At 41.7% G+C, this 72,089-nt stretch overlaps 1 protein-coding gene across 3 annotated transcripts; it reads left to right on the top strand.

Annotated features, from left to right (window-relative positions):
• The first annotated feature begins 21,845 nt into the window (after positions 1-21,845).
• IL1R2 (interleukin 1 receptor type 2) lies at positions 21,846-60,694 on the top strand. 3 transcript variants are annotated; one of them, XM_060187393.1, is made up of 9 exons: positions 21,846-22,058; positions 41,676-41,800; positions 42,892-43,150; positions 44,966-45,146; positions 48,611-48,785; positions 52,887-52,949; positions 55,011-55,146; positions 57,173-57,315; positions 60,502-60,694. In XM_060187393.1, the coding sequence occupies exons 1-9, from the start codon at positions 22,045-22,047 to the stop codon at positions 60,681-60,683; spliced, it is 1,278 nt and encodes a 425-aa protein (XP_060043376.1). In that variant the 5' UTR covers positions 21,846-22,044; the 3' UTR covers positions 60,684-60,694. The 3 variants fall into 3 exon arrangements, with proteins under 3 accessions (XP_060043376.1, XP_060043375.1, XP_007521931.2); XM_060187392.1 differs by having other exon boundaries at positions 42,889-43,150; XM_007521869.2 differs by lacking the exon at positions 21,846-22,058 and adding an exon at positions 36,654-36,723 and having other exon boundaries at positions 42,889-43,150.
• The last annotated feature ends 11,395 nt before the right edge of the window (positions 60,695-72,089 follow it).

The raw sequence follows: 72,089 nt of genomic DNA, 5'->3' as shown, positions 1-72,089 counted from the left end.
GACAAGGGGTCCTCTTCTGGAAAGAGAGGGAAGGAAAAGAAGAACTAGCATAGTGACATTAGGTTAAAGGTGAAATTCTTCTTTGTTAGGCCTATAAAAATTGCATCAAATTGGGTCATTTATGGAATATGCTAAAGACCTAAAATTAATGCATGAAAAGTGAGTTGGTCAACAGATGAGTAGCTGAGTAAGTTGTAGTATATACACACAATGGAATACTACTCAGCTATTAAAAATGGTGAATTCACCTTCTTTGCCTCATCTTGGATAGAACCTTAAAGAATCATGTTAAGTGAGATAAGTCAGAAACAGGAGGATGGATATGGGATGATCTCACTCATAGGTGGAAGTTGAAAAACAAGATCAGTAAAGAAAACACTAAGCAGAACTTAGACTGGAGTTGGTGTGTTGCACCAAAGTAAAAGACTCTGGGGTAGAGGGTAGGAGGGTTCAGGTCCTGGAACATGAAGGCAGAGGAGGACCCAGTAGGGGTTGAATTGTTATGTGGAAAACTGGGAAATGTCATGCATATACAAACTATTGTATCTTACTGTCAACTGTAAATCATTAGACCCCAGTAAAGAAATTAAAAAAAGAAAAATGAGTTGGTCACTTCTGATAAAAAGCAAGTAGAACAAATAACTCCCTATGCATAGGTTACTTCTTTGGTGTTTTTTTTTGTGAACAGAGAAATGTCAAGAATCGTCTGAAAATAGATCTTACAGTATCAAGTGGTCCCTTAGAAATAACAGTCACAAAATATTGGGCTCATCCAGTAAGTAAAATAAAGATTGATCTTTCACACCCTAAACCCCTGAAGGTACCTAAAGCAGATGTCAGAAAACTACCAGATGTAAAAATCTCAAAAAGATTCATAGACAAACTTATTGAGAGCTTGGGGAGCTAGGCTGACAAGTACCATACTTGGATCTTAAGCCAAGGGAAAGATAAAATAAGAATGGAAACAAATGTCCACCTCAGAAAAACCTGAAGCACTAGTTGCTCTTCTACCATTCAACACTCCCACAGGGATTATGTATAACACTCACAGTGAAACACTACTTGCAAGTGGCTCCCTAAATAGGAGGAAATTATAAAGAAAGCTTAGGTTGCATCCATGATGTGGAAATTTGAACTCTAAGGAAACGTGCTCCAGAAATTGTGAAAATTTGTAAACCTTCTTATCTTTATACTATTTAAAAAATTGATAGAAGTTGATTGGGGAAAGAGAGAGAGGAAGAGAGGCATCAACAGCTCTGCTTCACTACTTGTGAAGCTTTCCCCCTGTGGTTGGGAACTGGAGGATTGAACCCAGATCCTTGTACTTAATAATGTGTGAGCTCAACCAGATGTACCATCATCTGGAACCATTAAATATTATAATCTTAAAAACAACAGTTTTGGGACAGAAAAATAGCTCACTTAAGTAGTTTACTATTTTGCTATGTGTGAGACCCAAGTTTGAACTCTGCCTGTATTGCATTGAAGGCAATTGTGCTGTAGTTTCTCTCCCTCTCATTCTCTTTACTTTCAAGGACACAGAAAAGAAAGAAAACTGTACACACACACACACACACATTCAGTTTTGTTCTATCTTTTGAAAAATTACTTTTACCTGAAAGAAAACCCAAAATATATATAATTACAATTTTGAAGTCAGTAAATTGATGTTTTAATGTTTAGAAGTTTTATGAAATTTAAGTTAGTAGAAATAAGAAAAATAACTAGAGATAAACAAAGCAAAATGTGTTTTCTTCAGTAAGAAAAGCATTACAATTATTCTTTTTTATTGCAATTAATTTTTAAAGAAAACTTGAACTTTCTGTTTTAGTTACAATTCTAATTGGTCTTTGGAGTAAAAACATCTGGGAGAGAACCAAAACTGTCTAAAGTAAGTGAAAAAAGAATGAGAAGGCATATATATATATATATATATATATATATATATATATATATTTAATTTGAAGCATAATTTTAATTGGGGGGAATTAATGGTGGATAGTAAATACAATTGTTGATACATGTGTGAAATTTCTTAATTTTCTGTAGAACACTACCACCTGCAGCCTTTGTCCTCTTCCATCATCATGCACCAAGATCTGAATACCCCCCTTCATCCCACTCCTGGCAGTCATGTTTTTCTTTTCTTTTCTTTCTTTATATATTTCTTTTTACTTCCTAGGACCAAGAGAAATGGAGAGGGAGATAGAGCGACACCTGCAGCACTGCTTCACTGCTTGTGATCTTCCCCCCTGCAGATGGGGGTTGGGGACTTGAACACAGATCCTTGCATATGATAATGTGTATACTCAACTGGGTGTGCCATCGCACAGCCTTCAATCCTGTGGCTTTTTAAGCTTAATTTTAACATTAGTAGCATACTTAAGCAAACAACAAAAGTGTTCTGAAACGGAGGCCAGCCTTTAGTAAACTGCATGCTTCCTCATGGATCTATCTTCCAAAATCAGACCAGGAGCAAAGACCTCTGCCCCACTTCTCTGATGGAGAAGATGGGGCCTATTTCTCTCTTTCTCTCTCCCTCTCTCTCTCTTTCTCTCTCTCTCTCTCTCCCTCTAACACACACACACACACACACACACACACACACACACACACACACACTCCCCTCCTGCTCCTCCCACTTATGTCCAAACTTAAACTGAACCACCTTCCCTTCCGTAGATTTTACTAGCTCCCAAACACCTGGCTCTCTGCCCCAACCTCTGCCCCCTTTCCCACAGAACCTGGCCCTAGCTGTTTGTGCACTGCTGGCAGCAAAGCCTGTGGGCTCTGACAGGGCACGAAGAGGGGTCTGGCAGAAACCAGGTCAGAGGCCTGAGGAAGCTGACTCCATGCTGAGCCAGTAGCCTGGGGCTCTCTAAACTGCCTCTCACTGCACATACTGGCACCAGCATTCAGGGTGTGACAATGTACATGGGTGGGTGCCAGAGCTCTGGAGGCTAAAACTGGGAGCGGGGCAGGACATCACTCAGCCAGAGGCACAAAGGACTATTTCCTGGTGGGTTTCACCTCGATCATTAGACTTCAGGACGGTTCTTTCTGCTCAGTCAGGTGATGTGTTGCAACTAGCCTTCTAGTCATTGCCGACATTGTTGACAGTTTCACCTTGTGCCCGCCCTTTCTTAAATACTGGTTCAATCCTAAAGCAAGCCTGATATGCATGGCTGTCCCCTTTTATCTGAGGAGGATACATTTAGAGCCCCGTAGATGTCTGAAACAGAGGCTAGTACTGAGACTTGTATATACTACCATAATGTTTAATTGATGAACTAGTTACAGTAAGAGATAACAACAACTAATAGTAAAATATAGCAATATGCTACAGTCAAAGTTATGTAACTAAGGCTAGAAATGGACCTATCCTATGATCACACAATTCCTCTCCTAGGGATATACCCTATGGAACAAAAGACACATCCAAAATGATCTATGTTTATAACAGCACAATTTGTAATAGCCAAAACCTGGAAGCAACTCAGGTGTCCAACAACAGATGAGTGGCTGAGCAAGTTTTGGTATATATATATATATATATATATATATATATATATATATATATATATATATATTACTCAGCTATTAAAAATGGTAAATTCACTTTCTTCACTTCATCTTGGATGGAGTTTGAAGGAATCATGTTAAGTGAGTTAAATCAGAAATAGAAGGATGACTATGGGATGATCTCACTCATGGACAGAAGTTAAGAAATAAGAACAGAAGGGAAAACACAAAGCAGAACTTGGACTGGGGTTGGTATATTGCACCAAAGTAAAGGACTCTGGGGTGGGAGGAGTGTTCAGGTCCTGAGAAAGGATGGATGAGGAGGACCTAGGTGGGGGGTTAGATTGTTATGTGGAAAGCTGGTTACACATGTGCCAACTACATATTTTTATAGGGGGTGGCACCATTCAGCCTACAATATCATATTGCCTTTCCCAAGTTATTCTGCGGTGATTAAGTCGGTTGGTATATGACTACTATATTTTATTGCTGACTGTAAACCATTAATCCCCCCAGTGAAGAAAAAAATGTAAATTCAAAAAAGAAGAAGTTATATGACTGTGGTCTCTCTCTAAAATAAGTTATTTATGTAACATTTTTGGATAGAAGCTGACCTCAGAATGTGAAACTATAGATAAGCAGAGATGACTGCACCATGACTGTTCCCACTGTACACAGGAGGAAACAGGTCTGCAGAGGCCAAGAACTGTGCACAAGGCTTTTTCTTCATCTCCCTGAATTCATCAGGGGCTTCCTTACTGCTAGACTTGACCGAGTGAGTTGTTGATATGATCGCTCAGTTCCCCAGTCACCTTTGTTCAGCAGCAACTCCATTTTGGTGAGTGTAGGTTTAAGACCCATAGTGCAGACTCTACCTATGAGCAGAGGAAGTGATGGAGATTCCATCTGGTAACCAAACTCAGGCTGTGCTGACCTGGTTCTGGGAACACTGTCCAGTGTGTGATCAGGTTTGGGGGCAGAGACAGGGCAGGGGTAAGGAAGGGCCTCTTATCTGCCTTATCTGGGAGGACATTCTGCCTCTGGATTCATTTATTGCACTTGGCACGAGAAGTAGCAAATTAATGTCTTGACGGATTAAGGTAGGTTCAACCACCCCGAGGGGAAATAATGGGCTATAAAGAAAATGGCAAACAAACCCATCCTAGCTCTGCAGGTACTGGTACTCTGGAATGACCTGTCTTGTTGCTACACGCTGGGCATTCAGGTCAGAGGTGTGAGGTGGTTAGTCTTGTTGGAGATATTCCTCATCTTGTATATTTTAGTTTCCTGAGAATGTGGCTGGTCAGCCAATGAATGGTATGTGTTCCATCTCCACAGGGTCCTTTGTCAGCACCAGCACCTCTTGTCAGCTATGCTGGGCCTTGGTGCTGAGCTGGAAGAGACTCTTACAGCTACCCTATGGGATGAAAATGAGGAATATGGATGGGAACCACAGATCCCCCCAGCTACAATCTCAGCTCTGGTATGAACAAACTGTGTGTATCGGTTGTTATAAACTGAGTGGCTAGGAACAACATATATTTTCTCACAGTTCTAGAGGTTGAATTACTGGCTCAAGGTGTTGGTGGGGGAAGGTTGGCCCATGGTTCCTGTTTGCTGTAGGAATTTCTTTGTTTCCTTATCCGACTCCTGCTATTGGTCTATATGTCCTTTGGTGTCTAGATGTGTCAATCCACTCTCCATCTTCCCCCTATGAGTCTGTCTCTGTGTCCAAATATCTATCTATCTACCTATCTACCTAACATCAATCTATCTTTACCATAACACTTTTCTCATTGGCGTGATTCTGAATCATCATTCCTGGTGGATTATTATTATTTTTTTATTTTATTTTATTTTTATTTGTTATTGGACAGAGACAGAGAAATTGAGAGAGAAGGGGGAGGATGAGGGGAAGAGGGACAGAGAGACACCTGCAGACCTGCTTCACTGCCTGTGAAGTGACTCCCTTGCAGGTGCGGAGCTGGGGGCTTGAACCAGGATCCTAACTTGTCCTTGCACTTTGCGCCACATGTGCTTAACCCGCTGCGCTACTGCCCAACTCCCGGATTATTTTTTTTTAAACTAGAAAGACCTCTAGACAGAGGGAGAGAGAAAGAGACAAGAGAGAAGGAGGAAAGAGACCACAACACTTCTCCACTGCTCATAAAGATTTCCCTTTGTTGGAAGAGAGGATTGAACCAGAAAAAGAAGGGGCAACTATGTATAAATGTGGACAGCTAGTTGTAGAGAAGATGGTTGTCCCATGTCAACAACCTTAGGGGAACTGTGGTGGATTGCAGTGGGGAGAGTGAAGATTCAGAACTCTAGTGGTGGGGATGGTATGGATTCAAACCCCTGTCAACATGTATTTCTGTAATATAAAAACAAATAAAAATAATAATAAAAAAGATTTCCCTTTGCATGGTCCGGGAAGTGGCACAGTGGATAAAGCATTGGACTTTCAAGCATGAGGTCCGGAACTCAATCCCTGGCAGCACATGTACCAGAGTGATGTCTGGTTCTTTCTCTCTCTCCTCCTATCTTCCTCATTAATAAATAAATAAAACTTACTTTTGATTGTAGATCATTAATCCTCCAATAAAGAAATTTTAAAAAATAAAAATAAATAAATAATTAAAAATAATACATATAAAAAAGAGTTCCGGGAGTCGGGCTGTAGCGCAGCGGGTTAAGCGCAGGTTGCGCAAAGCACAAGGACTGGCGTAAGGATCCTGGTTCAAACCCTGGCTCCCCACCTGCAGGGGAGTTGCTTCACAGGCGGTGAAGCAGGTCTGCAGGTGTCTGTCTTTCTCTCCTCCTCTCTGTCTTCCCCTCCTCTCTCCATTTCTCTCTGTCCTATCCAACAACGACAACAACAATAATAACTACAACAATAAAACAACAAGGGCAACAAAAGGGAATAAATAAATAAAATAAATATTAAAAAAAGAGTTAAATATCAGAAAAAAAATACTTAAAAAAAAAAAAGAGTTCCCTTTGCATGGTTCTTCCATGGGTGGCCAGGGACTCAAACCAAGGTCTTCATGCATGGTGAAGTTTCTGTTCTACTGGCTGAGCTATCATCTGTCAGTCCCCTTACTCCTTAGTAAGGGCCCCAATCATATTGAATGAGGACTCACCGTTATAACCACATTTTAACTTGTTTGTCTTTTGAAAACCTGCTTTCCAATTAAAGCCTCATTCAGAGGTACTGAGGGTTAGATCCCCTACATATTTTTATGGGGGGGGGCACCATTCAGCCTACAGTATCATATTGCCTTTCCCAAGTTATTCTCCGGTGATTAAGTCAGTTGGTATATGACTCAGGTTCTTGGAACTTTCACTTGAAAGTGAAGCTTTCAGTGAGGGCATCTGTTCCCACAATCCTCTTCTTGCAGATGCAGAAATGCAGGCTGCAGGAGGTCTCCACACTAGCTGAGAGGTGGAACCTGGATAGCAAACATTTGTCTGCCTGGATCCAGAGACAACTCTGGCTAGGTAACCTGAGCCCTTGCAGCTGAAGGAGGTCACCTGTGCCCAGACAGCACTGATTATAGTCTGGGGAATAGCTTTCGCCATTTGATTTTTCAAATCCTTGCCAGAGCCAGCAAAGCTTGGCTACTCACTTGAAAGCAGTCTTTCTTCAACTTGGTAAAGTTTCACCATCAGTGACTTTTTTTTTTTTTAATTCTTTATTGGGGGATTAGTGGCTGCTGTGAATAATGCAATTATGAGCATAGAGGTGCATACATACTTTCTTAAAATATTTATATTAGCTATTTAATAGTAGTTTATAAGATTGTTAAGATTACAGGGTAGAGTTCCACCACCACACCTATAGGTTTGGAATTCTTCAGCCCTGCTGACGTCTCTGGTGGTATAGGCTCAGGATAGTAACTTAGGTAGCTATGTCTAGTAAAGTCCAGTCCCATCACTGTGTCCTTGGTCCTCTTTGTCACTGGGAGGGTGGTTGGGAGGATCGCTGTACTTCATCTTCCTAAAGCCTTGATGAGGGAGGTGTGGAGGGGTCTTTCTTGGCACACTGGCATAGATAGGGGCTCTTTCTTCTCCATCCGGAAACTAGAAGGAATGGTCTGAACCCAAAACTTCAGTTAGAGAGAATGTTCTGCCCCAGTTGGTGATCACTTGTTTTGAGAAGTAGGGCAACCTGAATTAGTGAGGGATGTGCACATTTTAAAAAGCATCTGGAAGTCTATCAAATACACCCCTGGAAAGGACCCAGGGGCTCTAAATAGAGACACCTGAACAAACAATTTGATTTGTTGCCAATGTATCATCACTTTACAGGTATGTGATTGTTTTTCTTATGTATGTAATATGTTCTTGCTGTACCTTTATTTGGCTTTCACTTAGTAACCGTTTTAAATACAGATGGAATCAGAGTAAATCTCACCCTAGTCCTCTTGCAAAATTGTCACATTATCGAAACCCTACTTTAACTGGGGAAGGTTGAGAAAGCCAGGAAGGAGTCTCTGTGGGTGAGAACAGATAATGCCACGTGCTGAGTTCAGAGCCAATGAGAACTGCTATTGGAATGGTCCTGCTTTGTGGGAGTAACTGTCCTGTGCAGAGGAGCCAAGTGTTTATGACTGGATAAGCAGCATATCACTGGTTATACATTGACGTTCATCCATTCACTTATATCTTTATTATTTTTTCCCACTAGAATGTGAACATTTAGGGTCCAGAACAATGATTATCTTGGAGCAGGAACTCAAAAACATATTATTAAAATGAGTGAATGAGTGAATGAGCGTGTGGAGCTAGATTTTTGGCCTTGCCTGAACTTGGCTAGTTTGAATTGAATTTGACATTTCTGGTTGACCTAATTCAATGTTAAGTTTTAGACCCTAGACGTTCAGCTACTTTGTAAGGCTCTTTCTGATTTAGTTTGGAAATTTTGCTTTGATTTTTTTTTTAATTAATTGTCCTTTATGGATCAGTCATAGGATTTGTGCTCACTCGCTTTTTCTCTCTGCAAGTACGAAGGCACAGCCATGAGGAATGGGAGTGGTGCAACTCTGGCAGGCAACAGATCAGAACTACAAGTGGGGCTTACCAACCTTTCTGTGACAGATAGCTACCTAGGCCTGGGAAATGGGCATGCATATTAGCATACTACTTGACCCTTGAACAATGTGGGTCTAAAAGGTATAGTCACACTGATTGATGATAGTGGCATTATTCACAATAGCCAAAATTTGGAAACAACCAAAATGCTCTTTGACAGATGACCAGATAAAAAAAGTTATGTGACTTAATGGAGTATTACTCAGCAATAAAAAAATATGATGTTGTATCCCTTTGGTATAAAATTGATGGAACTGAAAAAGATTATACTTAGTGAAGTAAGTAAAGAGGTAAAGGACAACTACAGAATTATTTTATTCCTGTGCAGAATACAGAGAGTTGTAATGTGTGTGCTTTTTATTTTTATTTATTATCTTTATTTATTTGACAGAGATAGCCAGAAATCTAGAGGTAAGGGGTTGAAAGAGAGGGAGACAGAGAGATACTTGCAGCACTGCTTCACCACTTGCAAAGCTTTCCCCCTGCAGATGGGGAGTGGGGGTTTGAACCTGGGTCCTTGCGCATTGTGACATGTGCGCTCAACCAGGTGCGTCACTACCCTGCCCCCAGAATATAGAGAAATGAATACAAGAATATGAAAAAAAGAGTCAACCTATATCTAAGACTGTGGGACAACTATAGTGGTTATCTAAGGGGTTGGAGATGGGAACACAGACCTTTGGTGATGGGAGTGGTGAGAAACTATCCTTATAATGAAAAAAATAAAGGAAGACACACACACACACACACACACACACACACACACACACACACACACAAAAACACCAGAGAAATGATATACATGTACCAACAACTGTAGTATTTATTTATTTTTTGTTCTTTTTCTTTTTTTAGATGTATTTTTATTTATAAAATGGAAATATTGACAAGACCAAAGGATAAGAGGGGTATAGTTCCACACAGTTCCCACCACCAGAACTCTGTATCCCATCCTCTCCCTTGGAAGTTTCCTATTCTTTATCCCTCTGGGAGCATGGTCCCAGTGTGCAGAAGGTGGAAGGCCTGACTTTTGTAATTGTTTCCTGGCTGAACTTAGGTGTTGGACGGTCGATCCATACTCCCAGCCCTCTCTCTCTCTTTCTCCCTAGTGGGGTAGGGCTCTAGGGAGGTGGTTTTCAGGACATATTGGTGGGGGTGTCTGCCCAGGGAAGTCACGCTGGCATCACGGTAGCATCTGGAACCTGGTGGCAGAGTAATGAAGCTGGAGGGTTGACATTTATTTGATGTCTATGGACACAGTCCAAAGTAAAACATGTTGAGGTGGTACTGGTTACATTGAACAGACTGGGATCTGCAGATGCAGTATCAATTAGTCTGAACTGAGAGAAGCATGCAGGAAAGTGAGCCCCACCCTAGAGGTTCCAGGACTGGGAGAAATACGGGTTTTGTAGAGAGTGGAGAAGGTTCCTGCTGTCTGAGGGTTTAAGAAGGCAATATATAGTTATTGTTATAACCAAATTATTTGACAATTGGGTTAACTTGGAAAATCCCGTTGTTAAGATTTACTGTATCATACACGACCTCACCATGATTTATGTCATTTAATGCTATTTGCATATAGCTGTATCTTATAAAGTAACGCCACCACTTGTTTCCATTCTCCTTGGTCTAAGCTTACAGATGATTTAATATTTCAAAGAACAAGTCATTATTAGAGATGTATTAACAATTTGAGCCTACTGTTAAAATTCAGTCTGCTTACCAATTCGAAATCTTAAGTGCTTAGATTGAGGGAATATATATTCAGAGCTAAGGTCTATGCATCAAAAAGTTGAGACATTCAATCCATTTTCCCCCTCTCGTATTAATTAAATAGTGATTTGTGAGACTATTAAGTTAATAAGAGCGTTTATTAACACCATTCCCACCACCAAAGGTCTGTATGCCTCCCCTCTCCCCACCCCCCACAGTGAAGCTGAACATTTACCCTCACCCTCCACCCAGAGGTTTGTACTTTGGTGCCATACTCCCTTTGAGTTTCCCTTTCTGTTTTTCTTTCTCAACTTCTGTTTATGAGTGGGATCATCCCATACTTGTCTTCAACAACTGTATTTGTTGTAAACCATTAAGTACTCCAGTTAAAAAAAAAAAAAGAAGAAAACATGTGAGTCTTAGAGACTGTGATTTCTTCCATTCTTTCTTGTAGTTGAAACTCCAAGGCTTAGCTACTAATAAGCTTGTTGTTAACTGGAAGTTTTGTCAGTTGCACAAATAGTCCCATAACACCTGCTTTATATGTTATATATATTTTATACTGTTTTTTTTTTCCTCCAGGGTTATTGCTGGGCTCGGTGCCTGCACCATGAATCCATGGTGCAGGCTCCTGGAGGCCATTTTTCCCCCCTTTTGTTGCCCTTGTTGTTGTAGTTTCGTTGTGGTTATTATTAACGCCCTTGTTGACGCTATTCGTTGTTGGATAGGACAGAGAGAAATGGAGAGAGGAGGGGAAGACAGAGAGAGGGAGAGAAAGATAGACACCTGCAGACTTGCTTCACCGCCTGTGAAGCGACTCCCCTGCAGGTGGGGAGCCGGGGGCTCAAACTGAGATCCTTATGCCAGTCCCTGCGCTTTGCGCCACATGAGCTTAACCCACTGCGCCACCACCCAACCCCTCTGTTTTCTTATAATAAAGCAAACTAGGTAAAAGAACTGTTATTAAGGAAACCCCTTTACTGTGAGGTGATATTCTGATCTCTCTTTCATACTATATATATATATATATATATATATATATGGAAAACTATAAAGAAAGGAAAATATACTTATGTATTAATTGAAAAGAAGTCCATGTGTAAGTGAACCCATGCTGTTCAAATCTATGTGTTGAAGGGTCAACTATAGGTGTTAAGAGCTGGCTCCAGAGTTTAGAATTTGACACATGGCACTTCTAAAAAAAATGTCAATATCATAGGGCACTAAGGCAAAACCCCTGAGGTGAGGGTGGATATTCAGCTTCACGGGGTGGGGTGGGGGGATGGGATGGGACACAGACTTTTGGTGGTGGGAATGGTGCTTATATATACTCCTATTAAATTCTAGTCATATAAATCACTATTTAATTAATATGAGAGGAGAAAATTGATTGACTGAATATTTTTAAATCACAGACTGAGTCTTTTTAATACATAGGCTGAGTCTTTGATATGTTGACTCTCTTAAAAGACTGGAACAGGGAGAACAGAAGCAACCGGTGGCATAGCTACATACAAATAATGTCAAAGGACATAAATTATGGTGATGTTGTGTATGATCCAGCAAATCCTAACAAAGGGACTTTTCAAAGTTAACCCAATTGCCAAATAATGTGATTATAGCAATGACTATCTATTGTCTTCTTAACCCCAAGACAGCAGGAACTTCCTGCTTCGTCTATAGAGCCTATATTTCTCCCAGTCCTGGAACCTCTGGGGTGGGGCTTACTTTCCTGCAAACTTCTCTCAATTCATACTAAATGATACTGCAACTGCTGATCCCAACCTAATCAACGCAAGAAGTACCACCTCAGCATGCTTCACTTCAGACTGTGTCTAGAGACGTCAGGCATGGAATGTCAACCCTTCAGCCTCATTACTCGGGTGAGACCTTTCCTTTCATAGGATTCCCTAATTCCATTTTGGGTGGTTCACTTCCTAAAAAAGTCCCAAAATCTAGATATAGACCAGGTCCCATGAGATAGGACATATGTTCACATGTATCCATAAATTAGGGCAAAATATATACCTGAAAGCAAAATTACACAATAGTCTGCAGTGAGTCAATATAAATTTCCTAATGGAATAGTGTCTACTTATACTTAGATACCCTTCTCACCTAATTCCTATTACAGTTCTCTCACTGACTCCAAAGCTATCCTTAGCAAAGCAAGGACTGCAAAAGCTGAATAAAGGCAAGAGACTGGCATACTTTAACGATGACTCTTCAGTCACTATCAGGCCACCCCATCAGCTGGGGCCCTAGTTGGGAAGTCCTGAGATCCCCAAACAGACAGGATGGGCCTAGACCTCGAATAGATCCCTCTCTCCATTGTTGCTAGTCATCTCTATCAAGAACAATAAAAGACCCCTTTGTGGGCCCCCATAGGACCCTGCCCTCAACTTGGATCAACAATGGTAAAGAATGTTTCATACTTCAAAGGGAGTGTAGACAACATACTCTATGCTACACCTGAGAAAGATGGGTGCTGATATTGGGGTAGCTTGGACTGTTCCTACTCATGACCACAGAATGTGAGCTCAGATCTAGAGGGATGCAGAGGTCACATAGGCTCCTAAGCTAAATATGAGCTCCAGATCAGATCAAATCGATGGGGTTTATAGTCAACAATATTTATACAACTTTCCCATATTTGGGAGCTACTCTCTTCCCTGATCCAGCTTTCTGGTCCTTTTCCCAGCCATGACATCATCTCCCCAGACAATAACTTGGATCCACCTGCATATCAGATTTCAGGCTCAGGGGGAAAAAAGAAAAAGAAAAAAAACTAGTATAGCCACAGGCCCTTTGGAATATAACTAATATATGTGTACTAGCTATCTACAAAATGGAAACCCCCCCTAACTCTTCATCTGCACTATTCCAGCCTTTAGGTTCATCATTGGTCAACAATTTGTTTGGCTTTGTATGTTAAGTTTCTTTTCAGCTGCCAGGTTCCAGATGCTAGCATGATGCCAACCAGATTTCCCAGGACAACAATGTGTCCTGGAGCTCTGATTCCCCAGATCACCACCACACTAGGGAAAGAGAGAGACAGGCTGGAAGAATGCATCAACCCCTCACACCCATGTTCAGCGGGGAAGCAATTACAAAAGCCAGACCTTCCACCTTCTGCATCCCATAAAGACCTTGGCTCCATACTCCCAGAGGGTTAAAGAATAGGAAAGCTATCAGGGGAGGGGATGGGATATGGAGTTCTGGTGGTGGGAATTGTGTGGAGTTGTATCCCTTTTATCTTATGGTTTTGTCAATGTTTCCTTTTTATAAATAAAAAATAAATAAAATTAAATTAAAAATAAAAAAATAAATAAAAAATGTCAACATCAGATTCATCTATGGGATTGTAAAACACCAGTTGTTTTATTCCCACCCCTTAATTTCTGATTAAGCCGTGTGAGGTAGAAATTCACAGTTTGCATTTCTGACACACTTTCAGGATGTTCAGTTGTCTTAGGGGGTCAGCAGTTTTCGGGACTCTGGTTCTGCTTGATCCAGAGTGTCTGCCCTTAGGTGGAGCATAATCCTGACATGTATAGAAAACTAATCACTTAGGAAGTGAGTGGTGGTGCACCTGGTAGAGTGCACATGTTACTACCACACCTGAGGACCTAGGTTTAAGGCCCTGGTCCCCACCTGCAGAGGGGAAGCTTCACAAGCAGTAAAGCAGTGCTGTAGTTGTTGTATTCTCTCCCCTACTCTCCCTCCCTTCCCTCTCCACTTCTTTTTGTCTTTGTAAGAAAAAAAAAAGACTGCCAGGAGCAATGAATTCATCATAGACACTAAGCCCCAGAAGTAAACCTGGTGGCAATTAAAAAGAAAGAAATAGAGAAAGAAAGGAAGAAAGAAGTAAAGAGAGAAAGAAAATGTCACTGAAATCTACTGTTCTCAATGCAGAAGAAGTGGAGATCTTTTGGAAGGCATTTTCAAGGGGTAAGAGACACCTTTCTCCCAAAGGGAAACTAAAAGCAGAGAAGAGAACACATTATTTGAAGAGTCCTGTTTGTAGTAGACAGGTGATGTTGGGACTGGAACACGGCTCCAGTCAATAGGTGGAGGCACCTGGGATCCTTGGGCTAAAGCAGGGCTGAGGCGCTGCTGAGATCTATGCAAGCTCATGCATTTCCTTTGATCCTTTCTCTCTGCAGTGGAACCCTCTGGCTCTTTTGTATACCTAGAATTGTGGAGGAAGAGAGGAAATCTCCCAGTAAGCCTCTTGTTTTTCTTGAGCTGATCAAATAATCAAATCAACATCAGAGTAACAAGCAAGAGAGAACCACAAACTTAACAACTACTTACACATGGAAGTGCTATAAAGACATGAGAATTCCAATGACAGTGAGGCAATATGGTGGTGTGTATCTTGGTCTAAGGAATGGGATAGGAGCTGGGGCTTCAAGGAAAAAAAGGGGGGGAGGGGAGACTCACATGACAAGGGCCAAATGCTTTGTCAATATATGCTTTCCCTACCATATAGGTGAGATGGTGAGATTATCTGATAACAATGTGTGTGTGTGTGTGTGTGTGTGTGTGTGTGTGTGTGTGTGTATGTGTAATTACTTTAATTCTGACTAGTAGCCCCATTTATATCCTTCTAAGTGGCTAAAGGAATAAGAAAAGCTTCTATTGAGTTTATTTGATATGAAATCCAAATAACCCACACTTCAAAGTGGCTCATTCTTAAATATATATATACACTTTGGAAAGAGACAGAGAAAAGTTGAGAAGGAAGGGGGAGATAGAGAGTAGTGACATCTGCAGGACTATTTTACCACTCATGAAGCTTCCTTCCCTGCAGGTGGGAACAGGAGGCTTGAACCTGAGTCCTTGCACTCTGTAAGGTACACACTCAACCAAGTGCACAAATGCCCATCCTCAAAGTGGCTAATTTTTTGAAGCCTGTTCTCAGCCTCTTGGATGCAAGCTTGCCCTTCGTGTGATGCTGTCCCTTGTCCTCTTAAGTTCAGTCTCTCCCATGTCAGGTTAGTATATGGGATTTGGTTCCTTTTCCTCTCTGTGGTGTCTTCTGTTCACAGTTTGTGGCTTAAAGATAAGTTCAGTAGCTTGCTGTCAGGGTTTCTTGTAGCCCTGAGGGGTCAGTGCAGCCACCCCCATAATGATGGGTGAGGTGAAATGACCTAGTAACCACACTGAATGTCATTTCTTCTGAAAGTAGTGCTTCCAGCTTCTAGGAAGTCAGTGATACATTTTAGTTGATTCCCTTGTTCTGCCAGCCAAAGCCTGCTGTGCTCAGGCTTTGAGTGGGCTGTGACTGAGGCCCTGAGGCTTGTCTTGGCAAAAAAGAAATGATGAGTGTGTTAAAGAAAACAAAGAAAGTCATGGCTATGAATGAAATTTGTGTGCCTAGTGGGAGGACCAGCTTATTATGTACACAGGTGGGGTTTCTGTGACACTGCACTTTACATAGCAAAATATACAGAGGAAAAGCTAAGGGTGTGTTTGTGGCCCTGCAGGTGATTCAGACACAGACCATTCCTCTCAGATGGCGTGGACTCATCATGCTTCATCTAACAAAGCCAAGAAAGGCTTCACAGGTTAAGGAAAAAAATTCCTGGGAGATGGAAGATTTTATGGAAGGGGATGTACTGGGGTGGAAGGTGTGAGTGAGTATGGTCAGAACAGCTACCTATCCCAGAGCTTACAGTTAGAAAGATGTGTATTGGCTTTGAAGCCTTCTCTCTCTCTCTCTGTCTCTCTGTCTCTCTCTCTCTCTCTGTTTCTCTCTCTGTCTCTCTTTGTCTCTTTCTCTGTCTCTCTGCCTCTCTCTGTCTCTCTGTGTGTGTGTGTGTGTGTGTGTAAGTAACCAGGATTTCTTGTATGTGAGATTTCAGCACTCTGATCCATTTTTTCTTTTCTTTTTTCTTTTCTTTTCTTTTTTTAAATATTTATTTATTCCCTTTTGTTGCCCTTGTTGTTTTATTGTTGTTGTTATTGATGTCGTTGTTGTTGGATAGGACAGAGAGAAATGGAGAGAGGAGGGGAAAACAGAGAGGGGGAGACAAAGATAGACACCTGCAGACCTGCTTCACAGCTTGTGAAGCGACTCGCCTGCAGGTGGGGAGCCGGGGGCTCGAACTAGGATCCTTACGCCAGTCCTTGTACTTTGCGCCCCATGTGCTTAACTCGCTGCACTACCGCCCGACTCCCCCACTTTTTCTTAAATTCAGATAGAAAGAGAAGGGGCTGAGGAGAATGCATGACAGTTATGAAAAAGACTTACGTGACTGAGCCACCAAAGATCCAAGGTTCAATCTCTAGCACCACCATAAGCCAAAGCTGAACAGTGCTCTGGAAAACAAAACAAAACAAAACAAAACAAAACAAAACAAAACAAAACAAAACAACAGCATGAATGAGAGGAAGAAACACCACCACACCAGAATTTTCTCCACTGTCATGGCATCTCCCTTGACCCTGGGCTGCCTGCATAGTCATGCAGGCACTATGCAGTGATCTGGCCCTTCTGGCCTTCATTTCAAATGAATTATACACGTCGTCACTAAAGCCTGTGTGCTCATTTTCTAAATGTAAACATTTAAAATATAAACTGTTGCCTGATGTTCAATTTGGGCACAAATCTTTAATTTTGAATATACCGAGTATTTCTTTTGAATTAAAAATTTTCCCATGGCCAGTGTCTCACTCCTTTGCCCCACTAGGTAGTAGTTGGAATTAGTAATTACAGGTTAAACAGTAGTGTTGGAAGCGGGATGGCTCTGGGAAACTAGAATGATTAGCAATTCATTGAAAATAAATTCAAGCCCTAACACCCACCGACATGTCATTAAGATTTCTAGGGTAGAGACTACATTTTTTTTTCCTTATTGGGGGATTAATGGTTTACAGTTGACAGTAAAATACAGTAGTTGGGACCTGCATAACATTTCCACATAACAATACAACCACTAGGTCCTCCCCTGCCATTGTGTTCTAGGACCTGAGCCCTCCCTGACACACCCCGCGCCACTCTAGAGTCTTTTACTTTGGTGCAATACACCAACTCCAGTCCAAGTTCTGCTTTGTGTTTTCCCTTCTGATCTTGTTTTTCAACTTCTGCCTGTGAGTGAGATCATCCCATATTCATCCTTTTGTTTGAGACTTATCTCACTTAACATGATTTCTTTGAGCTCCATCCAAGATGGAGAGACATCTTAAAAAAAATGTTTATTTATAAAAAGGAAACGCTGACAAAAAACAGGATAAAAGGGGTATAGCTCCACACAATTCCCACCACCAGAAGTCCATATTCCATCCCTTCCCCTGATAGCTTTCCTATTCTTTATCCCTCTGGGAGTATGGACCCAGGGTCATTATAGGGTGCAGAAGGTAGAAGGTCTGGCTTCTGTAATTGCTTCCCCACTGAACATGGGCGTTGGCAGGTTGATCCATACTCCCAGCCTGAGAGACAACATTTTTAAGTCACCTTTTGTATGAGTTTAAACTCAACTGAATAGATCAACCATTTGCCATTTTTACTTTTAATAGGAGCCACGAAGAGCCAGTAAGAAATTGCCTAGAATAGTTGGAGATGAGGCAGGCAGTGGGGACTTGAGAGGAAGAAAAGGTTCAGTGGAAGGTGCTGATTTGAGGGTACTAGTTTGTTTTGGGGAGTGGCTGGATGACTGAGCTTTGGCTCTGATACCAGTACTGGTTGGGATTGAGAGTTGTTGAGAATAATCAATAATTCTAGCATCTCTTCTGCTGAACATGGTATCCGCAGCTCTCACCATGGTGGGTCCTATACCTCTAGGCACTCCAGTTTGGAGCTCTGCTTCTCTCTCTCTCTCTCTCTGTGTGTGTATGTGTGTGGCAGGGGTGGGGATGGGATGGGTGTTATCATAATGTCAATTGCTGTAGGGGATGTCCCTCAGCCTAGGTACATGGCACCCAAAGTCACTTGACTGTGTCTGTGATATCATCAGATATCATGGTGTAAGGTTCCTTTGTCAGTTTAGACTGAATTGGAATATGATGGAGACTGGTGGCAAGTGGAGTCCTTCTGCCTACCTCCAATGGTGGGACACCTGTGCTAGTTCTCAGAAGCAAAATGAAACAGGATCAGTAATCATTGTCTTGCCGATGGACACAGAATGAAGGGAAGATCTTTAGCACGAGGAATCCCCACTTCCTGGCTATAAGGAAAAGGTATTTATCTTTAAAAAAAAATTTTTTTTATTATCTTCATTTATTGATCGGATAGAAACAGCCAGAAATTGAAAGGAGAAGGGCAGATAGAGAGGGAGAGACAGAGGGACACCTGCAGACCTTCTTCACCACCCCCAAAGCTTTCCCCTTGCAAGTGGAGACTGGGGGCTCAAACCTGGGTCCTCGTGCACTGTAACATGTAAACTCAGCCAGGTGCGCCACCATGCGGCCCCCAGGTATTTGTCCTTACCCTCCTGCACATCACAGTGTGGCTGTCTTTCTGTGAGTGCCTTTTCTCTTGGAGAAACTGTGTTCTCCATGCTGTTATGTCCCAGGCCTGGAAGTCAGAAGGGCAAACTAGAGAAGCAGGGGGCTTATGTGCAAGAGAGACTGTGGGTCTGGAATCAAGGTAGGTGTGACCTCTCTGGTGCCCCATAGCAAAGACAACAGTATGGTTGTGTGAATTGAGGAGAAGGGAATGGACAACTGTGGGGGCACACAGGAGTCAGTTATTTGCTTGCTGGATGATGACAATATTTGATCAGATCTTCCTGCTGTAGTGAACCCATATCCTTGTATCAGAGGACATAAGGATATCAGGAAATGATGTTGATTTCTGTAGCAGAAGAGAAACAACTCCTGGGTCTAAAAATGAAGATTCATTGCTTCAATCCTTGCAATATACATCCTGAGTGACTTTCACTTCAAACCTCAGAAGATTTCAAGATAGTTCAGAACATTCTGTGCTTTGTTCATTTCCCAGTGGTTGGTGGAGAAATTGAACCAATGCACAGATATACTGGGGACAGGACAGTACTGGCCAGGGGTGGGGGTAGGGTACGGTAGAGACATGGAAAAAAAACCCCATTTTCATCAATGCTGTGAGCCCCAGAGACTGGGGGACTTCGTCTTGGCCGACTGTTGGCTCAAAAGCATCAGTTCCTGAAAGGATGGTTCGAGCAATTCTTACAGCTCAGTGACTTGAGTTTTCCCATAGAAAGAAGCGAGGTTATGTCAATTCCTCTTTATGGGTCACAAGACTAGCAGTTACACTTCAGCATGGCTGAAGGCGGATTGCACGATTTCACTTCCTCTCTCTGGCTATATTAAGTGAGGGCTTCCCTGTGCTACAAGCACAGGACCCTAGCCAAGGCGTGTCAGCTGTGACTGTTTGACCACACAAAAAAGCATGAGGAGAACTGTTTATATGGCTTTCATCCTGTGATGATGATGGCAATGGCTGAGATTTTCCTGCTGAGGTGAATTCATACCCTCGAAATTAGATTGAAGAGAAATTTAGGATTCAGTCTTCTTACACAGTCAGAATTATGCAACAACCAAAAAATAATCCTCCCTCAAGTGATCCTTAGAAAAAACACATACACACAATGCAATGCAACATTTGTTTTTTGCCTAGAAAAGTCCATTTTGGGGTTTCCCATAGCATCCACAAGGATACTACTCACTGTGAAGTTCCAGACATTTAAATTAATGTAGCTCATTCACCTGAGTACCCTCCAAGTGCTTGGGCCTCACTTTGCTCTTCTTTAATCCAAAGAATGGGTTGAATCACTTCTAAATATTTTTTTCGTTTTTTTTCCAGGGTTATCGCTGTGGCTCAGTGCCTGCACTATGAATCTACCACTCCTGGCAGCCTTTTTTGTTTGTTTGTTTTGTTTTGTTTTCATTTTGTTCTTTCTATTATTATTTGACAGGACAGAGAGAAATTGAGAGGGGAGGGGAGATAGGTGGAGAGCAAACCAGATAGCTGTAGACCTGCTTCACTGCTTGTGAAGCATTTCCTCTGCCGGTGGGGAGTGGTGGCTTGAATTCTGGTCCTTGCACTTGCTGATATATGTGCTTAACCAGATGTTCCACTGCTTGGTCCCACCCCCTAAATTTCTATCTAACTTCAAAATATTATTTTTCTCAGTCTTAGTTGTGACCCTGATAATTACCTTCTTTGTTAGCTAAGAATAAAATCAACACCTGCATGTTATTTTTTTAAATTGATTTAATAATGATTGACAAGACCATAGGATAAGAGGGATACAATTCCACACAATTTCTACCACCAGAGTTCTGTATTCCATTGGAAGCTTTCCTATTCTTTATCCCTCTGGGAGAATGGACCCAGGATCATTATGAGGTACAGAAGGTGGAAGGTCTGGCTTCTGTAATTGTTTCTCTGCTGGAGATGGTATTGACAGGTCAATCCATACCCTCAGTCTGTTTCTGTCTTTCTCTAGTGGGACCGGGCTCTGGAGAGGTGGGGTTCACATTGGTGGGGTTGTCTGCCTAGGAAAGTCAGATTGTTGTCATGGTAGAATCTGCAGCTTGGTGGCTGAAAAAGCATTAAGATAGATATAAAGCAGAATGAATTGTTTAATATCTGCATATTCTTTTGACATTGAATTTGTTTTGGGTATGATACTCCCAAGATTTCTCTTGCAGAATTTGTCTTTTCTCCTATAAGAGTGTCAATGTTTGAATTAAACCAGACAGAAGGTGCCTTTACTGTTAGTATTATGGATTTTTTTAGAACATTGGAAAATGTTCTCTCCAATCTATCTCAAAGGGATCCAAATTATACCTCTAGCTTAACTATGCAGTGTAGGACCTGGGCATCCAGTGAATTCAAACACTCATACCATATACTATCTTGGTCCTGACTCAGTTCCTCCCTTCTCCTACATCCTTTCCTGTTACTATCAAGGATGGTACTGGGCCAAGAGGTCTGGAAATCCCAGTCCAAGATAGATGGCAGGGGTCTGAGTCAGTCGGGTGGAAAGTTAGGTTAAAGTTGGTCCAATAAGTCTGGGCTGGTTCTATGCACACTTCCATGGCACTCTGTGCTGTGAACTCTCCAACTAGGTGGCTTGTGAGGTGGGCAGAGAAGTTACCAATACTACCTTTGCGCCTGTTGCAGTGAGGGATTGGCCAGGAGATCTTTGTTTTATGCAGACATGACTTAGGACCAAGTTTCCATTACCAGAGAGCAAATAATTTAGTTATGCAAATTATACAAACTGTGACAAAGAATTGGAAAACCATTCCCTTCTATCATTTAACAATCAAAATTCTATTAAGAATGATGAGGAGCTCATCAGTGAACAGAGGGTTCCCTGCAGGGAGCATGGGCTATTCTATGGGTCAAATAGCAAAAGCCCTCCTTTCCTCATTAGGTCAGAGTAAAACACTCAGCAATTTTAAACTACCTCTCAGCTGGAAGTACGTAACTTTTAGTGGGCCACAAAAAAAAAAAAAATAGAGAAACTTACACAAAATTTCCTGGGCCACTTCCTCATCTGAGTGATCATGTACCCTGTGCTATAGCTTGGGGGCTGGGGGTGCTCTCCTGTAAGGAGGGAAAAGGTGTGTCCACCACCACCCAGTCAGAGACAGTGACACAAACCTGATTAGGAAATTCCTGACTGGAGAGGATATAAATCCCTGCCTGATTTCTGAGCTTCCACAGAAGGTGAAAGTCAGGCTTGGCAATCTTCCCCAGGCCAGAAATAAGGTGAAAGAATGCAGAGCTTCAGGTAAGAGAATCTTAGGAGTGGGGTGGGGTTTGGAAGGGGGGAGTATGGAGAGTGATAGAGAGAATGAGAGATAGAGCCTGTGAATGAGGACCCCTGGATTCTGTTCCCAGGTGGAACCTCAAAGGACTCCTGATGTGTCTGAACCTCATGTTCCTCTTCTCTGTGACCTTTACAATCTGTGCCAAGATGACTTTGATCTTTTTTTTTAAATGTTTATTTATAAAATGGAAATATTTACAAGACTATAGGACAAGAGAGGTACATTTCCACACAATTATCACCACCAGAACTCCATATTCAATCTCCTCCCTTGAAAGCTTTCCTATTCTTTATCCCTCTGGGAGTATGGACACAGGATCATTATGGGGTGCAGAAGGTGGGAGGTTTAACTTCTGTAATGATGACTTTGATCTTTTGAGTTTTGAGGTTTTTTTTTTTTTCTTTCTTCTGTCACAAAATGGAGTTGATCAGAGATCTTTTTATGCCCTTCTGTGATTCCAAGAGACAGGCAAAAAATGCTGCGGGGTCTGATATGAAGAGATGGATTGTTGCAACAGGTTACTACCTCACGGAGGCTGTTCCTCTGGGGTTTACTCTGCACTGAGCAGTCTGCTTCTTTGGAGGGTTCATGGCATGTTTTCTCTTGTTAAAGTTTATGTGGCTTTTCCAACTTCTAAGCTCAGTACTGGCTGAACACCAACACTCACAACTGTCTTTGTGGAGTAGCAAGCAGAATGAGGTGGCAGAGCGTGTATTCCAAGGCTTTGCTTCTTTCTCCTTCTCCTTCTCCTTCTCCTTCTCCTTCTTCTTCTTCTTCTCCCCCTTCTCCCCCCCATCCTCCTCCTTCTTCTTTTAATTATCTTTATTTATTTATTGGGTAGAAATAGCCAAAAATTGAGAGGGAAGGGGGTAATAGGGAAAGAAAGAGACAGAGAGACTCCTGCAGCCCTGCCTCAACACTCGTGAAGCTTTCCCTCTGCAGGTGGGGACCTGGAGCTCGAACCTGGGTCCTTACGCACTGTACCGTGTGCTCAACCAGGTGCATCACCACTCAGCCCTGGCTTTGCTTCTTTCTAGGTGATGCACCAAATACCTCTTTACAAACTACTTAGGAACTTCTTACTTCTCTCTTTAAAATCTGATGACTCTTGTTAGACAAAATAGACACTTGACTCAACAGTAGCATAAACAGGTAAGAAGTCTGAGCTCCACCCCCCAAATTTTTAATTAAATTTTTTAATTGCTGGCTTTATTCCTGGGGCTTGGTGCAGGTAGTATGAATCTACCATTCCTGGCAGCCAGTTTTCCTTTCCCCCACTTCTTTTATTCCTCCTTCTTTTCTTCTATATTTTCTTTCTTTTTTCTACTTTATTTGATAGGGCAGAAAGAAATTGAGACAAGATCTTCCTATTTGAAAAAAAAATTTTCCTATTTGGAAATAAGGAAGAAATTACTGTACGGCTCTGGAATGATACTATTTTTTATAGAGCTGATATTCATCAGAATGCTTTCTTTCTTTTTCTTTATTTAATTATTCTCTTTTTTAGTTAAAAAATTTCAGTTATCTTTGTTTATTGGATAGAGACAGCCAGAAGTCAAGAGGAATGGGGAGACAGAGATGGAGAGAGACAGAGAGAGACACCTGCAGCCTGGTGTCACCAATTGCAAAGCTTTTTGCCTACAGGTGGGGACTGGGGGCTTGAACCTGGGTCCTTGTGCATGTAACATGTGCACTCAACCAGGTGAACTAATACTCAGCCCCCAGAATATTTTCTGAAATGTTTGTGATAGGCAGAATTCATTTTATTTTATTTTATTAATTTTACTTATTTTTATTTATAAAAAGGAAACATTGACTAAACCATAGGCTAAGAGGGGTATAACTCCACAGTTCCCACCACCAGAACTTTGTATCCCATCCCCTCCCCTGATAGCTTTCCTATTCTTTAACCCTCTGGGAGTATGGACCCAAGGCCATTGTGGGATGCAGAAGGTGGAAGGTCTGACTTCTGTAATTGCTTCCCTGCTGAACATGGGCATTGAAAGGTCCATCCATACTCCCAGCCTGCCTCTTTCTTTCCCTAGTGGAGCTCCAGGACACATTGGTGGGGTTGTCTGTCCAGGGAAATCTGGTGGGCATCATGCTAGCATCTGGAATCTGGTGGTTGAAAAGAGAGTTAACGTACAAAGCCAAACAAATTGTTGACCAATCATGAACCTAAAGGCTGGAATAGTGCAGATGAAGAGTTGGGAGGTACTGCAGTTTAGTAGATAGCTAGTAGGCATATATTAGTTATATTGCAAAGGGCCTGTGGCTATACTAGTTTTTCTTTTTCTTTTTTCCCCTGAAATCTGATATGCAGGTGGATCCAAGTTATTGCCCGGGGAGATGATGTCATGGCTGGGAAAAGGACCAGAAAGCCGGATCTGGGAAGACAGTAGCTCCCAAATATGGGAAAGGTGTATAAATATTGTTGACTGTAAACCCCATTGATTTGATGTGATCTGTGGCCCATATTCAGCTTAGGAGCCTAAGTGACCTCTGCATCCCTGTAGATCTGAGCTCACATTCTGTGGTCATGAGTAGGAACGTTCCAAGCTGCCCCAATATCAGCACCCATCTTTCTCAGGTGTAGCATAGAGTATGTTGTCCATCCTCCCTTTGAAGTATGGAACATTCTTTACCATTGTTAATCCAAGTTGAGGGCAAGGTCCTATGGGGGCTCACAAAGGGGTCTATTTTGTTGTTCCTGATAGAGATGACTAGCAACAATGGAGAGAGGGATCTATTCGAGGTCTAGGCCCATCCTGTCTGTTTGGGAATCTCAGGACTTCCTAAATAGGGCCCCAGCTGATGGGGTGGCCTGATAGTGACTAAAGAGTCATCGTTAAAGTATGATAGGCAGAATTCTAAGATAAACCCCACTGATCCATGTGTTTGTGTAAGTCCCTTCCCTTGGCTCAGGGTGGGATACATGAATATGCAAAGTATTACACCCATGATTATGGCACTTAGTGTGAATGGGAAGAAATTTAGTTCATGGAATTTAGGTCTCAATCATTTAGTTTAAAGTTAATTAAAAGAAGACCATCTTGGGTTGTGATAAGGAGGTGAGGAGCAAAGTCTTTAAAACAATGTCAAGCGGTCAGAGACTTGTGAAGCAGTGCTTAATGTTGTTCTACTGTCTTTGAAGAAACAAAGTGTCATGCTTTAGAGAGGGTCACAGGGCAGACTCTTTGTGCAGAGTCTTGTACTGGGACATTGGCTGACAGCCAGCCAGAAAGTGGGGATACCAGATGCACTAAATTCTTCCAACAGATACATGCTCTTAGAACAGCATCTTGAACTATGGTGCAGTCACTGTGATCCTGAGCAGGGGCTCCATTTAGCTGAGATCAGACATCCCACCGACAGCAATGTTAGCTGATTGGCCAACATGTTATTTTTAATTAATTATTTATTATTAAAAATTATTTATAAAAAGGAAAAACTGACCAAAAACATAGGATAAGAGAGGTACAATTCCACATAATTCCCACCACTAGAACTCCATGTCGCATATCCTCCCCTGATAGCTTTCCTATTCTTTTAAAAAATATTTATTTATTTATTCCCTTTTGTTGCCCTTGTTGTTTTATTGTTGTAGTTATTGTTGTTGTGATTGATGTCGTCGTTGTTGGATAGGCAGAGAGAAATGGTGAGAGGAGGAGAAGGCAGAGAGGGGGAGAGAAAGATAGATACCTGCAGACCTGCTTCACCGCCTGTGAAGTGACTCCCCAAGGTGGGGAGCCGGGGGCTTGAACCAGGATCCTTATGCTGGTCCTTGAGCTTTGCGCAACGTGTGCTTAACCTGCTATGCTACTGCCCAACTCCCAGCTTTTCTATTCTTTTTTTTTTTTCCCCCTCCTCCAGGGTTATTGCTGGGCTCGCCTGCCCCATGAATCCACCGCTCCTGGAGGCCATTTTTCCCCCCTTTTGTTGCCCTTGTTGTAGCTTCGTTGTGGTTATTATTATTGCCCTTGTTGACGCAATTCGTTGTTGGATAGGACAGAGAGAAATGGAGAGAGGAGGGGAAGACAGAGAAGGGGAGAGAAAGATAGACACCTGCAGACCTGCTTCACCGCCTGTGAAGCGACTCCCCTGCAGGTGGGGAGCCGGGGGCTCGAACCAGGATCCCTATGCCGGTCCCTGCGCTTTGCGCCCCATGCGCTTAACCCACTGCTCCACCGCCCTACCCCCAGCTTTCCTATTCTTTAGCCCTCTGAGAGTTTGGACCCAGGGTCATTATGGGGTGCAGAAGGTGGAAGGTCTGGCTTCTGAAATTGCTTTCTTGCTGAACATGGACATTAGCAGGGCAATCCATACTCCCAGCCTGTCTCTCCCTGGTGTGGCAGGGCTTCGAGGAAGTGGGGCTCCAGGACACATTGGTGTGGTCCAGGGAAGTCCGGTTGACATCATGTTAGCATCCAGTACCTGGTGGCTGAAAGAAGAGTTAGAGTTCGGGGCTCCAGTAGGCTGGGCTAGCTTCGCGGCGGTAGACAGAGACTCGAGGACACACGGCTGGGCAGAGAACGCAATTTAATCTTTATTCACAAGCGGGCAAATCACCACACCATGTGCTTCTCCATCTTTCTCCTCAGGCTGGCAGGAACTCAGGAAGTACGAAGGGATAGGGGGTGGGGAGAAGGGGAAGCGCGAAACTAGCAGGGGCTAAACTACAATCTCCAGGCGGGGGAGAGTGAGACCAAACCAATGTGAAGCATAGCAACATATAGAGACAAACAAATTGTTGACCAATAATGAACCTTAAGGCTGGAATAGTGCAGATGAAGAGTTGGGGGGGGGTGTCCGTTTCGTAGTTAGTAGTTCTATTTTAGTTATATTCCAAAGAGCCCATGATTATACTAGTTTTTTTTTTTTTTTTGAGTCTGACATCTGATATGTAGGTGGATCCAAGTTATTGCCCGGGGAGATGATGTCATGGCTGGAAAAAGGACCAGAAAGCTGGATCTGGGAAGACAGTAGCTCTCAAATATGGGAGAGGTGTACAAATATTGTTGACTGTAAACCCCATCAATTTGATCTGATCTGGAACCCATATTCAACTTAGAAGCCTATGTGACCTCTGCATCCCTCTAGATCTGAGCTCACATTCTGTGGTCATGAGTAGGAATGTTCCAAGCTGCCCCAATATCAGCAACCATCTTTCTCAGGTGTAGCATAGAGTATGTTGTCCATCCTCCCTTTGAAGTATGGAACATTCTTTACCATTGTTGATCCAAGTTGAGGCAAGGTCCTATGGGGACCCACAAAGGGGTCTATAGTGTTGTTCCTGATAGAGATGACTAGTAACAATGGAGAGAGGGATCTGTTCAAGGTCTAGGCTCATCCTGTCTGGGAATCTTAGGACTCCCCAAATAGGCCCCCAGCTGATGGGGTGGCATGATAGTGACTAGGAGTCATCATTAAAGTATGCCAGTCTCGGGGGTCGGGTGGTGGCGCAGTGGGTTAAGCGCACGTGGCGCAAAGCGCAGGGACTGGCATAAGGATCCCGGTTCGAGCCCCCGGCTCCCCACCTGCAGGGGAGTCGCTTCACGGGCAGCGAAGCAGGTCTGCAGGTATCTATCTTTCTCTCCCCTCTCTCTCTGTCTTCCCCATCTCTCTCCATTTCTCTCTGTCCTATCCAACAACAAAGCAATGTCAACAATGTCAATAATAACCGCAACGAGGCTGCAACAACTAGGGCAACAAAAGGGGGGAAAAATGGCCTCCAGGAGCGGTGGATTCATGGTGCAGGCACCGAGCCCAGCAACAACCCTGGAGGAAAAAAAAAGTATGCCAGTCTCTTGTTTTTATTCAGCTTTTGCAGTCCTTACTTTGATAAAGTTAGCTTTCGAGGGAGTGAGGGAAATATAATAGGAAGTAAGTGAGGAGGGTATCTAAGTCTAAGTAGACACTGCTTCATTAGGAAATTTATGGTGTCTTTTTAGGTCTTTCTACTTGCTTGCTGTATATACTGATTCACTGCAGACTATTGTGTAATTTTGCTTTCAGGTATATATTTTGCCCTAATTTATGGATAGATGTGAACATATGCTCTATCTCATGGGACCTGGTCTATATCTAGATTTTGGGACTTTTTTAGGAAGTGAACCCCCCAAAGTGGATTTAGAGAATCCTATGAAAGAAAGGCTGAAGGGTTGGCACTCCATGCCTGACGTCTCTGGACACAGTCTGAAGTGAAGCAGGTTGAGGTGGTACGTGTTGCGTTGATTAGGTTGGGATCAGCAGCTGCAATATCAGTTGGTATGAATTGAGAGAAGCATGCAGGAAAGTGAGCCCCACCCTAGAGGTTCCAGGACTGGGGGAAATATAGGCTCTATAGAGGAAGCAGGAGGTTCCTGCTGTCTTAGGGTTTAAGAAGGCAATAGATAATTCTTGCTGTAATCAAATTATTTGGCAATTGGGTTAACTTTGAAAAGTCCCTTTGTTAGGATTTGCTGGATCATACACAACATCACCATAATTTATGTCTTTTGACATTATTTTATATGGCTGTGTAACATGTTATTTTAAGCCAATGAGTTTGTGGTCTTTTGCTGTTTAGCCACAGGATTTGAATAAAATGTCCTAACTTTCTTGTTGATTACTGTGCATAACAATCTAAGTTATTCTGCACCAATATAATCTAAAACATCTTAATAGCATAACACAGCACAAATCAATTTTTTTCTCACGCTATGTCACTGTCCTTGGCCAGCTGCATCAGATTGTGGTGACTTGTCATAGTCACTTGAGGTAATTTTCAAAAGAGAACTTCCAGAAACTTTCTGTTAAATGTGGATGATGGTGGTGGTTATGGAAAATAGGTGTTTCTCTTATGTGACAGAAGGAAAAACAGACATGCAGCAACAAGTGAGTGGTTGGCAATAGAAGTCAGCCTTCTATTAATTTGATCTGGATAAGACAGGGCTCAGGTCCATGGTGGCAGGGGATGGGGTGAAGGATGGCCACTGGAGGGCAGGGCACCAGCACTGAAATGCATGGGCTGTGACTGAGCCATGTCCTACTAGCTCACTTTTGTGATTATGGATAGTCACATGACCTTGCCTAATTTCTGGGGTACAGAGTTCTATTGTCAACCTCTTCCGGGATACAGAGAAGTGAAATCAATTGAATACTCCCAAAGAGAAAAGCACCAGTGTTAGTGAACAGGACCCCATCTAGCACACCATGATTAGGGTGGCTGGAGTGGCAGAGAAGGACACAGTATTTCAGGTCAGGCAGACTCAAGGGACTTTTCTCACCACCAGGGAAAAGCTACCCAGGCTTCGGACAGCTGAGAGAAGCTGAGGAGAGAGGGTCTGATTGAAACTTGCCTCAGCTTCAGGGTAAAGGATTTCTTGGCAAAGGTTTTGGGTCTGTGAAAAACCCAGTAAGTTGGACTGCCTTAAACACAGAGACTGGGAGAATCACGTGATGCAAAGTGCAAGGACCCCCTTAAGTATCCCAGTTGGAGTGCCTGACTCCCCACCTGCAGGGGAGTCACTTTATAGGTGGTGAAGCAGGTCTGCATGTGTCTGTCTTTCTCAACCCCTCTCTGTCTTCCCCTCCTCCCTCCATTTCTCTCTGTCCTATCTAACAGTAACGACATCAATAACAACAACAATAAAAAAAAATAAGGGCAACAAAAGGGAAAATAAATATAAAAAAATAAAAACAAAAACAAAAACAAAAGTGAGAGACTAGGCTTTCTTGTGGTAAGAGATTGCTCCACACTGTATAGATACAAATCACTGGGGTTTAAAGCATGTCCTTTGACTTGACTTTTATCTGCTGAATGAAGAACTGGGGCAAGCTTTACTACTCCTGCTATGTTTGGAGGACAAGCTATCATGGGTGCATGCACTTTTCAGAGAGGAAGACAGTCTTTCAAATTATAAAACAGGAGTCCCTGCAGGCTGGGAGTATGGATCAACCTGCCAATGCCCATATTCACTGGAGAAGCAATTACAGAAGCCAGACCTTCCAACTCCTGCACCCCACAATGATCCTGGGTCCATACTACTGGAGGGATAAAGAATAAGGAAGCTACCAAGGGGGGGATTGGATATGGAGCTCTGGGGGTGGGCATTGTGTGGAAATGTACCCCTTTTATCTTATAGTATCAGCAATATTTCCATTTTACAAATAAAAAGTTAATTTAAAAAAGGAGTCCCTGGAGTGGGGGTGGCAGCTTCTAGGTCCTAGTTAGTTCATGATGGTGGAGGAGGACCTAGGCTGGGGGTGAGAATGTCTTACAGAAAACCAATAAATTTTACACATACCAATAATTATATTTACTGTAAATCATTAGTCCCCCAGTTAAAAAATAAAAGAGCAATCCTAAATATTTTTAAGAAATTAACAATCTTGAAAGAAAAAGTATAAGTAACATGGTGAAAATTTATACTTGTCATAATTTGGTCCACATAAAGTCTCTTTGTTACTTACCTATAAAAATCTTATATGACTCATAAAGTCTCCCCCCGTTTCTTTTTTTCAATTGTTGATTTATTAGTGAGAGAGAACTGGGGCTAGATGGTGGCTGAGTGCACATGTCACCATGTGCAAGGACCCAGGTTAAAGCACTGATACCTACTTATGGGAGAAGCTTCATGGCTAGTGAAGCAGTGCTACAGGTCTCTCTTTTTTTCTCCCTCTTTATCTCCCTTTTACCTCTCAATTTCTCTCTGTCCTACCAAACTGAAAACATTTTAAACTAGAAAGAAAGAAAATGAAAGAAAGAGAAAGGGAGAAAGGAAGAGAGAAATTTCTCTTTCAGAGAGAGAAAGAGAGAAAGGGAGAGAGAAAGAAGCAGAGTACTATTCTGGTACATGCAATGCTGGGGATTGAAAACAGGACCTCATATTTTAAGTCCAACACTTCAGCCATTACATCATTTCCCAGGCTGCTTAAAAGTCTCTTTTTAAAAATTTATTGACTTGTCTATTAATTAGAAAAAGAAAAGCAGAACTACAGCATCACTTGACATGTACAATGCCAGGGATCTAACTTGGGACCTTATGCTTGAAAGTCAGGTGCTCTGTTGGGTCAGCTTCCAGGTTGCAGGCTCCTTTTCACTCAGGAAGGGGGTCAAACACGTTAGTACTTGTTAGTCCCACCTCAGCTGCCTTCTGTATGCCCCTCTTGAATTCATTCAATTTCTCTTAGGTAAATTTTCAGTCTTTCAGAGTTTTTCAAATTACTGCCTTCTGGAAAGGAAAAGTCTGAGGATAGGAGAAGCTTGTTTTCTGGGGTGCTGGGGGAGGGCAGCTGGTTCACATGTGCTGGCTCTGGACTTCACGGGATCTCACAGAGATGCCTCTGGGCTGGGCTGGTCCTGTAGTACTGCTGAGTATATTTCTAAGGTTGTAGCTAGTGAGGAGGACATGGACTGCTGTGTTCTTGCTGGCTCCACAGACCCTCTGTGTCTTGGGCATGGTCCTATTTCTTCTCTGCCATAGAATGGATACCTATGCAGGTGATCCTCAAACTTTTCACCATCCAGCAGAGCATGTGCACCAAGAAGACAGAACAGATGCTATGATTTCTGGTTATTGGACCATAAAGATCTCAGGAGAGCCCAGAAAGTGAAGAGAATACAGAGTGGAGAGTTTGGTTCAGTTTGCCAGCTGATCAGAGCCTCTCCACATTTGTCCACATTGCTTCTTATGAACTGAGTAACCTGCAGCCCTCACTCTGGACCTGACCATCCTTTATCATGGTGTTCCCCTATCAGCCCAGATCTCAGCTTTCCTCTCATTCTTCACTGGCAGCACAGGGGCATATCTGAATCTCTGCCCCATCAGGAAAGAGCTGAGCATCACAGGAATAAACTAGAATCTCTCTACTAAACCTGCCACACTGTTATTTCCATTCCTTCTGACTGCTTCCATCTTGGTAAGAATTCTTATTATACCACCATGGGTTCTTTTGGGCACCCGTCTGAAAGCAGAACTTAAGTTCCTCTGCTTTTAATCTTCCTCTCTCTTTTATTTTCCCTCTTCACACTCAAGTTTTTGCCAGAATTGCAAACAAGATTATCTGCCTTTTTCGTCTTGTGACTTCCCTCCTTTCTCCTCTCCTCTTTCCTACAAGGAAGGAACGTCCCTACGTCATATGCCACGTATACACTTCCTCCTCTCCTTTCTGAGGTGGCCTTTGTCCTTCCCCTTTCCTGAAGCTGTCATGGTAGAGGAGTGGGAGACAGTATGAAGAGAAATCCATGAGAAAGTAATGGTAGATTGCCCTAGTTGCATGTATGATGTGCTGTCCTGATATAATCCAGAGATAGAGGATTCTGAGCCAAATTTAAATTGCTTTTCCTGACTCAGGGAAATCATTATGAACATCAACTGTTTTGTGCAATACTCCCTAATTGCCTCAGCAGGGTTCCAGGATTTATGGACACCCAGTTGTACTCTGTGCATCTGTCTTGATACATTTCAAAATCTGTCTTCCCTGCTATTGGACAAACAACTGCTGCTTCATTCTGTACATATTTTCAACCATCGGTTTTTCCCTTCCTTCCTTCCTTCCTTCCTTCCTTCCTTCCTTCCTTCCTTCCTTCCTCCCTCCCTCCCTCCCTCCCTTCCTTCCTACCAAAGCACTTGTCAGTTCTGGTTTACGGTGGTGCTGGTGATTGACTTGAGACCCCTTTGGTGCCTCAGGCATGGAAATATCTTTGCATAACAATTATACCATCTTCCCAACCCTCCTCTTTCTATTTCAGATTTGCTACTTTGAATCTGCTTTTGACTGCATTCTGTCACCTGAATGATACATGACAAAGTATTTGAGAATTTGGTGACTTCAGACATCTCATAACTTCCATGTTCTATAATTCATGAATTTGAGAGTGGCCCAGTTAGGCAATTCTTCTCTATTTGATTGTGGTGACTTGATTAAGTTGAAATTGTGCCACTCAGAGGGTCAGTGAACTTAGCTGGAAAGGTTAAGGAGGTTACTGACTGTGATACATATTTTTAGCCTGCGTAAATTCAGAAGAATGGACGTAACCCTAACTTTTCACTTAGCTCTGCTAAATATGTATTCTTGAGCAAGTTGTCTCCCTAAATTTCTAGTTTAGCTTCTAGAAAATGTTGACAAGAGTCACCACTTTTATTGTCTATCTATTGGTGCTATGCTGCCTTTCTGCAGAAAACACTTTCTTTTTCTTTCCTTCTTTTTAAAATTTATTTAAAAAAGGAGAGATTAACAAAACCATAGGATAAGAGGGGTACAAATCCACACAATTCCCACCACCAGAACTCCATATCCCGTCCCCTCCCCTGAGAGCTTTCCTATTCTTTATCCCTCTGGGAGTATAGACCCAAGGCCATTGTGGGTTGTAGAAGGTGGAAGGTCTGGCTTCTGTAATTGCTTCCCCGCTGAACATGGGCATTGAGTGGCCAATCCATACTCCCAGTCTGCCTCTCTCTTCCCCTAGTAGGGTGGGGCTCTGGGGAACTGGAGCTCCAAAACACATTGGTGGGATTGTCTGTCTAGGGAGGTCTGGTAGGCATCATGCTGGCATCTGGAACCTGGTGGCTGAAAAGAGAGTTAACATACAAAGCCAAACAAATTGTTGACCAATCATGGATCTAAAGGCTGGAATAGTGCAGATGAAGTGTTGGGGGGTACTCACTGCAGACTATTGTGTACTTTTGCCTTCAGGTATATATTTTGCCTTAGTTTATGGATACGTGTAAAATACACTTTCTTACCCTCCTGTGATGCACACTATATCACAGCCTCTTTACAGATGCAGGCTGAGCCTCACAGAAGTAGCATAACCTGTCCACTGGCATGGAATCATCCTGATGGCATAGCAGGAAGATAGGACTCACACTTGCTGTATGACTCTGAAGTCCATGGGCTTCCTATTGTGCTCTCCTGTGCAGTCTCCCTACCACCTCTCTAAACTGTTGGAAGATACAGACAGACTTTCTGAACAGCCCCCCTGTGGGTGGAACCTTATCACTAAGTGATTAAAAAAGGAGGCAAATCTGAACCCAGAAATGATAATGACATTCTAGTCATGGATACTTCCCAAGACTAGAAATGGTCATTAAAAAAATATATATATATATATTTTTTGGGGGAGGGACAGAGGTAGTGCAGTGGGCTAAGTGCCCATGGTGCAAAGCTCAAGGACCAGCTCAAGGATCCTGGTTCGAGCCCCTGGCATCCCACCTGCAGGGGGGTTGCCTTGCAAGTGGTGAAGCATGTCTGCAGGTGTCTATCTTTCTCTCCCCCTCTCAGTCTTCGTCTCCTCTCTCCATTTCTCTTGCTCCTATCCAGCAATGACAGCAGTAACAACGACAATAAACAACAAGGACAGCAAAAGGGAAAAAAAAAGTCTCTAGGAGCAGTGGATTCGTAGTGTAGGCACTGAGCCCCAGTGATAATCCTGGAGGAAATGTATATATGTAAATTCTGAGTTTTCTCTCTTTTAATTTTTATATTTTATTATTGGATAGAGATAGAGAGAAATTGAGAGGGGAGGGGGTAGAAGGAAGGGAGAGAAAGAGACCGGTAGCCTTGCTTCACCACTTGTGAAGCTTTCCCCCTGCAGGTGGGGACCATGGGCTTGAACCTGGGCCTTGTATACTCTAATGTGAGCCAGGTGTACCACTGCCTGGCCCTGAAGTATCCATATTATGAGGAGTAACCTCAGCCATCTCTGTGGATACTGAGTTTGGGAAGATTCAGTAGACTGCTGAGTTGAACGGGTTCTGGAACCCTCTCAAGATTCTTTTGCTACTATAGAACAGAGAATGAGTCCCAAGACAGGATGGTATAGCCTCAAGTGCAAAGCCTAGTTTTTCCATTAACTCTGTGACTTTTGGTAAGTTGCTCAATGTATATGAGTCTTTTTACATTGCTTCACATTTGTCCTCTACTAGACTGGAGAGTTTTTTTCCTCTGAAATTGAGCATAGCGGCCAATACATACATGATGATAGGGCTGAGAGAATCTGAAACTTAGATTTACATTGTAGATACGTTTTATGGGTATAACTTCCATGTCAGTCATTTTGGAGGAGAATGGCAACTATTCCAGACTTGAGAAGTGATCCTTTGGGGGGTTTAGCCTGAAGGAGGAACCTATGTAGGTTGAAGAGGAAGAGATTGTCTTTGGGTGACCTAGGCTGCAGGGAGGAGAGACATGATTGTGTGTGTCTGAATGACTTGGGCTTATCAGGAATGGAAACTGTGAACAGAGGATTTGTGTGGGTGGAAGATGAGTTGGGCTGAATTACTGAATGAGATGGTTTTTAGTCAGTGGTTCTTGGGGCAGGTGATGGATCACATTCAAAGGCTTAACACGGTATAGTTTGAAGGCTTAACAAGGTAAAGCTAATTTTAGAGAGCATATTTGTTCGTAGAAAGTAAAATGGATGGAGAATGTATAAGTCCTGGAGGGAACCAAGTGTTATGTTGTTCATGTCTGTCCCCTTGAGATTCAGCCCAACATGGCCCAGTGCTTGGCTCTTGCCAAAGAGGGACCTCAAGGGGGCACCTGTCCCTAGTTCCCAGTAGGGTGGAGGTGCTGCTATGCTGGGAAGGTCAGAGAAATCAGAAACAGTTCCACCTTGTCACCTTGCTCACTTTAGGAGGGAAAAACTAGCTTCCCCTCTCTTTCCCTGAGGATAAAAATAATTTGTGGACAATTCATCAAGGGTTCTGTTTTTAACCACTGCATTTTTTTTTTCAACAAAAGCTGCCTCAAATCTGACTCTAGAAGATCTTTCCCATCTCCTATGCTGAACATTTTGTGCATCTGAATACTTTAAATTTTTTGTTGTTGTCTCAAGTCCCCAATACTCTGGGGATGATTTTTTTCAGATTTAAAGAAACAGAGACAGAGTGAGGAAAAAAAAAAGGCACCATAGTACTGAAACTTCCTCAGACACAGTGGGGGCTAGGCTTGAACCTGGGTCATTTGTATGGAAAAGCAGGACCTTGGTCCAGATGGTGCCAGACACTTTTTTTGGTAAAACTTTAATTTTGGTTTGAAAAATTTCAAGTTTAGCAGTTTCCAATGGAAGGGATGGAGACACAGAACTCTGATGGTGGGAATGGTATGGAATTCTACCCCTATCATCTTATAACCTTGTAAATAACTAATAAAAAAAGAAAAAAGTTCCAAGTTTAATTTTAATGTAAATGCTTATTATTATCATTATTATTACTATAGCTGGCTTTCAGTTCTTTGGATAAACTTTTCAGATAGATAAACAGAGACAGAGAGATAGTCTAGAGAGGAAGAGACACTGTCGCACTGAAGCTTCCTCCTGTAGGGTGGGGCCAGGCATAGACTTGGGTCACATACATGGCAAGGCAGGTATGCTCCCAGGCGAGCTTCTTGTTGACCTGTAAATATGTTCTAAGTGGCATTAGAAGGCATCATACTGAGAAAAGTACATCCTAGTCTTACTACATGAAGTGACATGTTTGAACTTTTAGCTATTTGTCTGTACAAATTAGAAGTGACTAAGTAATATGCATAAGCTTGACAGCTATCTGACTTCATTAATATTCAAGACCTGCCACCTTGTTTTTGTGATTTGGACAACTACTCTGACCGACTTTGAGGTGGACAACCTTCTGGGAACAGGTGAGGATGGGAATAAAGGCATGTTTAACATTTTGACTGAATTATTCACCCAGACACTCAAGTACACTATAGAAAAATGCTAGCAAGCTTTTTAAGTATCTAAAGCTTTATCTCTAGAGCTGTTGTTTGCTCTTTTGTCTTCAGTCTGCTGAAAATGTATCCTTGCATGCATTCTCAAGGATATAAGGATGAAGTTGGATGATTTCTGTAGGGGAGGAGAGAGGAGGGAATAAAGCAAATGGGGTAAAATGTTCATATTTTATCCTATTTGAATTTAGGTGAAATGTGAATTGGGATACTCTGTTCTTTTAAGCTTCAGTCTATCAGAATTTTTCAAAGTTAGATGGAAAGGTGAGTGAGCACCTGCACAGAGTTTTTAGGCCATATACACCATCCTTGTGCAGGGAGCACAGACAGGTGACTGCTTACCTGGGGTTTAGTGGGAGCCCTGTAGGACTCTGGTTCCTACCTGGTAGAATCTGTGTTGTGCTTTCAGCCTGTTCAACTACTCTTCCCATTTTCACTTCTTCCTTCATCTCTTCATCATTTCCTTATATCATTCCCTACAATTCATACTGTTCCTCTGTTTTCTTACATTGGTATAGTTATTTGACAAAAAATGGGAGCAGGCTCACTTGGATAGTGCTCCTGCTTCACCATGTACAGGACTCAGGTTCAAGCCTGGTCCCTATTACTTTCATGGAAGCTTCAATGCTGCCATATTTTGTCCTGTTTCCCTCTGTCTTTCTATCTAAAAAAGTCAGTTTGGAGTGGTGAAGCAGTGATAGGGTCTAAAAAAAGTAATGAAAGAAAATATTTTTCTTTCAAGAAGAAGGTCAACTCAGATTCAGCAGAAATGTCAAGTTGTCTGTAATTTAAAGATGCATTTAGAGAAAGTAGGGCAGAGAACAACATTTTGCTGCAAAACTAGTTCTTTTTTCCTTTGAGCCTGCCAAAGACTCGCTGTTTCCCACACTATGGCAATTTGGGTTCCAGCCTTTTCTGAGGTTTTGATGATTGAAAGTGATCACTACTTTGTGTCTGTGGTTTGATTGTCTGACACCACTTCCTGGAGAGGTTACAGTAAAGTGACTATTTTGCCAAAGTCCATGGTGGGGAGTGGAGGGGGAAGATAATTCCCTGAACTAGGAAGAGTGGCTGGGGGCAGGTTGGGGTGTGATATGAGGGTAGGAGGTAGGTGGAATGGATGACCATTACTGGGGGGGAAGATGGTGTTTTCGGGTTCTGTTCCACGGGAAATAGGGTCTTTATTGAGATGTTTGTACTTCTCATCTTGACTGGATATATGTGATTTTGAGAATCTCTAGCATGGGGCCCAACTCATTGTCATTACATGAAAAGAAAAGTGAGGGGTCTGGATTCATCTAAGAGTTCCAACTTTGTAGTTCTGTGAAGCTTCAGCTAGCAACTGCCTCTTAGCAGACACAGCCTGACTGTCTGGTAGAAGCAATTTCAGAAATGGCTACAAACCTCACAGAATCTAAAATAAAACCTGTGGTGGCAGGTGGGGACTGAGGAGGTGCTTTCATCAATGAAACTATGCATATTTCCCCTGAGTTACTAGAGTCATTCAGCAGAACAGGTTTACTGGACAATGCTGGAAATCAGAAAGTGGGAACAAATACCTCATAGCACCTGCTGGAGTTCCTCCCCTGGAGTTATTTTCATAAACCCAGGAAAGCCAGTATATTGGAATTAGATTTGACTGTACTGTCCAAGGTGAGGAAGCAGCTTCATGAGGCTACAAAGGACTGACATTCCTTTTTCATCTCCACTTTCAAGGAATGATTGGATTGGGGCTTTTGTGATGCAAGGTGGTGGCGATAATCCAGGCATCATCTCCACTGTAAGCCAGCTTGAAGGAAAGCTAGTGAAGATTTTTAAACCTTTTAGGATAAGTTTACATGTATGACCCAGAAAGATTATACAGTTCAACTTAGATCTCATTGACCAAAGTTTTGTTACCTGATCACTCTCAATCACAAGGGAGAATGAGAAATGTAATCCCTGTGAGATAGTGATGTGTGACCTGTTAAAGAGTCCAAGGTGCTACCACTGAAGAAAACTAACATCTGTCACAGGAAGTATATTCCTTAAGAGTAAAGGGCTTCAAGTCACTAGTCTCATGATTAAACTTCAACCCCTGGTGAGCAGCTATGAGATACTGGCTAATTTAGGTAACGGTTTGATTGCTTTCATCACATGGTATTAACATTGTGGGGATAAAATGAAAGAATGAATTACATACAGTATTTAACATAGTAGCTGTTACTATTTATACTGGTTCCTATATCAGAATCTTTGGTTTCTTTCATTTGTCCCAATACAAAGTTTTTGGTTATGCATGATATACTGAACTCATGTTCTTCCTCTTAGAGATCTAGTGAGTTTGACTGGGACTGGTATAGTTGCGGACATGATAAGCTAACGTATGTGTGAAGAAGAAAAAGCTATGTGGTCAATGGTTCACGGCATTTATGCAGACCAAGTAGCCTGGTGACCTAAGGGTTGAATCAAAGGCAAAGTTACAGGAGATATTTATGTTTCTGACACGTGGAAAGGATAGGACCATTTAAAAGCAGAGAGAGCTCTGGGAAGACAGAATGAAAAATACACCAGGCTAAAGAGAAAATCTGAGTTCCTTCACTAACCACCCTACTCCTTGTTACTAGAGAGGGAGCTCATTTGCACTGAGTCTATTATTATTACTACTACTATTGTTATTATTTTCAGAAGAGCATTGCTCATGTCTGGTTTATGGTGGTACCTAGGATAGGATCTGGGGCATTGGAGCCTCAATGATATCAGTTCCAGGAAAAGGGAAAAACTAAACTTTTTCAAGGAAGTGGAGGAGGAGTGGTGGTAGGGATTTTTTTTTTTCTAGATTCATTCACCACTTCCAACTCCCCAGGTAGACTTCTAATCATAAATATTCCCTGGTGTTTTCTGGAACTGGGTACTGTGTAAGTCACAAGGGCTGTGAATAAGACTGGACCTTTGTCTTCAAGACAGTTACCACCCATGTGGAGTCAGACAAGAAACCAGTGTTACCACCTGTTTGGCATAATTGCTCCTGTGTCTTCCCCATTCTGGTTAACTTTGAAGCTCCTCCCTGTGGAGGCGTGTGTGTGTGTGTGTGTGTGTGTGTGTGTGTGTGTGTGTGTGTATGTGTTTGTGTAGTGGGGGTTAATTCCCCATGGCACTAATGGTAGGTTTGGCCAGGTGACTTGATTTAACCAATGAAATGTGGGAAGACAAGTGTGAGCTAGTTCTGAGCAAGATCTTAAATGCCATTATCCACATTGTTTTCAGTTTTGCCATCACACAAGATTATCTCTCTGGTAACTCATTGGTCCAAAGAAGATGAATGAGATGTGGTGCAGATTTGGAGTCCACTTCAGGCTCAGAGCTGTAGCTAATCTTGTCTGATCTGGAAGTCACAAATCTTCATCTATTTCCTTTGAAAATATTTATTTATTATGAGGAAGGAGTGAGAGAGAGAATGGGAGAGAACTGTTAATCTCTGTCATAAAGTGGTGCCAGGGATTGAACCAACTTCCTTCTGATCCAGAGACTTGTGAACATGAGTAAATGATAATCATTTAATTTCCATTCAGCTTGGGGGGTGGCATGTTTGTGGTGGCAATGGTTGATCAACATCACAGGCAATTACAATATGGTGTGAGGAAGACTACAGGGAGAACAAGAGGTATCTGGTACTGAGTCTTGGGGATGTGTGGGAGCAGGAATGCTTCATGATCTTATGTCAGTAATTTGCTCTCTTCTCTTGGGGTGCTATAGACCAGAGAACTAATGGAACATAGACTCCCTCACTGTATATTGACGTTACCTATAGGGACTATGGATCGACCTGCCAATGCCCATGTCCAGCAGAGAAGCAGTTACAGAAGCCAGACCTTCCACCTTCTGCATCCCATAATGATCCTGGGTCCACACTCCCAGAGAGATTATGAATAGGAAAGCGTTCAATGGAGAGGATGGGATACATAACTCTGGTGGTGGGAAATGTATGGAACTTTACCCCTCTCATCTTATGGTTTTGTTATTATTTTCTATTTTTTATTTTATAAATAAATAAAATAAAAAAGAATTATCTATAAAAGAAATAGTAACTCATATAGACTACAAGAAAAGTTCTCAGACAAGAAAAATATGAGGACTTTTTGACTTGTAGAGATCCACTTACTCAGTAAGTCATTCAACAGATAAAGATAAATAAAATAAAATAGGGTCTTTGCATACATAATAAACAAATAAAATAAGGTCTTTGTGTATATAAGCTTCATTTCTGAGAGAGGAGACAGAGTTGATGACAAATGCCATAGATCACAAGAGAGCAGGAAAGGAAAATATGGAGATTTGGGGCAAAGGGTGGTGCCTTCTTACACAGGGAAGAAAGTGATATTTGAGCAAATACCTGAAGGAGTAGAGGACAGAGGTAGTGACTATTGAGTAGACTATCTCAGTCTGAGTAAATCCAGAAAAAAGAAAACAAAATTCCTACCACTACTCTTTTCCAGTTTCTTTTAAGCAGTTTGAGTTACTGAGTATTCCTGAAACATAGATTACCGTGAATGGCTTCCAGAAAACCCAGATGACTCTTAACTGGCTAAGGTAGAGTTAGCAAACTGAGGAAGTGAAACTTCTTCTTGTATAACCTCTCCTCATTAGAGGGCATTAGAATAGGGACACTGGTTCCACAAAGAGAGTTTGCAAGTGCTCCAGGGATTTGATATTAAATGTGTTCATTGCATATAGCTATAGAGAAGCCAGCTCAAACACCTTGAGCTTTCTTGTTTTAAAGAATCCAGACAACAGGTTTCCATCATGGCATCTGTCATTGGTATCAACTTCAAGGGACTATCTCTTTGGGATCTGGGAATCCTGGTGACCTCCCCTATCTCCTTTAGGATACTAAGTGCTGGCTTTGAGCTCTCCACTTCCTGTGCCCTACAGAACTTGAGAATGATGTTCATCCTATTCATGTTGGTGATGAGTGGTTCTACGTTCACCATTCAGCCCAAGGAACATTCAGGTAAGAAGTGGATTTTTTTTTTCAGCTGGAAAGGGATTGCCCGCAGTTTCTCTTGTAAACACAGTTATTTACCTAGTAAAATTTTATTGTTACAAAAAGGGAAGACATACATATTCATGGCTTGGTAAGCAACACATGCTTCCTATGGCCCCATGCTTCTCTATTGCTTGAGCTGGACAGCAGCCATTCCTGCCAAAAGGGGAACCCAAGAGGCGATGCTTCTTCAAAAGAGATACCTTGAGATTTTAATCACACATCCTGTCAGAAGTAAGCTATTTCTCTGTCTGCACTCAACTGAGATATACTATTTTTTATTATTAGTGATTTAATAATGATTGACAATACTGTGGAATAAGAGGGGTACAATTTCATATAGTTCCCATGACCAGAGTTTTATATCCCATCTCCTCCACTGGAAGCTTCCCAATTTTTTATCACTCTGGGAGTATAGACTAAAGATCTTTATGGGGTGCAGAAGGTGGGAGTTCTGGCTTCTGTAATTGCTTCTTCTCAGGACATGAGCATTGGCAGGTTGATCCATACTCCCAGCCCAGCCTATTTTCTATCTTTCCCTAGTGGGGTAGGGATTTGGGGAAGTAGGGTTCCAGGACACATTAGTGAGCTTGTTTGCCCAGGGAAGTCAGGATGGAATCTTAGTAACACCTGTAACTTGGTGGCGGAAAAGCACTAAGATATAAAGCAGAACAAATTGTTTAATACTCAGGAACCTGAAGATAAGAGTATAACAGATGAGATTTGGGGTCTTCATGGAAGAAGCTAGGAAACCTATTTCAGGTATATTCCAAGTGGACTGTGAGAGATGGTTTTAACAACAAAAGGTCAGCAGGTGAAAAATGTGGCTAGATTCTAAAGTTTTTTTTCTTGACACTGTGATTCTGATTTAACATTTTCTATAACATGTAAATCAAAATTGCTAGTAGCCCGAAAATTATTTGCAAATTATGAGATCATGATAACAGAAAGGGTTAAATGACCCCCTAAATTTTAGGCCACTTGGTTTCCTCCAGTGAATCCAGCGAGCGGAGGCTAAATTCACCAAATCTGACTGTGGTCTTTCTATCTCTCAGCAGCTGTAGAGAATTGCCAGTTCCGGGGCAAGCATTTCAAAAGCTACTTCAAGGTGGAAGGGGAGCCTGTGGTCCTGAGGTGCCCCCAGACACGGAGTTGGCTGTGGGACTCCTTCAGCCCCCATTTCAACTTGACATGGCATAAAAATGTTTCTGCTCAGACGGTCTGGAAAGAAGAGACTCGAGTTCGGGTCCAGGATGGTGCTCTGTGGTTTTTGCCCACTTTGCAGGGAGACTCTGGCACCTACATCTGCACTGCCAGGTATATCCTTCAGGGAGAGGGTAGGGGGACGGGAACTCCTTGCAGAATGAAGGCTCTCATGGTCTATCAGTACAGACCTGCATCATAAAGCCATCTTCTTTATTCAATCAGCTGTTGATGGTCACTTAGCTTCTTTTCAGTGTGACAACTTCCAGTTTTTTCTTAGAAGCACTACTTAGAAACCTTCATAACATGCAGGAAAAAAAAAAAGAAAGAATTCGGAGGCAGAATGACACAAATGTGCATCTCATTCCTCTCATTTCTTATGTGGTGAGATCCTGGTCTCACTACTTGGCATTTATGGTCCCCAGTGTTCCTCCCTTTCTTCCCTGTAAGCAGGTTTATTGAGCAGGTCTTATGACATCACAGCTCATGGTATTTGTGAAGTGACATAGTAGGTGGTCAGTATACACATGGTCATGTCTTTTCTTCCTAAAAAGGCAATGCTACTGAAGTGATAACATGCAAAAAACTGGGAGGTATGAACTCAGTCATGTTTGTTTCTGTGCATTTAACAAATTATACCTAATAATTTTGCTTTATCATCTTAGAAAAAACAGAGATATGAAAATAAAGTCACAGTTGGAATTCCAATGTGAGTCAAGCTAGGTTGCCATGTGAGAAAGTTGATCTGATTGCTATTATAGAAATAATAGCCAACCTGTATCTGTGACCTTGGGAGAACTACGGCAATTTCCAGTGGAGGGAATGGGGACACAGAACTCTGGTGGCGGGAACAATATAGAATTATACCCCTCTTAACTCATGATTTTGTAAATCAATATTAAATCACTAACAAAATTAAAAAAAACTATTTCTCTTACTTTTTTTCCAACCAGAAGCGAAATAGAAAATATCACATATATATCTGAATTAATTTGTTTTATTTTCTGCTTTTACTACATTTTTTCACATGTATTTTCATATTTTGTTCTTTTTTCAGATACAGATTGTTTTCGATTTTGTTATATAAATTATTTATGTCCTCATACATCCTTTACATTCTCATTATCTTTGCTGATGACCTTTTAATATTAGGTAGCTAAGACAGTAAATGAGATAATTATGTTCTCATGGTTTTTTTTTTTTTACTCCAAAAAATTTTTTTACTTGCTACTCTCTTTCCTTTGCTTCATTTCCTGAATACTTCCAGGAATATTTTACCTCTGCCCTTTTCCAAGTTCTTTCAAAGGGTCTTGATAGAATCATGATGTTGTGATTATAGCTAAACCAACTTCCTCCAAAATTAAGACAAACAAACAGACTTGCCAGAATAATTTCTCCCATGCTATATTGCTAAAACCTTTCATAGATCTTATAGTAAGTTCTAGGAATGTCCTAAAATTAGATTTCAGTTCATAAATGATTCCCAAGAGAAATAAAGAGAAATTTCTTTTTATAGAAACAGAGACTCAAGGAGATGACCTCTTTATTTGGATTTGGTTCCCTGGACCAGGAAACTGGAAAGTGGTGAAGGAGGGGGAGATGTATACTAGGACCACTGAGAACCCGCAAGGTTTAGGCTCATTTGAGGAGACTCGGAGATTTTTTTAGTGGACCTGGATGGTGCTGATTATCAGCCTAGTGAGGGATCTTGAAAAAAATCTCAGTATTCCTCACCATTCCAATGCAACGATGACAATGTGGATTACTAAGTGTTGCTTTTTGTTGCTGTTGTTTTGCAGAACTAACTGAAAACTAATTAAGAGATTGCAGGATGCAAAGATGCACTTTCACAGAGTAGGGGCATTAATCTTAATTTTCTTTATTGTTATTTTTCATGACATTATATTTTATTTTCCTCATTTAAATTAGAAATGCCTCTTACTGTGATGAAATGTCCATTGAGTTGAGAGTGTTTGAGAAGACAGAAGCCTTCCAACCTTTCATGTCATATCCACAAATTCTAACTTTGTCAACATCAGGGACATTGGTTTGCCCAGAACTGAGTGAATTCATTCATAACAAAACTGACTTGAAACTTCAGTGGTACAAGGTACATCTCTTATATAATTTCCGTTTAATTAAGGTGTGTTTTATTGGCTGGGGAAAGTTATAAAACGTCCATTCTGAAGTCTACACATTCACTTCTTCCTTCCTTCCTTCCTTCCTTCCTTCCTTCCCTCCTTCTTTCTTTCTCTCTTTCTTTCTTTATAAAAAAACGCTTAATTTGGGAGTCGGGCAGTAGCGCAATGGGTTAAGCTCACGTGGTGCAAAGAACAAGGACTGGTGTAAGGATTCTGGTTCGAGCCCCCAGGTTCCCACCTGCAGGGGAGTCACTTCACAGACAGTGAAGCAGGTGTGCAGGTGTCTTTCTCTCCCTCTCTCTGTCTTCCCTTTCTCCATTTCTTTATTGTATCCAACAACGACAACATTAATAACAACAACAACAATAACTACAATAATAAAACAACAAGGACAACAAAAAGGAATAAATAAATAAAAATTTTAAAAAACGCTTAATTAAAAAAGGACCATGTTCTATGTTCAAGTTACTATGTCCTATTCCTCATTATGTGACTTAGCCAAGGTTCCAAGAATAGCAACTTGAGATAACAAGATAGGAAATAAAGCATGAGTAAAATGCAGTAAAATAGACCTTTTCACTCTGGCATATTTCTATAAAAATAAAAAAAATAAAAAGCAACCCTGTTCACTTATCTAACAGTATTATGTGCATATTAAGAGTTTTCAAAAAGTCCACAAGGGCCAAGGAGATAGCTCAACACGTAAGGGCACAGAGTTGCATCCTGAGTTCTTAGGCTCCATCCTCAGCACCACCTACGACAGAGCTGAGCAGTGTTCTGGTCTCCACCTGTCTCTTGTAGAAATGAAAAAGCAAGCATATTAATAAGCCTTTTAAAATTTTTTTAAAAAATGTCTTTATTGGAGGATTAATACTTTACAGTCAACAGTAAATACAACAGTTTGTACATGCATAACATTTCCCAGTTTTCCACATAACAATACAACCCTCACTAGGTCCTCTGCCATCATGTTCCAGGACCTGTACTCCCCTCCCTCCCACCCCAGAGTCTTTTACTTTGGTGCAACACACCAGCTCCAGTCCAAGTTCTGCTTAGTGTTTTCTCTTCTTTTCTTGTTTTACAACTTCTGTCAGGCAAATATGAAACATATTTATTGGTTACCAATAAACGTGTTTCATACCAGCATGTGATGTTATGATTACAAGGCACACACACACACACACACACACACACACAATTATTTCAAATGCTTTTTCTAAAAGTAGTAAAAAAAAAATAGCCATTTCCTGTGAATTATCAGCCCAGTTACAGAAGGAACTGTCTTTGGATTTAGGAAGACCAGACAGAGGAGACGGGAGAAAAGTGACCTGTCAGGCCAGAGCACAGTTCTATGGTTGACCAGTTTGGGTGTGGAACACTTTTCCTTCAGTTACTTGTTGCACCACCAAGTAATTTCATCTTTAAAATCTGCTGCCTCTGTAAAATGACATTTAGCTACTTATTCTACTGCCTGGGTTTTTTCTCTTTTTTCTCTTTGTCCTTTTTGAGGGTTAGAGAAGCATATGAAACACGTTTGTTGGTAACCAATAAATATGGAGGACAAGGATGCTAATGAGATACTTTTAATCTTTTTTTTTGTCATAATAAAGAAACTCATCCTTGGGCATGACTAATATATGTGTGTTCTGAACTCCTTGATGTGAAACCCAATAGAGCACTGAGTGTTAACATCTTCACCCTGCAGATTAAGACACTGATACACAGAACTGTTAGGGACATATCCAGTGCCACACATCTGGTAAATGGTGAAGACAGTACTGTTACCCAAATGACTAGGCCCTTTGACTATCACACAGGAAAGCTCTGGTGCTTATGAGTCTTGGAAAACTTATGGTTTTGAACCCTCTGACTTTTCTCATATCAGACCTCTCATGAAAGAAATAATGTTTCAGTTTAGTAAATGTACTGGGAAATAGTACCTCATGAGCCATCTGCCTAATAAACGATTCCACTGCGATCAGTGTTCTTATGCAGAGTAAGAATCTATGATGACAGGGGGCCAGGCAGTGGTGCACATGTTACAATGCACAAGGACCTGGGTTCAAGCCCCCAGTGCCCACCTGCAGGGGGAAAGTTTTGTGAGTGGTGAAGCAGGGCTGCAGGCCTCTCTCTCTCTCTCTCTCTCTCTCTCTCTCTCACCTCTTGATTTCTGGCTGTCTCTATCCAATAATAAAGATAAAAAAGAATCTGAAATGAAATATTGCATTTGACTATTGCAAGTTTCTCTTTTATTATTGATTTAATAATGATCTACAAGTTCATTGGATAAATGAACAATTTATCAGGGTACAATTCCACACAGTTCCCACCACCAGAGTTCCACATCCCATCCCCTCCATTGGAAGCTTTCCTATTCTTTATTCCTCTGGGAGTATGGACCCAGGATCATTATGGGGTACAGAAGGTGGAAGGTCTGGCTTCTGTAATTGCTTCTCTGCTGGACATGGGTGTTGGCAGGTCGATCCATACTCCCAGCTTTTGTGAGCTTTTAACCATCGTGGTTTTGAAAGAAATGTTCCTGAAAACATTTTGTGCTTGTTAGCATATTTTCTTTAACACCATGCAGCTGTTTTGATTTTATTGGAGACCTTCTGTTGAAGTGTTATTCTCAGAACCCACACTCTCCTTTGTCCATATGAGAAGCATGGGTTCATTCTCCTATTCAGTTTTTTTCTTCCAATTTTCTTGTCTATTATTACTGTCTCTGAACGGTGGAGATTGTTTTAAAATCATTGCTGCGACACCATCTCTTCTGACTATCGTCCCCTACAGAACCAGTGACTATACGATACTGCTCTTTCCTCGGGTCTGTGACAAGTGTCATACTTACATTTGTATTTTATCAATAAATTGCTTATTTTGTTAAAGAAGAGTTTATTTTTATTCTCCACTGTGCTTTGTCAACACATGGTTAGACAAATAACTGATTTTAATATATTTTTATTATTTATTCATCGTTATTATTTTTAATGCAGTGCTGGGATCTCACACATGAGCAGGAGGACTATTTTCATCTGATAGTTCTTTTTCGAGGGGGTAGGCAGGTAGATGAAAGGAGAGAAGGATGAAGATGAAGACAGAGAGCAGACACCATAGCACTTCTCCACCATCTATGGGGCTCTCCCTTTGCTCTCATGTGGTTCTGGGGTTCTAACTCAAGTCCTTGTAAAGATGTAAAGTGTGCCCTCTACCCCTCTACCCAGTGAGCTATATCCTGAACACCTTGTTTTCTGCACTAGCAGTATTACTCAAGAACAGAATTAAAAGTTTGTTCAAAGTATATTTGCAAAATAAATCGTTGAGATCATCTTAGGTGGCAAATACAGCACTGACTGATAATACTGATTCTTGTCATAGATTTTTGACTTATTAATTAGTGTGTTGTCTAACATGAAGAATATTTCCCCTGAAGGATTCTGTCCTTTTGGATCAAGACAAAAAAAATTTTATAAGTGTGAGGGGAACTACTCGCTTAATCCTGCTCAATGTGTCTGCAGAGGATGCTGGCTATTACAGCTGTGCCATGACCTTTGTCCATGAAGGCGTACAATACAATGTCACCAGGAACATCGAACTACGTGTCAACAGTAAGTACTGGCCGTCAAGGTACCTCTTTGCCTTGGCTCATTACTGAGCATGTAAAGAACAAGTCAGTGTTCACAGAAAATTCTTTGCATATCTTTGACATGAAATGAAAACAGATTCATCAAGTCCCCTGAAGATTAGAAGTGTGTGTGTGTGTGTGTGTGTGTGTGTGTGACTCTGAAAGAGTTGAGAAAGCTGCTTGTTGTTTGAGGAAAGCTTGTTAAGAGGAAGTCATAGGAGACCATGCTTTGGTAGAACCAGTGGAAACTTTCCCCTTTTGGCCTTCCTCAAGGTATGTCTATTTGCTTTTGAAACTGGGATTTCGAATAGTGAGAATTCTCATTGATTAAAGTTAGTTCTGCTTAAAAATAATATTGTGGGGGGTCGGGCAGTAGCATGGCGGGTTAAGCACACGTGGTGCAAAGTGCAAGGACGGGCGTAAGGATCCCGGTTCGAGCCCCTGGCTCCCCACCTGCAGGAGAGTTGCTTCATAGGCGGTGAAGCTGGTCTGCAGGTGTTGTTCTCTCCACTCTGTCTTCCCTTCCTGTCTCCATTTCTCTCTGTCCTGTCCAACGACAACGACATCAGTAACAACAATAATAATTACAACAACAATAAAACAAGGGCAACAAAAAGGAAATAAAAGCAAAATAAAAAAAGAGTAAAAAAATAATATTGTGCCAATAGCTTAATCCTTTAAGTCAATGGGACTTCATAGGTAAACTCACACACAAACATGAAAAATATTTAGACAATAAAAGGTGTATTTATTGGCTTAGGAAGGAGAAGGGAGAGTTCAAAGTAAGAGAAAAAAAAGAGAAAGAAGAAAAGTAAAGAAACCTCTTTAAAGTAACAGAAGAACAAATAATTTCTAATAATCCTATAATAATAGGAATTATTTCTCTAGGAAAGGGGTGAGCTATTTTTGGACAAAAAACAGGTGCCCCTCTTTTTGTATGCCCATGAAGTGCTATGGCACTGGTGGCTAAGATTTTTACCATTTAAAAGAGACTCTCCAATACCCTTTTGTGTCAGTTTCTTGCTCTTTTACCAGGATCTAACTCAATAATTTTTCTGCTACCCTTCAAGTATTTTAAACAATAAAGAATGGAATTGTGAAGTGTATACTCCCCTTTATCAGTTTTATTTAATATTACAGTTAAACAGTAGAGAAAAGGGATATGATATATATGTGCTGTACCTTTAAGTAGTTTATTCAAGAAGGATTGAAAATTTCCAAAACCACTCCCAAATTTGGGGCCTGAAACCTGGGTTTTATTGTTTTGTTTGTTCTGAATGGTAGCATGCATCTCCTTTCTTTCTTTTCTCCTTCTTTCCTTCCTTTCTTTATTTCCTCGTCAAGCTGGTAAGTTTTTTTTTTTTTTAATTAATAGTGGTTTTCAATATTGTGGGATTATAGGATATTGCTCCATGCTGCACCCACCACCAAAGTTCTGTGCTCTCAGCCTCTCAGGGATAATCACCACAGTTCTCAGTCTTAGAGACAGTTTGTTTACTTCTGTTTTTCAGTGTGTTTCAGTTCTCTATACTCTACACATGAGTGACACCATCTAGTAACTGTCTTTCACTGGGTGACATTATGAAGAGCGTTGATTAGTATTTAAATTTTGTTCCGTATTTACTCCCACATGTTGAACTGCAAGGTTTGTGAAAAGAGCATAAACGTGTTTAAGTCTTGGATTCTGCTATGAAAAAGACGACTCTTTATATATTGAAAAACACAACCGGACTCTTATGAGCATCTCAGAATGCTATGAAAACATAAAAGTATTAAATAATTATAAATGAGGGGAAATTTTTTTCTCAGAAAACCATTTCTATTAAAAGAAGAATTTTATCTCAGATGAACTGAAATCTCTATCTTTAGTTTCTTTTACAACTGATGTGAATTAATTCATACCAAGTTTTTGTTCTTTTAAACAGAATGAGTACTTACTGTGTCTTTGAAGGGCCAGAGTAAGTCGGCTCATGCGATTCTATACAGGAACACTAGGGGGCGACCAACTCAAATGTTTTACGGCGCTCTCATAGTGATTCCAAAGTGATGTTGGATGACAAGCCATGCATGGCTCATTTGACTTAGTACTTGTTAGGCATCCAAAGTCCCATCCAATTACTACTGAATTAGAAAATGGAGAATATATCAATCTGAGCTTACCACACGTCCCAGTGATGCTAGCATGGCGTTGAGTTTAAGAATTCATGCTTTAATTTAGTTGGCCTGGGGAGAGATGAAAAAGCTCCCTGTCGGGGGTCGGGCGGTGGCGCAGTGGGTTAAGCGCATGTGGCGCAAAGCGCAGGGACCGGCGTAAGGATCCCGGTTCGAGCCCCCGGCTCCCCACCTGCAGGGGAGTCGCTTCACAGGCGGTGAAGCAGGTCTGCAGGTGTCTATCTTTCTCTCCCCTTCTCTGTCTTCCCGTCCTCTCTCCATTTCTCTCTGTCCTGTCCAACAACGAATTGCGTCAACAAGGGCAATAATAATAACCACAACGAAGCTACAACAAGGGCAACAAAAGGGGGGGAAAATGGCCTCCAGGAGCGGTGGATTCATGGTGCAGGCACCGAGCCCAGCAATAACCCTGGAGGAGGGGAAAAAAAAAAAAAGGCTCCCTGTCATGTTTGGGAAACTACATTTGGGGAAAGAATGGAGTGAGGGGATAGTAGGGATAGTCAGTCCTGAAAGGAGTTCTTGTTGCTCTTTTTTTTTTTTTTTTTTTTTTTTGAGATACAGCAAGGCAGAGAGGGGGAGAGCAAGTGCGAAATCACCCCCACTGAAGCTTCCTTCAATGTGCTGGGGTACTAATTTTTTGGCAAACCCACCTCAGCATCCTCCCCCACCCCACCGAGGGTGAATCTTCCCAGTTAATAAGACATAGAGCTGCCCATGCTGGGCTAGTGCAATTGTCCCTCAGTCTGGAACAGCTTTGCAAATAAGTGGTCCTGAGCTATTGTGTCTTTTTATCTTATTCTTTCTTTTCAAAGCATTTCTTCCATGGCATGTATCAGGCACTCAGGAGAGGTGGAAATAGAGTAGAAGGAGATATCTGAGATATTTGAGAGGAGGTATTTATTGGGGTTGTAAAAACAAAAACAGCAAAGCTCAACAATAATGCAACTGAATGCATTCAAAGACACAGTTGTGCTTATCAGATGGTTCATGAATCAAGCATTATCTCATCCAGCAAATAGAAAAGTCATCCCAAGAGCTATACATGCTGGGTGGGTTTGATAAGCAGAAAGGGCAGATGGTGGAAACAGGATGAGAGAATCGTTTTGAAGAGGGTGGGTAGGTGTTGGCGTACCTGCTTAAGCACAGATAGGTCAGAGAGAAATTGAGAGAGGAAGGGAAGACAGAGAGGGAGAAAGATAGACACCTGCAGACCTGCTCCACCAGTTGTAAGGCATCCCCGTCCCTGCAGGTGTATCAGGGTTCAAGTCCCAGCTTTCCACCTGCAGGGGTGGGGATGCCTTACAAGTGGTGAAGCAGGTTAATTTCTCTCTGTCCTGTCCAATAAAATGGCTGGGGGGGGGGAGAATGAGTCACCCCAGTTAGTAAAAATAAAATTACATTAAAAAAGAATTGTTTCGGCAATATCACTGTCTGTAGGGGGACAGAATGGCTTATAGGGGAGACCTAAGTATTGCACACTGGGAATCCACCACTTATGTACTTAGAGGCTACACTTCTGGGAGAGACTGAGTAATTAGGAATTAAATCTTGGTTTACTGACAAGTGGCTCCATTTTGGGTCTCTTGTCTCTTTTTAAACAGGCTAAATCATTATGTATATCAACTATTAAGAAACCACTCAGGAAGTCGGGCAGGGGAATGGTTAACTGCTTATCACAGAGCAAAAAACATCTGGCAGCAGAATGTGTGCTTGTGGCCTTTGCCAGTAATCTCTCTTCTGGGAAAAGTATTGGCTAAAGCTACTGAGTTTTGTGAAGAGCCTGTTTCCTTTGCCAGGCAGAGGCTAAAGTAGTCCCACACTGTAAAGGATAACTTTGTTAATTAGCAAAACAATAGAATTTGAACCTCAACTTGAAGTCTTAATTGAATCTCTTTCCTCATATATTTCCCAGAAAGACAAGAGGAGACAATTCCTGTTATTATCTCTCCACGCCAGACCATATTGACTTCTCTGGGTAAGGCCTGCAGGACTCTGTAACCAGCTGTTAACTATCTGCAATTAAAATCTTGGGAATCCTGGGACCCTGTTTCGGCTGACTGCCCCCTCCCCTGTGGTGTGCAGTGTACCTGGGAAGAGAGCCTAGACCCCCAGTGTGAGAGGTCAAAAGTACAAGGAAACATTTCCTTTTGCCAAATGTTGTTGGAAATGGAATTGAGCAAAAGCAGGTATAACATGCTTCATAAAAGCCCTGTCTATACAAATCTAAAAGTCTGCACATTTCCACAGCAGTTATTAACTATAGTCAAAGGTTAACAAACAAATGACTTCCTTAGAAAGTACTTTTTCCTTACTCATACCAAAGCCTGGTTGGTACTCAGCATTCCCCCTAGAACTCCTTTGTGAAGTGAGACTGATCCTACCACTGCTGGCTATTTAGAGACAGATACTTGCCAGAATGATCCAGTTAATAGGCTGAGAGGTATGATGAAAATGACTGACACTGATATCTGGTGATATGTTCATCCTGTGTAGTGAGGCTATCTGGCTGTACATGCTTCCTTGATGAACTTCCTATGTCTGGTGGGGTGACTTTCAGTCCTGATCATGACCTGGTAGGGAGGTTTTATTTCTTTCATTTTCTAAAAGGAAAGGTTGTCCATGGGATCTTGGTGACTTAAAAAAAAAAAAAAAGCTACACTTGGCCTCTGGGATTCACAGTTTATCTGTGCATCTGTGTGTCTGTGAGGATGTTTTTGTGTAATGATTTTCATCAGTTTGTGCTGATTTATTTTATTATTGTTAATTTTGGCATAGCTGGGACCTTGTGTGATCTATGCACCTCCTGGTCTGGTTTATTATTATTATTGTTATTATTATTAAAATAAAGAGACAGAGAGGCAGGGCAGGACACTACAACCCCAGAGTTTCCCCTGTGCCATAGCACCTCCTGTAAAGTGTCGGAGCTTGAACCCAGGGCACACTCATGGCCAGCCTTATGCCTCCGGAGTGAACTCTCTCTCCAGCACATGCTCCTTTATGAAGCCTTAGCCACAGGTTTCTATGTATGTATGTATGTTTTTCTTCGGTGGTTTTGGGTTTATATCTTAAGCTTCAGCTGGTGGCATAGGGAAGGAGGCACTTTTCTGCAGACACTGGGTTTGCTGCCTGCCATGTTTGCTCTGGCTCCTAGTGGCTGCTTTGGTTCTTGGAACAGCTACCTGGAAGCTTGGGAGTGAGGGCTAGGGGGCGAGGAAGACACTGGTTCAATGCTGATGGGAATCCTAGCACCCTGTCTCCTCAGTGATCCCAACCTGCATGGAGCTGGATTCCCAGCTGGTGGCTTTGAAAGCACTGATATGCTTGACAGAGTCACATTAGATCTGGCTTAACAGGTTACATTTAGCTGAAAATCTTTAAGGTCATAAGGGGTGAGGGTGGAAGAGGAGGACAAGTTGACATTTGGAACATGAAGTGTGACCAAGTGCCTTACTAGACACGCTGCAGGGAGGTCTACTCTCCCCTCCCACACATACCAGAAAGATGTAAGTGGGAAAGAACTGCTCCTTTTTTCTTCCTCCCCTTGGATAACTTAAGAAATATGGATAACTGAGACAGGGGACTTGGTACTGGCACAGTGTTTTTCCTACATGCAGAAGAGCACCATTTGTATAAAATTTAGGGGTCAGTCTGAAATGAATATGATATGGAAATGAAGAGCTCCCAGGGAAAACACGAGGCCAACAGTGGGCAAAGAGACAGGAATCACACACCATCTATCTTTTTTTTTTTTTTTTTTAAGATTACTGGAATAATTGTGGACAATTATTGAGAACTGAGTGGTCATGGAAAAGTAATTTGCCTTTGGGTTTTTCTCTGCCACAGAGGCCAAGTGAGGGCATTGGAGGTACTTAAAAAGCATAGTTATAGGAACTAAGTCTCTTTCTAATAAGGAGTTGTCAGTGAAGTTCTCTCATAAAGAAATAGAAAAGGGTTGGCTGATATGTCCAGGAGGTGGGGTGATCATGTTTCCTGACTGAGTCCAGATGGTTGATGTTCTGTATCTTGCTACCTGCAGGGTCAAAACTGGTGATCCCATGTAAGGTGTTTCTGGGATCTGGCACACAATCTAGCACCATGCTATGGTGGATGGCCAACAACACCGACATAGAGAGTGCCTACCCCGAAGGCCGAGTGACTGAAGGGCTGCGCCAGTAAGTGTGTGACTCACTGTATCAACTCAGAAGCCACATCCCAGCAGAGCTGAATGAGACCTCCACAGTTTCCCTCTCTTCCTCTTGAAGATTTATAGTTTTATAGCCAACTTTTCAATAGGATACACATACCACATTCAAAACAAACAACAGAAAATTTTTAAAAAATTCTAAATGGTTCAATTTTTAGGATAAAAAATGTGTTGAGTTTTGCCGAGAATGAGTTTTATGAGAACTGTGTAAGCCCTGAGTTGCGGTGGATTAGTTGATATTGACATTACAGTTTCTAGCTGTAGAATTATAAACACTCACTTCTTAATTTTTGCAGTTTTTTTTTGTTTTTTTGTTTTCAGGATTATTGCTGGTGCTCAGTGCCTGCACTGTGAATCCACTGCTCCTGTGGCCATTTTTTCAATATTTTGGATAGGACAGAGAAAAATTGAGAGAGGACGGGAGATAAAGAGGGAGAGAGAAAGAAGCAACCCTCTTGTAGGTGGGGAGCCAGGAGCTTGAACCAGGATCCTTGTGCAGGTCCTTATGCTTCATAATATGCACACTCAACCCAGTGTACCACCACCCAGCTCCCTATTTTTGCAGTTTTTAAGCAAATATTTTTGGGGCGAATAGATTTATATCCCCCACCCTGTGACTGGAATGTCAAATATTTTCTCAAATCTTGAAAAAGACTGGATCTTAGCCACAGTGGCTGTGAGCCTCCTGTTTCACAGAGAACTGTGGGCTGCCTCAGTCTCTAATGGAGATGACTATGAAAAGGAAGATTTCTGTTCTCAGAAGCATTCATCTCTGGAAAATATTTTCTCACACTGAAATTAGAACAATCAGAGCTTGTAAAGGGGAACCATGTGTGTGAACATGGCAGACTATCACTCAATGCTCCCAATTATAAAGTGATAAAGTGTTGTTTTTTTAAGTTACACTTTCAATACTCTAAATTGGCCTGAAGTTTTACTTGCCTGTTTTTTGGATGCATTTCACTAACAGTTCTTCTGGATGCATTTCAGTGGGTGAAATACTGTGTGCTTAGTGCATGTGTTTGCTGGCAAGTCTTCAAGGCAAAAGATTCCCATTCACACCTAACAGGCCTGTAGCAGCAGCTTGCTTACAGTCTCCATACTTGAAGGCACCTATTTCACCCCAGCTCTTACAGAAGAAACAAAAAACGGTCTTTGTGGATTCACAGCAATGATGATGTTTCCCCCCCCTCTTGTTGCCCTTATTGTTGTAGCCTTGTTGTGGTTATTATTGTTATTGTTGATGTCATTCGTTGTTGGATAGGACAGAGAGAAATGGAGAGAGGAGGGGAAGATACAGAGGGGGAGAGAAAGATAGACACTTGCAGACCTGCTTCACCGCCTGTGAAGCGACTTCCCTGCAGGTGGGGAGCCAGGGGCTTGAACCGGGATCCCTATGCCGGTCCCTGCACTCTGCACCACGTGCGCTTAACTGCCCTACCGCCCGACCCCCAATGATGATGTTTTTATTCATTCTCAGAGAGAGTAGAGAGGTATCTTCAGATTCCTGTAACATTACTGGTGGCAGTTGTGCTGATTAGAGCTTATCCCCCAGCCTGTCTGCAGCCCTCCGCTCTGAACCTGAGCTTTCAGAATGAGAGCTGGCAATGGAGAAGGGGAAGGAGACTCTCAGAGTCCTGGAAACTCCCTGCCCTCCAGATATGCAAATTACTTATTGGAGACACAGTCAAATTTCCCCAAACCAGATTTTTTTTTTCTTTTATTCCCACTACTGGCTCTTTGTTCATCAAGTGCCGTAAAAATATTGTTCTTATAACCACAGTCCCAATGACAATGTCTAATACCTTCAATGTCATTCCTGCATCAGGAACTGACCAAAATGAAAGAAATACAATGGATTGCTAGTTCTCCTAATTTGATGACATCAATTTAAGCACAATGGATCCCTCTAATTTAGAATACCCAGCTGTTGACACTACAAAGATCAGATCATATTTGACACATCATAATTAACCACATATTTTCTAACTCAGGGAATACACGGAAAACAATGAGAACTACATTGAAGTGCCCCTCATTTTTGATCCAGTCATAAAAGAAGATTTGGAAATGGATTTTAAATGTGTTGTTTTTAACACATTGAGTTTTCAGACTCTACGTACCACAGTCAAAGAAGGTATGTATTTTGGGGACTGTAAAAGGAAAAGAATGCTGACTACTCTGTGGGTTCTGGACACCTTCCTCAATGAGGAAGGCCTTTGCCTTTCTTGCTGATAGAACACTGAAAACACATGCCTTGACTTTGGATGATTTTTTTGTAGGGTGGAGGTAGACTTCCGGAGGTTCTAGTCAAGTGAAAATTTGAACAGCGAACTGATTTTTCAAAGAAAAAAAAAAGACAAAAAGTTTCCATTCTTATTTATTTATTTATTTATTTATTTTATCGGAATATTATTCAGCTCTGGTGTATGGTATTACTGGGGATTTAACAGACCTCTGGTGCCACAGGCATAAAAGTCCTTTTGCATAATCATTGTATTATCTCCCCGGATCCAACTATCCTCTTATAGCTCTGCTGTATCAGCAAGACTAATTGGTTCCTGAAAGGCTTTGTGAAAAGGTTAAGGGGAGGGCATTCTTCATCCTGAAGCTGAAAAACCTCATATTCATGTGTTCTGACACAGCGAATTAAGCATGAGGTCCTGAGTTCCATCCCCAGTAGCACATGTGCCAGAGTGGTGCTCTGGTTCTCTTTCTAATTAATGAGTTAAAGATCTCTTTTTTTAAAAAAAAAAAAAAGTTCATTCTCCATGAATTGGGGACTGAAACTAGGGACTGGGGTTAAAGCCACCTAATAATAAAAATAAAAGGAAAGTTATAGTGAAATCAACTTAGTGCCCTTTTATAGACTTCAGGGAAAAAACAAAGAGAAAAGAGACATGCCATATTATCATTTTGACCAAATTGATTTCTTCTCTATGTTTAAGTACCGAGCAGGAAAGAGAGAGGCTGTCAGCATCATCTAGTGACAGCCCACTGGGACAACAGGGAAACCAAAGGAATCCCCAGATGGAATCTCATCATGCTTCTGCGCTGTCTTCAGCAATGAGATAAAGTGACTGCACTCCCCTCTCCATGTTTTCTTTCTGGCATGGCAGCTGCAGACAACTTTTTTTTTTTTAAGATTTAAAAAAAAAATTATTTATTTATTTTCCCTTTTGTTGCCCTAGTTGTTTTTCATTGTTGTTATTCTTGTTGTTATTAATGTCATTGTTGGATAGGACAGAGAGAAATAGAAAGAGGAGGGGAAGATAGAGGGGGGAGAAGACAGACACTGGCAGATCTGCTTCACCGCCTTTGAAGGGACTCCTCTGTGGGGAGCTGGGGGCTTGAACCTGGATCCTTGCCCCAGTCCTTGTGCTTTGCGCCATGTGTGTATAACCTGCTGCGTATCGCCTGGCTCCCTTTGAAGACAGCTTTTAACTGGAAAGTTGAGGATTGATCAATCTCAGAACAGAGAAGGAAAGTTCAACACAACTTTTGTCCAGTGGTTTTTCAGTGCCCCATAATGGTGGTCAGTGCTCCATTGGCAAGCATCTCTCACCTGAGACCCCTGGGCTCACCCTTCATCCATCTGCATTCTCCTGGGTTCAGATCAGAGGCTGTAACTTACTATGTTTCTTTCATACTGAAGTTGGACAACCATTGGTTTCAGACACAGACGTAAAAGCTGATGCTTTCAGACCATTTCTATGAGAGAGTGGGCAGGTAGACTTGGAAATGGAGAAGCTCACAGAAAGCAGAGTCCTCTACTGGGGTACTGATGGGTGACTTAAAGAAACCTGTGGTTTGTCTGGTTCAGATGCTGGAAACCTTAATCACTTTCTATGACTGCTCAAATAGCTCATTAGGATAGTGTTACTGCTTTGCCGTGTGCTCCCTGGTTTCAACCTGAGCCATAGTTGAAGGGAGCTTCTATCTCTGCCTCTCTTAATCTGGGAATGTTATCCTGGAACATTGAAGCCCTGGTGACAACCAAAATAATAATTCTTAATTAATTAATTAATTAATTAATTGATTGATTTATTGTATTGCCACCAGGGATATCTCTGGGGCTCAGTGCCAGCACTACAAATCCACTGGTCCTGTTGACCTTTTTTCTTTTTCCATTTTTTTCTTCTATTTTACTAGATAGCACAGAGAGAAACTGAGGGGGAAGAGGAGAAAGAAAGGGAGAAAGACAGACACCTGTAGATCTGCTTCACTGTTCATGCAGCTTTCCTCCTGTAGGTGGGAATTGGGGGCTACAAGCTGGGTTCTTAAGCATGCTAACATGTGCAGCTCAACTAGGTGCACTGACACTTATCCCCTCCCCCCCAAATAATAACTCTATAACATGAACCCTGTTCCTGCTGTCCTTCATGGAGTCGGCCAAAATGGCAGTGGGCACAGCTAAAAAGTCTTTCAGTAGGACTGAGAGGTGTATCAAAATGGCTACTCAAGACAGAGGTTCACTCATTTCAGTCTTGTAGGATTTTAAGATGGAAGAATCATTTGGAGAAGTAGTCTGATACTGTTGTTGATTTCTCTATGCCTTGACAGACTGAAAAATAAACAAACTATTTGTTTCATCAACAGTATTTCTACTAACACTTGTGCTTTTGTGTTTATTATTTAACATCTTATTCATAGTCCCTTGATTTTTTTTTTTAATAACACAGAGATAGAAGTACGTAATACATACAATGGTTGGAGGCATTCAATCATCTTAATACCTAAATCTCCTTTATTTAAAAGTTAGTTTTAATTTTCATGATAACTTCAGTTAACCCAAATGCCACTCATTGGAAAGGGCCAAATTATATCATAGTTATACTACAAATAGCTAACACAGACCACAGCTTCTTCTTTTTGTTGATGCCACTTCACATATGCACAATTCCATCATTCCCACTCAACTATATTTATCTGCTGAGAGGGAAAAGCAGAGAGGGGTAGAAGACAGAGGTAGAAAGAGAGATACCACAGAGCTGCTCCACTCATGAAACTTCCCCCTTGCAGGTGTTCCCATGTGGTAGTCAGGGGTTCAGATCCACATCCTGCCATATGGTAGAATGTGCTCTTCTAGGTAAGCCATCTCATTACACCAGAACACAGTATTAATACACACCACCCAATTGAAGGCACAAAGTTATCCCATTGGCATATAGTCACATTTCTGTCATGGATTTTTGTTTCACCTTACTTGTTTCCCTAATGCTATAGATTTCATTTTTTCTCAGCATAAGAAACATGCTTTCTGTAATTCAGCCTACATTTATTAGGAAACACTAGTACTCACGTGACTCTGTTCTTTCTACAGCTGCCACATTCTCCTGGGGGATTGCACTGGCACCCCTGTCCCTGATCTTCTTGGTTTTGGGGGGAATATGGATGCACAGACGCTGTAAAAATAGGACGAAGAAACATCGTGGTTTAACACTGGTAAAGACTGACCATCAAAATTTTCAATCCTATTCAAGTAAAATAAAGGAAATAAAATAGTAAAATGCAAACTGTGTCCTTCCTTGTAGAAGTAAATCTATATTTTAATGAAATTTCCTGTTTTCCTCAGTTGTTTAACAAAGTGCTGCATTTATGTTGGGTTTTCAGTAAAAGAAGTCTTAATGCAAAGTTTGTTCTGAAATAGAATGGCAAGAGCAAATTGCATGTGGGTGGGTGAGTAGCTTTGGTACTTGTAGCCTATTTAAAAAAGTGAGTCACTCAGACTTGGAAAGACTTAAAGACAACTAAACGAGTTTTGAAATGTATTCGTTTATTTAACTAAAATATATTAAAAGTCTATTTTGGCTATCCACTTTGGGAAGACTTATAAATACAAAAAGAATTATAGCAGAGTGACCTTAGGGAAGACAGAATTCCTTTTTGAGATCAGAAAGGATGATTTAGAATGCAGAAGAAGAAAAGTCAGCAAGAATTTGTGGCTTTCTTTCAAACTGATGGTTAAAAAAAAATCATGAAGTGGGAGTCAGGCGGTAGTGCAATGGGTTAAGCTCACGTGGCGCAAAGTGCAAAGACCAGCGTAAGGATCCCGGTTCAAGTCCCTGGCTCCCCACCTGCAGGGGAGTCACCTCACAAGCTGTGAATCAGGTCTGCAGGTGTCTGTCTTTCTCTCCTACTCTCTGTCTTCCCTCCTCTCAACATTTCTCTCTGTCCTATCCAACAACGACAACATCAACAACAACAACAATAATAACTACAACAATAAAACAAGGGCAACAAAAATGGAATAAATATTTTTAAAGAATCATGAGGCAAGTGTCAGAAAAACATCAGGACATAATAGTGTACTAAGAGATAGATTCAATTTCCAAACAAAGTTCCTGAAAAACGAAGAAGTAGTGCAATAACTGCATATTTGCTGGAGAGAAATAACCAGAACTGGTTATATAAGTTGCCTATTATATTATATGTATACTTACATGAAGTAAGGTCCAATTAAATTAGTGTTCAAAAAAATCAAATTGTGGGAGTCCGGCGGTAGCACAACAGGTTAAGCGCACATGGTGCAAAGCGCAAGGACCTACTTAAGGATCCCTGTTGGAGCCCCAGCTCCCCACCTGCAGGGGAGTCGCTTCACAGGCAGTGAAGCAGGTCTGCAGGTGTCTTTCTCTCCCCTTCTCTGTCTTCCCCTCCTCTCTCCATTTCTCTCTGTCCTATCCAACAACAATGACAACAATAGTAACTACAACAATAAAACAAGGGCAACAAAAGGGAATAAGCAAATACTAAAAAAAAAAATGAAATTGCAAGAAAATTAGCATTTAAAATTCTTGTGCCTATTTGGGCCTTTGTTCAAGTGTGAACTTCTCTGAGACTCCTCTAAAGAACACTTCCTCCTGCTGCTGTCTATACCTGACTCTGCTTTGTGTTACTATGGTTCTCACCACTACCAGATCTTTCATTGTGTGTTTGTCTGTTTCCCCCATTGGGATGGCATATCCAAGTGGGCTGAGATGGTATTTTGGTCACAACTTATTCCTAGTTGAATAACTAATAATGCCTGTGATATGCACCAAGCACTTAATAAATATTTGCAGAACTAATGCAAATAGGATGAATTCACCTGTGTTCACAAGCAACAGAAGAATTTCAAGAATAATGCTTTACAGTCTTAATTACCTTATAATTTCTGTATACTAAAAATAAACATTAAGGAAATTATATCAAGCAAATTGAAGGAATTAATACCTAACATACTGAATTATTTAATGTTTAAAGAAAGTCATCATTACCCTAGAAGATGAAATAACATGAAGAATCTGTAGAAAAAAACATAAAAGTGAATCATGGAAAATAATCTGTTTCAAAAATAACAAGAGTTGCAAATTAAATCAGTATTGAGATACCAGAATAGACACTGTTAACATCTACACACTAAGTATTAAAAGGTAGTATCAAGGTCATTACAAAATAGTCTTTTTGATGTCCTATTATAAATGGAACTATGTCTGGTACTGGAAAGTAAAGAGACTCAAGTCAATGAGATACTGAAGCTAGGCTGGGCCTTCCTGGAAGAACTGAGTGTGGCATCTCTTCTCTGTTCTTCGGTGATGTTATTCTGTAGTCCAAAGCCAGTTATGAGAGTATTTACATAGTATTTAGAAATTGACAAATGCCACTAGTCAGCATGCTCCTTCCCCAGCACTGCAAGAGTCATAGAATCTTCTTATAAAGCAACTCCTAGGAATGTATCTTGGGGAATAATTCTGTAAAGGACAATGATTAGACATATGAAATAGCTCAGTGAAACATATTACCCTGATGATAAGAAAAGCATGTATGACATAAATTATGATAAGTAAGGTTGTGCAAACAAAATATTTTATATGTTACATGTAGTATATTTGAAATAAATTCCTATACAACATTTATAGTTTCAAAATGTTGAAATATACTTATCTTTAAAAAAAATAAATAAACCCAAAGGATTAGAAGATGCATTTTTTGGACTTTGCCATGTACTTCAGTCTTCCCATAAGCAGTGTGGTGATAATAAAAAGGACTATTTAGAGAGCTAGCTGGTTAATAATCAAAAGCAAAGGAGGAGTACACAGAAATAAAATCGTTCTGTTGTTTAGGCCAAAAAGGTCAGGGGCAAATCCATCCTGCCCTCTGTCTCAGTCAGTTGCTTGTATAAACACAGTCCTAACTGCTTGTTTAGATGTTCCCCTGGTTAGTTTTTTTTTTCTTTCAGGGCAAAGTTGAGTATCTGAGATTGCTAGATCTGAGATATTTACCATCAGGATCTTCACAGAAAAGTTTAGACCAAGGGAATTATGGGTACTTCTGGATTATTATGGTACTATTATGGTATTATTATGGTATTATTATTATGGTACTTCCCTTTTGTATTTCTTCATCATAATCTTCTCTCTCCGTTTTCTTACCAGCTTTCTAGGCATATGAGGAAGGAAGAAAGGGCAGACAGAGGTCTCAGAAGTCTTTTAGCACTTGATAGAAACAGTGAAGGAAGTAGAAGCCAGGTTAGAGATGGAAGATCAGGTGAGGACACTGCAAATACCACTTTAGGTGCTTCTGTATCTGTGGGATCCTCAGACTTGGATGTCACATGTCTCTTATCCTTCTTCCTTCTGGGGAATTCCTCTGTCAGTGCTCTTTGGAATTCCCACCTTCAGATTTTGGCAGCTTTAGCAATGACAGAAGAAGAAGAAGAAGAAGAAGAAGAAGAAGAAGAAGGAGAAGGAGAAGGAGAAGGAGAAGGAGAAGGAGAAGGAGAAGGAGAAGGAGAAGGAGAAGGAGGGGGGAGGAAGAAGGAGAAGGAGGGAAGGGGAAGTGGAAGGAGGAGGAGAAGAAGGAGAAGGAGAAGAAGAAGAGAAGAAGAAGGAGAAGGAGAAGAAGAAAAAGGAGGAGGAGGAGGAGGAGAAGCAGCCAACAGAAGTCAGAAGATAACTGCCAGTGACTTCATTTGGACTTTACCTTGACTGCATGGGTTACACATTTCCTCCCCTCCACACTTGGGAAACGTGAAGTCATGCTATTAGATACACGGGAGACAACAGGGAAATTTGAAGGCTGGATTTGTGATGCTGTTAAGGAATACATTGGACACTGGAACTATTAACACTTTGTAAAAAGAGTGACTTTTTTCTAATAGCATCTTGAAACATTTATGAATGATAGCTGAGGTTTGTTTCAAAGTAACCCACTACTAGGTGGGAGTCTAGATGGAAAGGCTGACATTATGCTGGTAACTAGTGACAATGGTGCCTGCTTGTATCATTTGATCTGCTTTTCATTATGTCTGAAAATTTCTATAACAAAGAGGAGTAAATGACAACAACAGTTACACAGGGCCTAAGAGGTTCCTCAGTGGACAGAGAACATTCATCCTATGCATATGACTCTGGGTTCAATCCAAGACATTTCACTGGAGCACCAAGGGCAGCATCAAGAAATTCATGGATGATGGAGAGGTGCTTCTGTATTTTCTTCACCCCTTTCTCCCACTTCTCATCATCCCTCCCTGGGGTGGGGGTGGGGGGAAGATTGGGTACGGTATATCTCATGTGAAACGCCTAGAGTTCACTCTCTGACCTCTCATTTAAAAAATAATAAGAATGAAACAGAGAAAAGAAAGGAGAATAAGAAACCAACTTTTATCACAGTGACTATCAGATGACTGCTGGGGGACCAGAATGAGAACATGCTGTGAAGATGAAAGTTGTTTCATCAAGTTCTAGAGCTTATGTTGGGTGGCAGATATCACAGTTTACTATAAGATTGATAAAGAAACTGATTACTCTTAGACCAGTGAGGAAAGAGAGTATGTCCTGAACTAATTTTTATTCTGAGCTCCTGAGTCCAGTTTAAACCAACAAAACTGAGACAAGGTGGTTTCTTTTCTTGGTGTTATTGAGCTAATTCATATGTTGATTCTGTTGGTTTAACATTCTGAAGGAGACTTTTTAACTTCCCATACTGCAGTTGGAGGACAGTATAATCAAAACTATGTATCACCGATGAGAAAACCAATGCTATATAATCAAATGCCACCTATTTAAGGATGACAGCAGACATCAGTAATAGACACCAACAATAATTTATGCAGTATATATATGTGTGTGTATATATATATCCTTTTCTTTTCTTCTTTCACTCCTCCTTTCTTATCTTTCTTTCTTACCTTTTCTGATAGAAACAGATAATTTGAGAGGAAGGAGGAAAGAAAGAAGGAAAGAGAAAGAGAGACATGTGCATCCCTGCTTCACTGCTTGTGAAGCACCCCCCACCCACCCCAGCAAGTGAAGACTGAAGACTTGAACCCAGATCCAGAAGCATGGTAAAGTGTGCTCTCTACCTGCTGTGCTAAAGTCCAGCCCAGCAGGCACACCCTTAGCACCACTGTCTAGAAAGGCACTGAGAATGTGTCTGTTGACTGGACAGACTGTGCACTCCTTGCTGTTCCCCAGTACTCACAAGCTTGTGTAAACAAATGGATCCTGCCAGCAGGGTTCCTCCAAGTTTCCCTGCTCCTTCCCTGGCTCCCAAACTCACAACAATCATTTCCATGACTCCTGCCAACAGCTCACTTGGAAGCAAGCATGGGCCTCATGTTTCTGTGGTTGGTTTTGTTTGTTTGTTTGTTTGTTTGTTCTTGTTAGTCCCATAATGACATGTGTTATTTCATCAGGGCACCTGGTTGCTTCCACTGGCCTCCAAGAGATTACTGTCAGCTATTCCACATAGTGCACTGTCCTGTGAAGTTCACTACCATGTGCTGCCCTGGGCTGTCACTGCCATGCCAAGCCCTCCTGGTACACTCAAATGCACCTCTCCCTTCTGTGGCTCTTGTGTTCGGGTGGTGATGGGTCTATAGTGCCTCTCCTTCCCTCTGGCATGCCTGCAGAAACCACTTCCTCATACTTTCTCAGGCAAAGTAGAGCAAAACAAAGTCTCCTGCAAAGAAATTTCCAGAGGTACTGCCCACTGGTTTTTGGAAAAGGCCCAGGATGCTGTTACCAGGGCCCTGAGGGAGCCAGAAGGTCCAGTACATGGTGTGGGAACTACTGGGTCAGCTTCATGGACTAGAGATTAAAAAGCTTTAGTTGGGAAACATTCAAAGATTAGGAGAAGAAGATGAGGAGGAGGAAGAAGAGGGAGAAGAAGAGAGAAAGAAAAAGGAGAAGGAGAAGGGAGAGAATGAGAACAATAAGAAGAAGAGAATAGGTTAAAAAAAAAGAAGAGGGAAAGGAGAAGGAGAAAAAGAAGACGGGGAAGGGGAAGAAGAGGGAAGTAACAAAGAAGCAAGTAATAAAGCAAGAGAGAAACAACACTTGGGCACCTGAAACATACTAGATTTTGTTGTGTGTAATTCACTCTTTGAACATTCTACAAGGCACTCTGTTCCCAGTGGAGAGAAAAGGAAGCTGAGGCTCACTTGCTGAGTTCCAGCCTTATATGTTGTCATTCCACTTGTTAAGTGGATCACAAATAGGGCATTTCCACCAGCTTAATCATGGGAAGAAACAGTGGCTTAAGTCTCCATACATGTTGACCATCCTCTTAATAAATCATTCTTTGTAAAAGGGATGTCTAACAGACTCCAGCACCCATTCTTGGTAATATTAACTCTATTCTTTGTTTAGAGATATGAAATGTTGGGGAGATTGGGAGGAGTGTGACTATAATAAACCATGACAAGGGGATACACTCTTCCCAATGAAGCAAACATTTTTGAAAAGAAGAGTAATTGCATATGTTCAAAAAGTAGTTGAGCAAAATGATAATAAATAAATAAATTGGTTAATAATCGTCATGGAAAATATAGTTTAGGGGCTGGGTGGTGGCACACCTGGTTGAGCGCACATGTTACAATCACAAGGACCCAAGTCTGAGCCCCTGGTCCCCACCTTCAGGGGGAAAGGTTTTGTGAATGGTTAATCAGGTCTGCCGGTGTCTCTCTGTCTCTCTTCCTTTCTATCACCCCTTCCTTCTTGATTTCTGACTGTTTCTATCCAATAAGTCAAGATAATAAAAAGAAGAATAAAGAAATAAAATATAGTTTGTTAGGACCTAGAGATAGCTCAGTGGGCAAAGCAGCTCTGAACACACGAACAAAGAAATCAACCACAAGTTGGAGTGATAACCAATGGAAGATTGCAAGGGACATAATGTAGACTGGGAATTGCCCTCAATTCAGAGTACACCAGGCCTCCAATGCAGTTAAGTGACTCTATATGGCCTCTATAAGTCACGAAAAGAAGAGGCCAGGCAGTCTGCAAAGTAGTGCTGTGCATAAGACATTGAACGCTCAAGCATTAGATCAATAGTTTAAATCCCATTGTCTTAAATTAATAAGGGATTGGGAGATAGGATAGTGGTTTTGCGAAAGGCTTTTATTCCTGAGGTTCAATCCCCTGCACCTCTAGAATTTAAAGCTGAGCAGTGCTCTGGTAAACAAGCAAGCAAACAAGCAAAAAAACAAAACAAAAGATACACTAAGGAAGAAAGAGAGAATGAAATAAAGGAAGAAAGAAAGAAAGAAAGAAAGAAAGAAAGAAAGAAAGAAAAAAGAAATCCCAGAAGTATAACCATGGCTTAAGACCATCTCTGAGTTACATCAGATGTTTCAATAGTTTTCACCACTCTGTCTATGGATAGGGGTGCTGAAGGCTGTTTCATAGGGTTGTGAGCCTCCAAATTCTAAATGCTTGTGTTGGATGGGATTCTGCATTTGGCCCCGTGAAGTGTAGGTCCTGCAGGCCTCCCCATGGGGCACAGCCCTGGAGAACTGAGGATATAGAAAAAGGCCCTAAAGATGCTTGTTTCCTGCCCACATAGTCTGATCTCTAAAAGGACAGGAACACCCGACAGGGCAATGCATCCACTTTGAAACTCAGTGTATGGTGTCTGGGGGCACACTATTGAAGAGATAAGGACCCAAGATTATTCAGATGGAAGGGAATATTGGGAGTAGGGATAAGTATTACTTCCTAAAATTAAGCAACTCTTGGTTGTTTCTAGCAATGGCACAAAAAATTTTGTTGTAGCTGTCTCTATCCAGTTCTTCATGATCAAGAATCCACCCCACTCTGAAGGAGAGAACAGTGGAGTAGTTGGGATATGGACAGAAAGTTTGGAGACACTGGTCTCCTTTCCAAACCCTCTCTTCCTCTATAGTGTAGTCTCCCCCCATGTTTGCCAATGACATTGGTATCAAACTGAGATGGACTAGCAGCTATATTGAGGACATTCAGAAGAGAGCTGGACCTGATAGCTTGTAACATAGTAGACAATCAATCATTGTTTGTTGAATAAATGACTTTTTCCCCCAAGATATAAAGGCAGAGACAGAAACAAAGACTCAACATCATCACTGGAAGTTTTTCACAGTGTGATCCAGGTCTGAGTCCATGATGAAGCAAGAATTCTGTGTGGGCCTCTACCGTAGCCTTTAGTGTCTTCCACTTTCTAGGTTATCCATTACATTTTCTCTCCCTCCTCCCCATGAGACTGTGAACAATTTGATAACAGGTTTGTCTGTGTCTCTCCAGAGCATCCCTCAAAATGTCACAAGCAAAAAAGTACACAGTAGATGTGTGCAAAGACTCTGAGGAAGAAAGCCCAGACCTTGTAACAGTGATAAGGGAAGTCTGAAATACTGATCTGTGAATAAGACAATTTCTTGAGCCTCTGAAAAAGACGGAGAATCAGCCACCAGGGGGCGCCAAAGTGGAGAGAGAGAGTTGGAAAAAAAGGTTTAGGCAAGGGACCCTTGCCCAAGCTGCAGGCATCAGTCTCACAGTTTCCTTAGGCTACAGTCCCACTCCAGGGTTTTTTTTTTTTTTGTTTGTTTGTTTTGTTCTCGCCACATTCATTTAAAAGTATGTATTGAGACAGAGAAAGGTTGCAGAGTTTGCTCTGGCATGTGTGGTGCCAGCAGATGGAACCCCTGACCTCACACGTTCAAGTCCTGTGCTCTACCCACTGAACTCCTTCCTTCATGGTGTCTCCATCCAGATTTATATTTAACCTAACTTCAGTTTCTTTCTTTTCTTTTTATTATTATTATTTTTTTTTGTTTTTATTTTACCAGAGCTCAGCTCTGGCTTATGGTGATGGGAGGGGATTGAACCTGGGACTTCGGTGCCTCAGGCATGAGAGTTCTTTTGTGTAACCATTATGCTATCTACCCCTGTCCAACTTCAGTTTCTTTAACTTAGACCAAGCACTCAGAATAATCTTTCTGAAACCCAAACCTGGTCATGTCCCAACTCTGCCCCAAAGGTGTGTCCGTGTGTGTGTGTGTGTGTGTGTGTGTGTGTGTGTGTGTTCTTCCACCAGGGCTATCAATGGGGCTTGGTGCCTGCATGATGAATCTACTGCTCCTGGTGGCCATTTCCCTCACCCCCTTCATTCTCTATTTTTTATTATGATATAGAGAAGGAGGGTAAGGAGGGAAAGAGAGACACTTGTAGCCTGCTCCACTGCTCATGAAGCTCCACTGCTCCCTGCAGATGGGGACCAAGGGCTCAAACCCAGGTGCTCATGGTAACATGTACACCACTGTTCTATCCTTGCCCCTAAAGTTTTTAAACGACTTCTTATTGCATGAATAGGAAAATTCAAATGGAGAGGTCTTTTTTTCCCCCACTCTGCTTGTTTATCTTATTCATTGTGTCTATTTTGGATTCCTTTTAGGACAGTGGACCGTAAGTTCCAGGAGAGTGCAGTTGGTATCTCTTTTCTTCATTGTATTTGCAGCTTTCAGAAGAGTACCAGGCACATGGCAGGTGCTGAGCATAGGACAGCGGCTAGGGAATGTTTACAGAGTCACTGGCTGGTGTCCAGTCTCCTGGGTCCCCCTCCTGCTAGTCCCTCTCTTTCCTCACTCCATGCTAGCCCTGCTCATGCAACTACCTGTGCTACTATATCATTTTCTCTTGTGTCAAGGTCTTGACCTGCACCACTTCCTGAGTGTAGAAAACTCTTTTCCTTCTTCTGTTGACTGATTCTTCCTTTTTCAGATCTTCCCTGAGAAACCTTTCTCTGTTTTCTCCCTGTAGACCACCCCTGGCACCTCTTCCCCAACTTGGCAGGGATGCCTTTTTTAAATATGTTCTCAAAGAGCCAGGCAGCTGTCATGGGTTGAGCAGACAAGCCAGATGATTTCTTTTCTTTTCTTTTTTTTATTTATAAAAAGGAAATATTGACAAAACCATAGGATAAGAAGGGTACAACTTCACACAATTCCCACCACCAGAACTCCGTGTCCCATCCCCTGTCCTTATAGCTTTCCTATTCTTTAACCCTCTGGGAGTATGGACCCAAGATCATTGTGGGATGTAGAAGGTTGAAGGTGCCAGACTCTTTCTAAGTAATTTTTCACACATTATCTCATTCATGTTCACAAACCTACAACACCTCTTATTTACATAAAGAGAAGTTGAGGGTTGAATAGCTAGAATAACTTACCTCACTCACAAAACTAATTAGAGGGTTCTGGGTGGTGGTGCACCTGGTTAAGTGCAAGGACTCACACAAAGATCTGGGTTCGAGCCCCTGGTTCTCCACCTTCAGGGAACACATTCACAAGCAGGTTTGCAGGTTTGTAGGTGTCTTTCTGTCTCCCTTTCTATCTCCCTTTCCCCTCTCAATTTGTCTCTGTCCTATCCAGGAGAGGGGGGAAAAGGGGGAGAGAGAGAGAGGAAGAGAGAGAGAGAGAGAGAGAGAGAGAGAGAGAGAATGACTACCAGGAGCAGTGGATTCAAAGGAAGAAAAAAACTAATTAGGAGTAGAGGCTACCCCCAGTACCCCATTTGCACCCATCCCCACCTCCGAGTACCCGAATATGTCATGATAGACCAAAGTCCACTGAGATTTTATCCAGTATTGTCCCTTTCCTTCCTCCCTCCCTCCCTTCCTTCCTTCCTTCCTTCCTTCCTTCCTTCCTTCCTTCTTTCCTTTCTTTCTCTCTTTCTGTTTTCTTTCTCATCTCTTTTTCTTTCTTTCTTTCTTTCTTTCTTTCTTTCTTTCTTTCTTTCTTTCCTTCTCCTTTTTATTGGGCAGAGAGAAATTGAAAGAGAGAGAGACACCTGCAGCAGCACTACACAGTTAATGAAGTTTTCCTGCTACAAGTAGAAACTGGAGACTTGAACCTAGGTCCTTGTACATGGTAACATGTACACTTAACCAGCTGTGCCACTGCTTGGTCTCCTTGCTTTAAAAAATTTTTTTTCTCTTTTGTTGCCCTTGTTGTCTTTTTTTTTTTAATTGTTGTTGTAGTTATTGTTGTTATTGATGTCCTCGTTGTTGGATGGGACAGAGAGAAATGGAGAGAGAAGGGGAAGAAAGAGAGGGGGAGAGAAAGATAGACACCTGCAGACCTGCTTCACCACCTGTGAAGTGTCTCCCTTGCAGGTCGAACCAGGATCCTTAGGCCTGTCCTTACACTTTGTGCCATGTGCGCTTAACCTGCTGCGCTACCGCCCGACTCCCGGTCCCCTTGCTTTTTTTCCACCTTAGGTTCCACCTATGAGTGAGATCATCAGTATTCATCCTTCCTCTTGTGACTTATTGCCTTTTTCACTCAACATAATTCCCTTCAGTTGCACCCATGTTTCAGCAAATGAGACCTCGTTATTCCTCACAGCTGTGTATATATACTACAAATTCCTTAACCATGCATCTACTTCTGTCTTTTCTAATGGACTGGAAGCATGTTGAAGAGAGGTCTGTACCTTAGGCACATATGATTTTGTCTTGTGACTTGTACATAATATTTATTAATGGACTCAGCATGACTTAACACTCAATATAGTTGGTTAATGAGTGAGTGAATGAATGGAGAAAAAGCAGTGGTTAGTTTCTGGGCATACACAGATCAGAAGAGCAAAGTCCTGTTCCCCACCTCCACAGCCACCCAGG

Source organism: Erinaceus europaeus, chromosome 3 (genome assembly GCF_950295315.1).
Source record: "Erinaceus europaeus chromosome 3, mEriEur2.1, whole genome shotgun sequence".
Lineage (NCBI taxonomy): Eukaryota > Metazoa > Chordata > Mammalia > Eulipotyphla > Erinaceidae > Erinaceus > Erinaceus europaeus.
Note: the sequence above shows the minus strand (reverse complement) of the source record. Positions and strands in the feature narration are given on the sequence as shown.

What these genes read in the sequence shown, in the direction of transcription:
- IL1R2 (XM_060187392.1), top strand. An exon ending in TCAGCCCAAGGAACATTCAG is followed by an intron (nt 41,801 to 42,888) that starts GTAAGAAGTGGA and finishes TCTATCTCTCAG; the next exon opens with CAGCTGTAGAGAATTGCCAG. An exon ending in ACGTACCACAGTCAAAGAAG is followed by an intron (nt 57,316 to 60,501) that starts GTATGTATTTTG and finishes TTCTTTCTACAG; the next exon opens with CTGCCACATTCTCCTGGGGG.